The 72,089-nt window shown below is 45.4% G+C and overlaps 1 protein-coding gene and 1 long non-coding RNA gene across 3 annotated transcripts; both read left to right on the top strand.

Annotated features, from left to right (window-relative positions):
- The first annotated feature begins 33,987 nt into the window (after positions 1–33,987).
- On the top strand, positions 33,988–37,621 carry LOC100191927 (uncharacterized). Of its 2 annotated transcripts, none has more exons than XM_008673833.4 (6): positions 33,988–34,246; positions 34,343–34,579; positions 35,151–35,361; positions 36,427–36,664; positions 36,752–36,902; positions 36,985–37,616. In XM_008673833.4, the coding sequence occupies exons 2-6, from the start codon at positions 34,355–34,357 to the stop codon at positions 37,390–37,392; spliced, it is 1,233 nt and encodes a 410-aa protein (XP_008672055.1). In that variant the 5' UTR covers positions 33,988–34,246; positions 34,343–34,354; the 3' UTR covers positions 37,393–37,616. The 2 variants fall into 2 exon arrangements, with proteins under 2 accessions (XP_008672055.1, NP_001130823.1); NM_001137351.1 differs by having other exon boundaries at positions 34,049–34,250; positions 36,985–37,621.
- Positions 37,622–37,943: 322 nt separating this feature from the next.
- Positions 37,944–39,193, top strand: LOC109944802 (uncharacterized). The gene is made up of 2 exons (XR_002267964.3): positions 37,944–38,129; positions 38,210–39,193. It is a non-coding gene; the product is annotated as an uncharacterized lncRNA (long non-coding RNA).
- Positions 39,194–72,089: the final 32,896 nt, after the last annotated feature.

Below are 72,089 nucleotides of genomic sequence, written 5' to 3'. Positions count from 1 at the left end.
AAGCTATACCTATAACCCTTCTAAGCCGAATCTCGAGGACGAGATTCATTTTAAGTGGGGTAGATCTATAGCATCCCAAAAATTCAAATCCTAAAATTTTCTCAATCTCACCCTAAATTCAAAATGAATTTCAAGTTTCATTTCAAAATGTTTGTTTGTGAGTTGATATCAACAAATAAAATATAGTGGTCTATATTATCTCAAAAATCCTCCTCAAAATATCCTACAAATATTTTCCAAGTGATCCCCCTCAAATTCTTTCCAGAAATACTGCCCAGATATTTCCCTAGTGATCCCCTTCAAGTTCTTTCCAGAAATACTGCCCAAATATTCCACCGATATATCTCCAGATATTTTCCTCTTGAGAAATACCTTTAGAATCATTTTTCAAGTCCCTATAAATATTTTCTTCATAACTTTCCTCATGCTCATACGTATACGTATGCCTCCGGTGTCATACGGTGAGCTCTACAAGCTAATCTCACTTATACAAGACAAATACATGCTAATCTCCACTAATTCTCTCATCCTCCCCCTAATCCTCTCATCCCTCCCGCTAATCCTCCCACCATGGCTATAAATAGAGGGGCAAGGGCCTCCTCTCATCCCACCCCAAGCCATTTCATGGCAACTCTTCCCCCCCCCCACACACACACCCACTCCATGTTCCACACAAGCACACACTAGCACAAGGATCGTTCGGTCGTTCTTCGATCGTTCGTCCCCCTGTTCTTAGTTCGTTCGTTCGTCCGATCGTTCATGGATCGTTCGTCCATTCGTTTGTCCAAATAATCTTTATCCTGCCGTTATGCTGCCGAAATTCCGATCGTTCGTTCGATGATTCGATCGTTCGTCCGTTCGTTCATAGTTCCTATTCATCGTTCATCATTCGTTCATAGTCCCTATTCATCGTTCTTCCAGATAATCTTTGTCCTGCCGTTATGCTGCCGAAATTCCGATCATTCGTTCGTTCGATCATTCGATCGTTCATCGTTCGTTCATAGTTCCTATTCGATCGTTCATCGCTCGTTCATAGTTCCTATTCATCGTTCATCGTTCGTTCATAGTCCCTATTTCATCGTTCTTCCAGATAATCTTTATCCTGCCGTTATGCTGCCGAAATTTCGATCGTTCGTTCGTCCGATCTTTCGATCGTTCGTCCGTTCGTTCATAGTTCCTATTCATCGTTCGTTCATAGGAGTATTCATCGTTCATCGTTCGTTCATATGAACTATTCACATCACTATTTACCATTACTATTCACCATCACTATTCATCGTTACTATTCACCATTACTATTCATCATTGTTACTATTCATCGTTACTATTCATCTTTCATCCGATCACCCCCCAAATTTCAACTACTCATCCATCATGCTGTCCAGTCCACCTAAGACCAGCCAGACCCATGTTCCAATCATACGAACTCTGGTGACTGTGATTTTCCTTCCAGTGGGAACTTCCCATCTGGTCACCCATCCCAGGTTTCTCCAAGTTGAGCATGCTTAACTTTGAGATTCCTTTGAACCAGGCTTCCGAACTCAGATTCCAAAAATTCGTGTTTCTAAATTCTTATCAAATTATTCCCTATCCAACCATGTCATCCCTTAAGCATGGTCCATACTCCAGAAAACTCTCAAAATACTCTTGTCCCATATTCTGCCTATAACTCTCCTATTCATACTAAGTCAGACGATTCATTCGTCACTATTCTCACCAACAGTGAACTTCACTGTGCTACACCACATACACTCAGCTATAAATACACCCAGCTACCCTCTCCCTCTCCACACACACTCAACACCCTCAGCCAAGGAAAACACCCCACCCACTCAGTTACTCCGCTCTGCCGGCTACACGCATAGTGTCGCTTCGCCTCCAGTCCACCCTCCTGGTAAGCACCTCCACTCCACCACCAGTAATATCACAACACCACATGACACAGATTCTACTCAAGACTCTACCGATCCATATATCGCTATTCTAACCACTATACTAAATATTTGTTGGTATACTTGCTTGTTTGTATGTTTGCTTATTCATGTTGCATAGTTATCGGAGCGTTCGTGTCGTCTCGTGGAGGCCAGATCTGCAAGTCTACGCCAGGCAGTGGAGCTAGAAGCCAGTTCCGCGAGCTCCCCTTCCCCCTTCGCCGAATAAGCACGGCAAGCTCACTGGATCCCTTTGATGCATAAATTACCTATGATTTTTCAACCACAACCCTCAGCTTGTTATTTTATGCATGATATGATTTTGAGACAAGTTATTATGGCCACCCAGCCGCTTGCCGCAATCAATCCTTGAGATATTTGTTACAAATGATTTGAGAAAAGGTGTGAGTTTTCAAAAGAAAATGCTTTTCAAAATGTGTATGATGAAGGGTTTTCACCCTTATCACCTTTGAGTAGGGATGATCAGGGACTCCCAGGTTTAGGGGAGGGCCTAAGGTGATGGCTCAGCTGGTTTAAGCGTGAGCAGAAGGATTGTCCCCTCGTATAAGGACCGGTTTGTCATCTTTCACTACCTGTACTCATGATAAGTACAACCACTCGAGACTGTGTGGGCAGTCACTCAATCTGAACTCGTACGGTCCAACCCCAGGGTTATGAAGGCTGGGGAGCACCGGGAGGATAAAGAGGGGGAATGTTTTGTCCGGTTTGGGCATGGTGGTGGCCTGACTCCTTCCGGTATAACCGTTAAGGTTGGGACGTGCGAGGAAAGAAAGAGATTCGGATTCAAATCTCATTGATCTTGAGATCGCAGAGCCGGACTAGTGGGTAAAGTGTACACCTCTGCACAGAGTTTGAAAACCTATTCGAATAGCCTGTGTCCACAGGAATGGACGAGTCTGGTGTGGTATGGCTATTAGTGTTTGTTTTCAAAAAAAGGGTGTGTATGAGAAAAGTGGTTTTTAAAAGGTCTGGCAGTTGAGCCGTGAGCTATGGCAGACGGGAAGTCCAGTATCTGTTTTTGAAAATGAAAACCAGTGGGAAACTGCTGAGATACCTGGATGGTTTAGTCCAGGGGATTTTGTTCTAATATTGAAAAACTTCCTGCTCCTTTGGGAGAGGATGCGCTTTGAAAAATGCAAAATGTTTTACAAAACAACCCTGCATCAAATATTGTTGTTTCTGCAAAATATCCTGAGCTCCACATATTCCATGCATTATATCTGATTTCCCCATTCCGTGGGTGAAGGTGGGCTGCTGAGTACGTTTGTACTCACCCTTGCTTATTTGTTGTTTTTCAGAAAAAGGAGATCGGGTAAGAGTTACGACTGTTCCCAACCTTGTCTGTGGCTGTTGGACTGCTGATTTGCTTCGCTGCGTATATCGGGCTTCTTCAGCCCCACTCTGATGATATGTCCTGAGTTATGGACTAACTCTTAAAGTTGTTCGCCACCTTTGTAGGTTTATCTCGTTTAAGCAGATTTGGTATCATCTGATGTATAAATGTGTTTACTAGCCTCCTGGGACTAGTAATTGTATCACATTTGAGTCCCAGAGGATTGGGGACGCTTCACTGGTGTCTTGAAGTTCAAAGAAACAAACTTCCGTTGCCCTATCCACCGTTGAGGCCGAGTATGTTGCCACAGGACAGTGTTGCGCGCAACTACTTTGGATGAGGCAAACCCTCCAGGACTTTGGCTACAATCTGAGCAAAGTCCCACTCCTATGTGACAATGAGAATGCAATCCGCATGGCGGATAATCCTGTTGAACACAGCCGCACTAAGCACATAGACATCCGGCATCACTTCCTGAGAGACCACCAGCAAAACGGGGATATCAAGGTGTACCATATTAACACCGAGAACCAGCTAGCCGATATCTTCACCAAGCCTTTAGATGAGAAAAGGTTTTGCAGGTTGCGTAGTGAGCTAAATGTCTTAGATTCTCGTTACTTGGATTGATCTATAGCATACATGTGTTTATGCCTTTGATCATGTAATTTATGCTTTTCAATCTATGTTTGTGGTGCTCAAGTTGTACACATGATCCCTGGATCTCACAAGTCCATGTGCAAGTGATGCACTTATTTAGGGGGAGGCATGCTACAACTTGACACTTTGATACTAACCTTTGTGTTTGAGTTCTTGATCTAGTCTCAAAAGTGGATTGAAAGGGAAAGGTGAACTTGGACCATGCAAAGACTTCCACTGCACTCCGGTAATAACTCCAAGTTCATTTCTATGCTCTTATTGCCTTTTGCTCTTAATTGACAATTTTGGTGAGGCAATGAGGTTAAAGGGCCAAGAATGATCCCGTTTTGGTGCTTAATGCCAAAGGGGGAGAAATTAAGGCCAAAGCAAATGGATCAGCTACCACTTGTGAAATTTCGAAAAGAGTAGAGTTAGAACCTTTTGATTTGTCAAAATACGCTTATTGTCTCTTATTGTCAAAAGTTGGGGACGTTTGATTATGGGAAAAGGGGGAGTTTTTGGATCTTTGATCAATTTCTCTTGGAATACCTCTCTTTGTGCCTCAACAAGTGTGGTTGACTTAGAGATAGGAAATTGAATTTGATTTGCAAAAACAAACCAAGTGGTGGCAAAGAATGATCTAAATATGCCAAATTTGAATAAAAAACAATTCTTGTTCTCAATTGCATTGATGTTGCACTTCTTTTAGTTGCTTTTTGATGTGTTGGCATAAATCACCAAAAAGGGGGAGATTGAAAGGGAAATGTGCCCTTGGGCCATTTCTAAAGTGTTTTGGTGATTAAGTGCCCAACACAAATGCTCTAAGTGTTAATTTGTGCCAAAGACTCAAGAAGTGCAAATCAAGTTACAAGGTATGTTTCTAGACTTAGTACATTGATTTGAGTACTAATGTATTGTGTCTAAGTGCTAGAAACAGGAGAAATTGGTTTGGAAAAGAGTTGGCTGTGTACAGCCAACTGCAGCTCGGTCTGGGTGCACCGGACAATCCGGTGGTGCACCGGACAGTGTCCGGTGCGCCAGGACCACTCTCGGTGAACAGTCCGCTCTCGGGACTCGACGGCGGCGTACGGCTATAATTCACCTGACTGTCCGATGGTGCACCGGACTGTCCGGTGAGTCGTCCGTGGTGAAGTCGTCGCTCTCGGGAAATGTTCAACGACGTACGGCTATAATTCACCGGACCGTCCGGTGAGGCACCGGACTATCCGGTGAGCCAACGGTCGACTGCGCCAACGGTCGGCCACGTAATCCGTGCACGACGCGTGGGCGCGCCAACGGTCGGCAGGGGGCACCGGACTATCCGGTGTGCACCGGACAGTGTCTGGTGTGCCAACTGTCGCAAATCTGCAACGGTCGGATGCGCCAGAAAAGGAAGGAGATCGTGCACCGGACAGCTACAGGGACTGTCCGGTGGCGCACCGGACTGTCCAGTGCGCCACCCGACAGAAGGCAAGATTTGCCTTCCAAAGTTGCCTCCAACGGCTCCTAGCTGCCTTGGGGCTATAAAAGGGACCCCTAGGCGCATGGAGGAGTCACCCAAGCATACTTTGAGCATTCTAAGTCTTCCACACTACGTCTCCGCACACTTGATTGACTTTGTTAGTGATTTGAGCTCCATTCTAGTGGTGAACTTGTTGCAATTCATTTGAGCTCAAGTCTTGGCTGTGTGTGTGCGTATTGCTGCGGATTTGTGTGTGTTGCTTCCCACCCTTACTCTAGTGCTTTCACTTTGATCTTTGTTGTAAGGGCGAGAGACTCCAACTTGTGGAGATTCCTCACAAACGGGAAAAGAGATAAGCAAGAAGAACATCGTGGTATTCAAGTTGATCATTGGATCACTTGAAAGGGGTTGAGTGCAACCCTCGTCCATTGGGACGCCACAACGTGGAGGTAGGCAAGTGTTATACTTGCCGAACCACGGGATAAACTCGCGTGTCTTGTGTGATTGTTTTTTCGTGATACTTGTGTGTTCGCAAGAGCTCGCTACTTAGCCATTCTAACCCTTAACCAAGTTTTTGTGGCTATTGGTTGTTGAATTTTATAGGATCACCTATTCACCCCCCCCCCTTTAGGTGCTCTCGCAACCCAAGTGCTTAGAGAAAACGAAGGCAAACCAAAAGCTGACTATTGTCTGAAACCTAAGCAACGGAAAGAAGTGATGAAGTGGATGAAGGATATTAAATTCCCCGATGGTTATGCCGCTGGTTTTAGAAGATCTGTGAACTTGAAGACAATGAAGATGAATGAACTGAAGAGCCATGACTTCCACGTAATTATGGAGAGGCTCATGCCTGTAATGTTTCGTGGGTACATTTTCGAAGCTGTGTGGAAAACGTTAGCTGAAGTTAGCTATTTCTAGAGACAGTTGTGTGCTAAATAAATCAGAAGAGATATGATGGAACAGCTGGAGAAAGAGGCACCGGTGCTTTTGTGCAAATTGGAAAAAATATTTCCACCGGGTTTCTTCAATCCTATGCAGCATCTCTTTATACATCTTCCATATGAGGCTAAGGTCGGTGGTCCTGTTTAGTACAGGTGGATGTTTTATATAGAAAGAGCATTAAAGAAGCTTAGTGCAATGGTGGGCAATAAGGCAAGAGTTGAAGGATGGAACAATTTAAACTAAAGGAGGTAGCACACTTCACAAGTTGTTACTTTATGTAACACCTACTTTGTAAGAGAATCAAAAAAAAGAGAAAGTTATATCCCTTTTGTATGCATGAGGGTGACATTTTCTATCTATCATTTCATGTGAACACATTACTTACACAAATAAATAATTAACAAGAGACACAAATAAATGGTGCATCATGCTGAGGTTTTATATGGTGTGCATTTTGTGACATAATATGAAAGTAAGGTGAAAAGAAATAGATCAAAAATTCAAAAAAATAGAATTCAAAACCTAAAGGAAAATCCAAGAATTTAGAAAAGAGAAGAAGAAAAGTATTATGTGAGGGAAAATGAGTATAAATGTATATATAATAAAATATATTATGGGAATGTGTATATCTAACTCAATGGTGAAACTCCCATAAAAGGTCTCAAATTCAAATTGGGATTCAAAATAAAAAAAGAGACATATTAGGAGAAAGAAAATATATAAAAGAAAAGAAATCCCACTGTTGGGCCACAACCCCCAATTCAGCCCACTACCTCTTTTGACCCACGCGGCCCAACTCCAATGGTGCGTGGCGCGCTGACCAATGGGCCCTGCGGGTCGGTCACACACGCGCCCGCATGAACATCCACGCTCGCACCTGACCACTGGGTCCGTGAACCAGCCTTCGCGCTTGGGCACTTACACATGGGCCCATGCGGTCAGACGCCCTTCCTCAACAGAATCGTCCGCGTCGCGCGGGTGCCGCGGGCTCTGATAGCACTGCGGATTCAATCAAGGTGCGGGCGGGTCCATCACCGGTGGAGCTGTATGTGCGCGGATTCACGGGGGGGGGAGCTCTGTGGGTTCTGGCGCTTCGCGGGGGTGCCGTGAATTGCTCGTCGGCGTCTGGCTCACATTGGGGTCGCATCGCGCCGTGGTTGGTGGTCTCTGCGCCCTCAATCGTGGTAAGAACTCTTCGCCCCAGTTCGTTTTTGTCTCCGCATGGAATAGAGCATAGCCGATGAGAGCTTCGGGCGCGGGAGATGGGATTCGGGTGCGTGGCAATGGCGCCACCGCGCGCTGTGGCTGATGCGCCGCCATCGTCCGCGAGGAAGCGAGAGGACGACTGTCGTCCGTTCATCGGGCCATGGACGATCAGGATTAGAACTAGAATAACGTTTTGGTCGAAAATAAATCCGTGCCGTAGATATGGTGATAAGCGGTACCGGTTCGATCACGGGCTCGTTGAATCGGGACCGTAAGTTTAGGATCCAACGGCTGCGGACGCACACCGGTTCATAACCCGCGTCAATATAATCTGGCACGTAGGCTCTAGATCGGGCGGTCCAGATTAAAGGATACCCCCTTCGCGCGTGCAAATTGCTAAAGAGCCCCTGGAACCTTTACAAATTAACCCGCCATCCACGTAGACTATTCCCTGTGTCGTTGGCAACTTACCCCTAGACCCCTGTGCTTTGCAGAAATTGAGGCCCAATCCAGTGGCGTGTTAAAATGAATAAATGAATTAGAAAATAAGTTTTTATTATATAAATGAGTGCTAGAACTTCAAAAATTCATAGAAAATTCATATGAGCTCCAAATCACTTCATTCCACTTTCTAAAATTTTGTAATTTTATTCTCTAGCACTTAGTGTCTCTGTTTTATCATGACAACAGTAAGAAAATTAATCCCACACTTAATCCTATTTTAAACACATAAAACCTTTGAAAATCCATAACTTAAAATCTATAACTCCAAAAATTATGATTCCTGTTCCTAGGATTTTATTTTACTGTGTAGAATATTACTGTGTGTTTTGATTACATGTTTGGTGTGATGTTAATTTTCCTATATACTGTGCTTGTTTGTATCGTGGCGAGTAGAAGAGCACGTGACTGAGGATCCTGGTGAGCAGCAGGTTGAAGTAGTTGAGCAGGAGCTCATTGAAGGCAAGTTGTGCCCTTGACCACTTTTTACCCAATAATGTTCTTTAATATCATTTATCCATGCATAGGTTAATTTTGATGGTACCCAATAGGTCACCCTAGATTGTTTATCTCATTACCTTGTTTACCCCTGAACCACTTGGGTAGTTCGCTATTGCTTTACATGGTTTTGGGAGAATCGTTTATTATATCTATGTTCCAATTATTCTTGTTATTCTATTTATGTTCATGTCAAGTTCATTAATGTTAATTGGAACATAGAGCTTAACTTGAGAAACACGTGCCACCACAAGGGTTTAATGGGACGCCCTTGGCTGACTAATTAGGAAAGCTAGTGGAAGACTACCTTATCCGAAAGGGGCAAGGGCAGTAGGGGAGTTGCATGCAAGGAGGTTCTCGGGTTGATTTAGCTGCGATGGCGGTCAGACGGGGGATTCTTGCAAGTGCTCTTCCCATAAACTGTAGCGGGTTTTCGGAAGCTAGTGGAACTTTGTAAAGGCCTCGTAGTGTTGCCCTGCTGCGCTTCCTCGGTAGAGGTGTATGGGAGTCGCGACCCCTTGGCAGATGGGTAACATGACTTGTGGGTAAAGGGTACAACCTCTGCAGAGTGTAAAGCTGGTATACTAGCCGAGCTCACGGTCATGAGCAGCTCATGACTCTCTGATGTTTAAATTATGGAACTTAAATTCAATTTTGTCATTTGCATTGCATGGGTTTATTATTAATTTTGTTCAATTACTTTATTTAAGGTTTGGTATTCACTTACATCTAGTAACTGCTAATAAAATTTTGACCAACTACTTAAAAGCAATGCTCAGCTTTAACCCCTGCCATTGATTAGCCTTACACATCATATGAACTCCCACCTTTGTGAGTTCATGTCCACTAGTTCCCCACAACTTGTTGAGCTGTGACCATGTGTGAGCTCACCCTTGTTGTCTCACCCCCCCCACAGGAGAAGAGCAGGTGGTTCAGGAGGAGCCACAAGGCGAGGAGTATGATCTGATCTAGGTGGCGTTTCTCAGTTGACATTGGCGCCAACGATCCCTAGTTCGTTTTATATTTATCTTTTATTTTGTAATAAGACTTCCGCTATGTAATAATACTCTGATGTTATTGTGACATTTATCTCTATACACTCTGTTATTATATATGTTGTCTTCTTGGCGCATGTATGAGATGCACCTGGCTTTGTTCCTTGAAGCCGGGTGTGACAAAAGTGGTATCAGAGCAAATGTTGACTGTAGGACGAAACCTAGATAGAAATGGATAAACCCTTTCCTACTTACCTTACTCTGACTCATTCTATACTCATCTCATCTTGATCTTGTCTCACCTTTTGCTATTCTACTCTGGTTACTCTTATCTTTTCTACTCTAAGACAAGATGGATTTCACACCTTGGAATCCTATGAGTATGATCTTTTTAAGAGATAGGGAACCTAAGACAAAATTAGAACTATTTTCTCTATTTAAAATGTTGATTGATTGTGCTGATGATAAATGCCTGATTTGCTTCTTTGATTGATTGAAGTATTATATATGGACATCTTAGTATGTACCACCATAAGGTAATGAATTAGTTATGGTAGGTAAAATATTAATCTGCTTAGCTAATAAAATCCCCCAAAGTAACCTGATTTGTAAATATCTGCCTTGTCTACTATTCTCTTACCATATGTATCTAACTCAGATGGTCAATACCAGGCGGGGTGGTGGAATTGATTTGCCTCCTAATCGACACACTCGGTGGATATATAGACAACCCCAGCCACAACCAGCAGAGATGAATCCTCCACCAGGTAGAGTTGACCCGCTAGTTGCTGCTCAAATGAGGATGATGCAGCAAATGGCGGACACTATGGTGGATATGCATGCTCAGATGCAGCAAGAACGCCAGGAGATGCGCCAGGAAAGAGAAGAGATACGACAGGAGTTGCGCCAGGAGCGAGAGGAGATACGCCAGGAAAGGAGGGCGCAACAGCAGCTGCAACAGCAAATGCAACAACAACAACAACAAGTACCACTGCCTCCACCACCACCACCAGTTCCACCCCAAGATAAGCATATGGAGTTCATGAGTCATAAACCACCTACATTTGCTAGCTCACCTAATCCACTGGACGCGGATGATTGGCTGGAGTCCATTGAGAAGATGTTGAATATTGCACAATGCACTGACCGGGAGAAGGTGTTATATGCTTCTGGACGTCTGACAGGTCCTCCTGCTAATTGGTGGGATTCATATACTGCTGCCCACGATGCTACTGATACTATCACATGGGCAGAGTTCAGTACACAGTTCCAGAATTATCATATACCAGCTGGATTGATGAAGATTAAGAAGAAGGAATTTCTATCGTTGAAGCAAGGAAGCATGACAGTTAGTGAGTATCGCGATAAGTTCATTCAGCTCTCCAGATATGCTCCAGATGAAGTTGCTGAGGACGAGAGGAAGCAAGAGCATTTTATTGAAGGACTTAATGGACCCCTACAGTATGCTCTAGTGGCACATACATTTCCATCATTTCAGAGGCTGCTTGATAAGGCCCTGGCTATTGAACACAAGCGTGTTCAGCTAGGAGATTTCAAGAGGAAGGCGATATCTCAAGGACAAGGAAGCAGCAGTGTTCGTCCTCGCTACAGTTCACCCCAGGGTACACCAGTTCGCACTGGCGGAGGCCAGCGCCCAGTTCAGCAATCACCTCTGAGGATTCCACCTCCTCGACAAGCTACCCCCACTGGCACCCCGACGAAGTTTTCAGGACAGAGTCTAGGCACTACTTGTTTCAAGTGTGGGAAGACTGGTCATTATGCAAATGTCTGCCCACAGACGATTGCTACTACTCCAGTTCAGAACAGGCAGCAAACTCCAGGATCTGGCAAGGGATATTCTATTGCCAAGGTTAATCAAGTCAGCGTTGATGCTACTCCGGATGGTGCAGACATTGTACTTGGTATGTTTTATGTTAATGCAATTCCTGCAACCATCTTATTTGATTCTGGTGCTACACATTCATTTATGTCTGCTAGATATGCCAACACAAATGAAATACCACTGCTAAAAATGAGAAAACCCATGATAGTAATTGCACCTAAAGGGCCTATTGAGGCGAATCAAATGACACGTAGATTGACATTAACAATTATGGGTAGAGAATTTGGAGCTACTGCTATAATATTAGAGGCAAGCAGTATAGATCTGATCCTTGCTATGTCATGGTTAAGAAAGGCAAAGGCCATTATAGCATGTGGTAGAGGTACCGTAGAACTCACTACCACTAAAGGAGAAAGATTTCAAGTTAATATTGCAGTGACCACCTCATCCAAACGTGCAATGTTCTTTATACCTGAGTTTGTTGGTGACAACATCCGTGTGGTTAGAGATTTTCAGGATGTCTTTCCAGAGGAGTTACCAGGGATGCCACCTGATAGAGAAGTTGAGTTTGTTATTGATCTCTTACCTGGTGAAAGTTCCCTTTGACCCGGGAACAGGATCTGGATGTCGCCTAGAGGGGGGTGAATAGGCGAATAAAACTTATCACTTTAAAACTTAAATTCTTACTCTACTCGAAGACTTAGTACGCAGTGGAATGAGAAGACCCTTCGAGTAGGTTGCAGCGGAATAGAAGATCCTGTCTCAAAATGTCCTGCACTTCAAATAAAGCTTATACCACAGATAAGTATTGAAGTGCAGATATAAAGGCGAGTAAGACAGAGTCAGGATACAATACAGAACAGAGCACACAGACGCAAGGATTTATCCCGCGGTTCGGCCAAGCCTGAAAAGCTTGCCTAGTCCTCGTTGGATTTAGCCACACCTGGGCTTGGAGTCTATTTCAACTCCTTCCTCCGTTTGCTCAGATCTGTCAGTATGACAAATAGAGCCTTTCACTATGTTGAGTTGGGTTACAACAAAACCGCGGCTGCTTACAACTTCTTGGCAGCACTCCGGCAGAGTAACGATACGCTCAAGACCTTGCTCTAGCTCTTAGCAGCACTTCTCCACTCTCTAAAGGCTTATAGCTTTGCCTTCTACACAAACTAGAGAGATACACACAAGAGGGAGAGTGAGAATTGATTCAAGTGATGTCTATACTTGTTTGCTGTGCTTGTACATTGTTGGAGGCGCCTAGGGGTCCCTTTTATAGGCACAAGGGGCCTAGGAGCCGTTGAGAGCAATTCAGGAAGGCAATCGCTGCCTTCTATCGGGTGGCGCACCGGATAGTCCGGTGCACCACCGGACACTGTCCGGTGCCCGATTTCCTTCTAAAAGTGGCACAGTCGACCGTTGCCGTCTTGGAGCCGTTGGCGCACCGGACACTGTCCGGTGCACACCGGACAGTCCGGTGCCCCCATCTGACTGTTGGCTCGGCCACGCGTCACGCGCGGATTGCGCGGCCGACCGTTGGCCCAGCCGACCGTTGGCTCACTGGACAGTCCGGTGCACCACCGGACAGTCCGGTGAATTATAGCCGTACGTCGCCAGACTTCTCCTGAGACCGGCATGTTCACCGGAGTTCAACCTGGCGCACCGGACACTGTCCGGTGTGCCACCGGACAGTCCGGTGTGCCAGACTGAGCAGAGTCTTGGCTGTACACAGCCAAGTCTTTTGCACCTCTTTCCTTTTCTTCTTCCTTCTGTTTCTAACACTTAGACAAGTATATTAGTACACAAAACCAATGTACTAAGTCTAGAAACATACCTTTTCTTAATTATTACATCTATAGCATTTGACATGCTTGAGCTTTGATGTTGGACTCATAAATCATCAAGTCAGCTTGACTTGATCTAGATTGACATTTCTTAGCTCCAACATTCTACAAAGGTCACATAGAACATCTCCAAACATAGGAACAGCCCAAACTAAAGATCAAGGTGAACTTAGCTCTTTTGGGCTGCCTCCAGTTTTGGTTTTGACACTGCTTCTTCTTCTAGTGACCTTGTGCACTTCTTCTTAGAGCTTGATCTTGAGCCTTATGACTTACACCACATAACTAGAGATGTTTCCTCATTGGTTGTAAGTCACGTCCTTATGTAATGATCCTTGATGTGTCGTAGCTGTTCTCAACTCGATCACCCTTGACTTTGCAAGCCTTCTTCTTCACCCTTGGCTTTGGGTTCCTCAGCCTCCTTGACCTTCTCCCGTGCACTTGGTACCTCGAAGCTTTTCTTGCCTTAGTCCTTGGCTTGATCAGTTGTCTCCGAGCTACGCACCCGGGTCTCACTTTATGCAATGACCATCTTACTTGTGATGCCCATTATCTATTCATCATTTAGTCCTTGGACCATCATACTTGTTCACTTGTGTTGAACCTTGTTAGCTTTACATTAAGCACCTGTTCAACACTTAGCATACTTGTTAGTCCTTTAATTGAGTTGTCATCCAAACACCAAAACTCACAACAGAGCTTTCAATCTCCCCCTTTTTGGTGATTGATGGCAACACAATTAAAGCTTACATAAGAATAAGATTTGAAGCACAAATTTTGAATTCTAAGATTATAGAATGCTCCCCCTAAATATGTGCTTACTTCAAAAACATAATTTTGGCCTCAGACGCCAATTTGCACATACTTAGGCAATTCGAAACATTTCTACACCTTAGCACTTTTTGGGATGCATTGTGTCAAGAATCAAACCATGATGCTATAACACACAAATGCACATAATCAGAGTTAAACACCATTCAATTTAGTGGATATATCACAGGAATATCAACCTACCACTTATTCATCATTAAGATACCAATTTAAACTAAGATACTAATTTAAAAACAATCTTAAAGCACCATTTTCCACATGACTATCTATTTCAGAATGAACACAATAGATGCCAATTAATTCATAACAGCGGAAGCACTAGTCCATATGTTGCAACACATATAATACTGCAAGAAGAAGCATATGAATAACACACTAGCAAAGCTCAACCTAACACATCACCCTTTAGGATAAGCTTTCCTCTCAGGTTGAGATAAGCTTTAATGCACAAATTCTCCCCCTTTGACCTCAAACACCAAAACCATATTCAAGCAAGAACATAGAATGATGTCAAGGGACAGCAGGGTATTGAGTAGGTAAACACACACTAATAATACTCCCCCTTACTCATTCAACAAATGCACCACAAGCATTTGGAGGAAAGTTAAGGTACATATACGCAAAAGATCAATACTTCCTTTGTACCTTTGCCCGGATGTGGTGTACTTCCTCTCTTTATAGTATTAGTCTCTTGGGAGCTTCTCCACACTTGTGCCTGATCCTTTATCCTAACCTTTTCTTGTTGCTAAGACACCAAGCTTAAAGCAAGTTATAGTGTTGTGGCACAAGATGAAGCTTCTATTCTAGTGATTACCAAGAGATGTCAATTGAAGCAAACTATCACGGCTACCAATTGAAAGATACCAATTGCAAGATCATTTATTATCATAGCTCCATGATGTTTTAAGGATAAGCATCTAGTATCACCAAATTTTATAGAGCATGAGCAATCTAAAAATATGTAATTACTCACGACTAGATACCAATTCCTCGACTTACAGAGGTACCCCAGTCCTGATTGCTACATTTCTTGCTCATTTTCTCTTCTCCACCTTGAGACTACACAAGATCGCTCAAGATACAATTAGTCTCAAAAGACGCAAGTTATGTGTGCTCCCCCTACACTTGTGCATCAACTATTTGAATAACTTCGCACTTTGCACATTCTAGCTTTCTCAGAACTAGAGGGGATCACAACATATCTTGGCCAAGGCATACTCTGACAATTTCAACACAAAGAGATACCGATTTGAATATCAAATGAAAGGTTGACTTAATACAACAATGCATGCCTCAAGAAGTATAACATTTTACAAGCAACCTAGACATGCTTCATGCTTGACAATCATTGCACCACATATACCAATTGAAAAACAACACGATCATGCATATAAAGCGCAATGTCTAAGCACATCATAATTAAGAAGGTTCCTTAGATACACCAAAAGAATCAACATTATAAAGAAGGAGCACCTAAGCCAAGATACTACCAATTTAGAGGCAAAACCATAGCTGTGATCACAATTAATGGAACTTCAAGATATTCAATGAAATTGCATAGTTCCATTCTCCATACCTTTGCCTTTTCCTGAATTGCTATGAGAGCACCAGTTGTCACTAAATGAGGACTCCTTTTGTTCATGCACCTTATAGCTCAAAAGAGTGCATTAGAGGCACAACATGGAGTTGGTATTCACACAATACCAGACTAGTGTAATCATGTGAACATAAACTAAACAATATGTCATATTTGCACACAAGTTACTCATTACACACGTATAGCATGATTTACAAAGAAAAACATGTTTATTCATGAACACATAAAGGATTAATCATGGTAAATATCTCAAATGATAGGCTACCCAATGAACGATTCAAAAGATATGACTTATCGAGCACCTAGTCATGTTTAAGCCAACATGAATGTGATCTTTGAAAACATGAATCAATTATTAACAAGAATCCAACGCAAGCAGTTTTCAAAGCTTAACTACTCCAAGGACAGATAGCACGACATTCAACTTTAAGAGCAATATTGATAATGCACTTAAGAAACACAGGTACCGTCCTTTGGAGAGTCAGATGCATAATCAAGGTCCTTTGCTTGATTCACCAATGATGATTAAGAACCTCTACACTTTATTTCACTTGAGATGAACATGGGATTAGTGTCTCACAATAATTCAACCTTGGGTCAATGAATAAACATCAAAACAATTAATAGCTTAAGCATAGAATTTGAGATAACCGTCTTAAGTTCTTCCATGGTCTCCAGTCCATCTCAAGGCACCTACATGGTCTAGTTAGCACAATCTGGTACCCACCTCGGGATGGGTCCATGACGTTCAACCAAAAGTGTCTTTGGTACCCAAATAGTCTTTGTGCTAGTTCTAGGTGATCTAGTTATAGATCTAGCACAAGTGTATGATTTGGGTCTCCTAAGCGAATAAGATTGAGACAAATTTACTTGCTTAGGAACCTCACCTTTATTACATTCCTTGGATAGATGACCCTGCTCACCACACTTGTAGCAGAAGCGTCGCTCAACCTGACATGACGCTTGTTGTTTGTCATTTTCCTCGGTGAGAGTCATCTTGGAGAATGCACATGCTTGGTTCATCAATAGCGGACATGAAGTGATCATGTGGTCTTTGTTGTTGCATCCAAAACATCTCCTTATCCCTTCGTCCTTGTCTTTGTATGGACAAGATGCGATGAGGTGGCCTAATGCCTTGCACTTGAAGCATCTCCGTTTTCCTCTTCTCTTGTTACTTTGAGGTGACATCGAGACATGGTCAGTGCAAACAACATGATTAATTAAATCTTTACCTTTTTCCAAGCTCATGTTGATTTCTTCATCTTTAGGAACATTCTTCTTATGGAGCTTAACACTTGCTGCAGTTTTTCCTTTCTCAAGCTTCTTCACCACGCGCCCGTGGATATCTTGAGAAAGTTGAGCAATGTGTCTTCTCCTTAGTTGTCTTTGCTTCTTGTTCCCACACAATTTATTTTGTGTCCCTAAAACTTGTTGCTCAATCAATGATTGGCTTTCTTTTAAGTGACAGGGGTTAGCACATGGTGATATACAATTCAAATGCGCACACGTGCGAGAATGAGGTTCACATGAATTTAAGTTCTCAATTATAACCTCATGAGCAACATTAAGCATGATATGTCTATCCAAGAGATTATCATGAGAATAAGACAATGAATCATATTTTTCAGTGAGAGCTAGTTTATCATGACTTAGCAATTCTACTTGCCTCTCAAGCATGGCATTTTTCATTCTAAGTTGAGCAACACAAGATAAAGCATCATCATTTCTACTTTGCTCAATTATAATTGAATCATACCGTTGGACCAAGACATCATGAGAGCACCTTAGCTCCTCATGTTCTTTGGTCATCTTCTCCAGGCTGTTGTTTGTTTTGATGAGAGTTTCCTCTAGCCTGAGAAGCGTCTCTCCTTGTTCCTTGTTCCTTCTCAACAGCTTAATCAAGAGCGCTTTGTCCTCTTTGTTGAGATGGATGTAGAAACGGCTAATCTCCTCTTCTTCCACATCGTCGGTTTCATTTTCCCTGTCATCAATGTTAGTGGAAGCAATACAGGAAAATGCACCTTGTGGTGATGAAGATTCATCCTTGCTATCATCCTCATATTCCTCCTCATCATGGCTTTCATCTCCACCGTCATTGTTAGCAATAAAACATTTATTACTAGTGGAGAACAAACCTGTTGACGAGGTGGATTCATCGTTTGGTGCCCATCGTTCTTGTTCTTCTCCCTTTGAAAGGTTAGCATCACAAGCAATATAGGGAGTAGGAGCAGTACAATTTGCCACAAAATATTTTACTTTAATTCTATTCCATAAATCATGAGCATCAACAAATAAATCATTATCACTACTCATGATGGCAAAATAGGCATCTCTAGAAAGAGAATCAACTAAGATGTTACAAGCATGGTGATTTAGAGATAAACATCTTAGTTCATCATTAGAAGGATTTTTACTAATATTAGAGGGAAAAATAATTCTACTGAAGACCTGTCTCAAATCAGGATCAACACTCATGAAAGCATTATAAATAGAGACAGACCAAGACTTGTAATTAGAGCCATCCCCTAAAAGAAGTTCTACAGTTACCTCTTGTGACGACATCGTCATCTCCGGACGGCTAAGCCCACACTGGAGAGGCCTAGCTCTAATACCAATTGAAAGTTCCCTTTGACTCAGGAACAGGATCTGGATGTCGCCTAGAGGGGGGGTGAATAGGCGAATAAAACTTATCACTTTAAAACTTAAATTCTTACTCTACTCGAAGACTTAGTACGCAGTGGAATGAGAAGACCCTTCGAGTAGGTTGCAGCGGAATAGAAGATCCTGTCTCAAAATGTCCTGCACTTCAAATAAAGCTTATACCACAGATAAGTATTGAAGTGCAGATATAAAGGCGAGTAAGACAGAGTCAGGATACAATACAGAATAGAGCACACAGACGCAAGGATTTATCCCGAGGTTCGGCCAAGCCTGAAATGCTTGCCTAGTCCTCGTTGGATTTAGCCACACCTGGGCTTGGAGTCTATTTCAACTCCTTCCTCCGTTTGCTCAGATCTGTCAGTATGATAGATATAGCCTTTCACTATGTTGAGTTGGGTTACAACAAAACCGCGGCTGCTTACAACTTCTTGGCAGCACTCCGGCAGAGTAACGATACGCTCAAGACCTTGCTCTAGCTCTTAGCAGCACTTCTCCACTCTCTAAAGGCTTATAGCTTTGCCTTCTACACAAACTAGAGAGATACACACAAGAGGGAGAGTGAGAATTGATTCGAGTGATGTCTATACTTGTTTGCTGCGCTTGTACATTGTTGGAGGCGCCTAGGGGTCCCTTTTATAGGCACAAGGGGCCTAGGAGCCGTTGAGAGCAATCCAGGAAGGCAATCGCTGCCTTCTGTCGGGTGGCGCACCGGACAGTCCGGTGCACCACCGGACACTGTCCGGTGCCCGATTTCCTTCTAAAAGTGGCACAGTCGACCGTTGCCGTCTTGGAGCCGTCGGTGCACCGGACACTGTCCGGTGCACACCGGACAGTCCGGTGCCCCCATCTGACCGTTAGCTCGGCCACGCGTCACGCACGGATTGCGCGGCCGACCGTTGGCCCAGCCGACTGTTGGCTCACCGTACAGTCCGGTGCACCACCGGACAGTCCGGTGAATTATAGCCGTACGTCGCTAGACTTCTCCCGAGAGCGGCATGTTCACCGGAGTTCAACCTGGCGCACCGGACACTGTCCGGTGCACCACCGGACACTGTCCGGCGCGCCACCGCACAGTCCGGTGTGCCAGACTGAGCAGAGTCTTGGCTGTACACAGCCAAGTCTTTTGCACCTCTTTCCTTTTCTTCTTCCTTCTGTTTCTAACACTTAGACAAGTATATTAGTACACAAAACCAATGTACTAAGTCTAGAAACATACCTTTTCTTAATTATTACATCTATAGCATTTGACATGCTTGAGCTTTGATGTTGGACTCATAAATCATCAAATCAGCTTGACTTGATCTAGATTGACATTTCTTAGCTCCAACATCCTGCAAAGGTCACATAGAACATCTCCAAACATAGGAACAACCCAAACTAAAGATCAAGGTGAACTTAGCTCTTTTGGGCTGCCTCCAGTTTTGGTTTTGACACTGCTTCTTCTTCTAGTGACCTTGTGCACTTCTTCTTAGAGCTTGATCTTGAGCCTTATGACTTACACCACATAACTAGAGATGTTTCCTCATTGGTTGTAAGTCACGTCCTTATGTAGTGATCCTTGATGTGTCATAGCTGTTCTCAACTCGATCACCCTTGACTTTGCAAGCCTTCTTCTTCACCCTTGGCTTTGGGTTCCTCAGCCTCCTTGACCTTCTCCCGTGCACTTGGTACCTCGAAGCTTTTCTTGCCTCAGTCCTTGGCTTGATCAGTTGTCTCCGAGCTACGCGCCCGGGTCTCACTTTATGCAATGACCATCTTACTTGTGATGCCCATTATCTATTCATCATTTAGTCCTTGGACCATCACACTTGTTCACTTGTGTTGAACCTTGTTAGCTTTACATTAAGCACCTGTTCAACACTTAGCATACTTGTTAGTCCTTTAATTGAGTTGTCATCCAAACACCAAAACTCACAAGAGAGCTTTCACCTGGGACTGCCCCCATTTCTAAACGGCCATATAGGATGTCCGTAGAGGAGTTAAAGGAACTGAAGAAGCAGTTAACTGAGTTACAAGAGGCTGGGTACATTCGTCCAAGTTCCTCACCTTGGGGAGCACCGGTTCTGTTTGTACAGAAGAAGGATGGATCACAAAGAATGTGTGTGGATTATAGATCCCTTAATGATGTTACTGTGAAGAACAAGTATCTGTTGCCCCGTATTGAGGATTTATTCGACCAGATGAGAGGTGCAAGGGTATTCTCAAAGATTGATCTACGATCAGGATACCATCAGATGAGGATTAGACCATCGGATATTCCTAAGACGGCTTTCTCGACTTGATATGGATTATATGAGTTCACTGTGATGTCGTTTGGATTAACCAATGCACCCACTTATTTTATGAACTTGATGAATAAGGTGTTTATGGAGTACTTAGACAGATTCGTCGTGGTGTTCATCGACGATATTCTTATCTATTCCAAGAGTGATAGCGATCATGAGGAACATCTGAGGTTGGTGCTACAGAAGCTATGAGATAATCAACTCTATGCCAAGTTCAGCAAGTGCGAGTTTTGGATTGGCGAGGTGCCATTTCTTGGTCATATCATTTCTAATGGAGGAATTTCAGTGGATCCTGCTAAGGTTAAGGAGATAATGGAGTGGAGAGTACCCACTACAGTTACTGAGATTCAGAGTTTCTTAGGACTAGCAGGATATTATCGGAGATTTATTAAAGGATTTTCTAAGATTGCTAAACCTATGACTTCACTTTTGGAGAAAGGCAGAGAATTTAAGTGGGACGATAAGTGCCAAGATAGTTTTGATCAATTGAAGAAGAGATTGATGTCGCCACCAGTATTGGTTATGCCAGATCTACAGAAAGGATTTGACATTTATTGTGATGCATGTGGCCAAGGCTTAGGATGTGTGCTCATGCAAGAAGGGCATGTGATTGCCTATGCTTCTCGTCAGTTACGCAAACATGAATTGAACTACCCCACTCATGACTTAGAATTGGCAGCCGTTGTGCATGCGCTTAAGATATGGAGACATTATGTCATGGGAACCAAGTGTCAAGTATACACGGATCACAAGAGTTTGAAGTATATATTCACTCAGAAGGATCTCAACCTTAGGCAACGCCGTTGGTTGGAGCTTATTAAGGATTATGATTTGGAGATTCACTATCACCCGGGCAAGGCAAATTTGGTTGCAGATGCCTTGAGTCGAAAGGAGCATGTTCATTCAGCTATTGTCGCCCAGCTACCCAATGAGATTGTTGAGGATTTCAGGAGACTTAACCTAGGGATTGTTGCTCACACTAAAGGAGTTACTATTGATGTGGAACCTACTTTGGAGCAAGAAATCCGCAAAGGTCAACTTGATGATGCTAAAATAAAAGAGATTAAGGATCTGATTACTGAAGGTCGAGGTCCGGAATTCACGGAAGATGAGCAAGGCACCGTATGGTTCAAGGACAGGATGTGTGTTCCTAATATTGAAAGCCTTCGTGAGACTATTTTAAAGGAGGCCCATGACTCGGATTATTCTATTCATCCTGGTAGTACTAAGATGTATCAGGATTTGAAGCGGAAGTATTGGTGGTATGGATTGAAAAGAGATGTGGCTGCACATGTGGCTATGTGCGATGTGTGTCAAAGAGTCAAGGTTGAACACCAGAGGCCAGCTGGACTATTGCATCCACTGAAGATACCCGAGTGGAAGTGGGAAGAGATTGGTATGGTTTTTATTATTGGATTGCCTCGCACCCAGAAAGGATATGATGCTATATGGGTGATTGTGGATAGATTGACTAAAGTGGCTCACTTCATTCCTGTCAAGACTACTGATAAAGGTTCTCAGCTAGCAGAGTTATATATGGCTCGGATTGTGTGTTTACATGGAGTACCAAAGAAGATTGTGTCTGATCGAGGTTCGCAGTTTACCTCAAGATTTTGAAGAAGCTTTCATGAGAACATGAGCATGAAGTTGAATTTTAGTACAGCTTATCACCCTCAGACTGATGGACAGACTGAAAGGACAAATCAAGTATTAGAAGATATGTTGAGAGCTTGTGCCCTTCAACATGGAGGAAGTTGGGATAAAAGCTTACCTTATGCTGAGTTCTCATATAATAATAGTTATCAGGCCAGTCTGAAGATGTCACCTTTTGAAGCTTTGTATGGGAGAAAATGCAGGACTCCTCTATATTGGGATCAGACTGGAGAGAGACAACTCTTTGGGCCTGAACTGATTCAAGAAGCAGAAGAACAAGTCCGTATAATTCGAGAGAATTTGAGGGTGGCTCAAACCAGGCAAAAGAGCTATGCTGATAATAGAAGGAGACCACTGGAATTTGAAGAAGGAGATTATGTGTATCTCAAGGTGTCACCACTTTGTGGAATGAGGAGATTCAAAGTTAAGGGCAAATTGTCCCCTCGCTATATTGGACCATTCTTGATCTTTAGGCGAGTTGGGGAGATGGCATACCAACTCGAGTTACCTGCTAGTCTATCGGATGTGCATAATGTGTTCCATGTATCTCAACTGAAGAAGTGTCTCCGTGTCCCTGAGGAACAGTTACCAATGGAAGAGCTCAGTGTTCAGGGTGATTTGACTTACACGGAGTATCCTATCAAGATTCTTGACACATTGACTCGAGTTACAAGAAATAAGGTGATAAAGATGTGCAAAGTGTAATGGAGTCACCACGGTGAAGATGAAACAACTTGGGAAAGAGAAGAAGAGCTTCGTATAGATTTTCCCCATCTTTTCCCTCGTTCCTCCTAAATCTCGAGGACGAGATTATTTTTAAGGGGGGTAGGATTTGTAACACCTACTTTGTAAGAGAATCAAAAAAAAGAGAAAGTTATATCCCTTTTGTATGCATGAGGGTGACATTTCTATCTATCATTTCATGTGAACACATTACTTACACAAATAAATAATTAACAAGAGACACAAATAAATGGTGCATCATGCTGAGGTTTTATTTGGTGTGCATTTTGTGACATAATATGAAAGTCAGGTGAAAAGAAATAGATCAAAAATTCAAAAAAATAGAATTCAAAACCTAAAGGAAAATCCAAGAATTTAGAAAAGAGAAGAAGAAAAGTATTATGTGAGTGAAAATGAGTATAAATGTATATATATTAAAATATATTATGGGAATGTGTATATCTAACTCAATGGTGAAACTCCCATAAAAGGTCTCAAATTCAAATTGGGATTCAAAATAAAAAAAGAGACATATTAGGAGAAAGAAAATATATAAAAGAAAAGAAATCCCACTGTTGGGCCACAACCCCCAATTCAGCCCACTACCTCTTTTGACCCACGCGGCGCAACTCCAGTGGTGCGTGGCGCGCTGACCAGTGGGCCCTGCGGGTCGGTCACACACGCGCCCGCATGAACATCCACGCGCGCACCTGACCACTGGGTCCGTGAACCAGCCTCCGCGCTTGGGCACTTACACATGGGCCCATGCGGTCAGACGCCCTTCCTCAACAGAATCGTCCACGTCGCGCGGGTGCCGCGGGCTCTGACAGCGCTGCGGATTCAATCAAGGTGCGGGCGGGTCCATCACTGGTGGAGCCATATGCGCGCAGATTCATGGGGGGAGCTCTGTGGGTTCTGGCGCTTCGCGGGGGTGCCGTGAATTGCTCGCCGGCGTCTGGCTCACATTAGGGTCGCATCGCGCCGTGGTTGGTGGTCTCTGCGCCCTCAATCGTGGTAAGAACTCTTCGCCCCAGTTCGTTTTTGTCTCCGCATGGAATAGAGCATAGCCGATGAGAGCTTCAGGCGCGGGAGATGGGATTCGGGTGCGTGGCAATGGCGCCGCCGCGCGCTGTGGCTGATGCGCCGTCGTCGTCCGCGAGGAAGCGAGAGGGCGACTGTCGTCCGTTCATCGGGCCATGGACGATCAGGATTAGAATTAGAATAACGTTTTGGTCGAAAACAAATTCGTGTCGTAGATCTGGTGATAAGCGGTACCGGTTCGATCACGGGCTCGTTGAATCGGGACCGTAAGTTTAGGATCCAACGGCTGCGGACGCGCACCGGTTCATAACCCGCGTCAATATAATCTGGCACGTAGGCTCTAGATCGGGTGGTCCAGATTAAAGGATACCCCCTTCGCGCGTGCAAATTGCTAAAGAGCCCCTGGAACCTTTACAAATTAACCCGCCATCCACGTAGACTATTCCCTGTGTCGTTGGCAACTTACCCCTAGACCCCTGTGCTTTGCAGAAATTGAGGCCCAATCCAGTGGCGTGTTAAAATGAATAAATGAATTAGAAAATAAGTTTTTATTATATAAATGAGTGCTAGAACTTCAAAAATTCATAGAAAATTTATATGAGCTCCAAATCACTTCATTCCACTTTCTAAAATTTCGTAATTTTATTCTCTAGCACTTAGTGTCTCTGTTTTATCATGACAACAGTAAGAAAATTAATCCCACACTTAATCATATTTTAAACACATAAAACTTTTGAAAATCCATAACTTAAAATCTATAACTCCAAAAATTATGATTCCTGTTCCTAGGATTTTATTTTACTGTGTAGAATATTACTGTGTGTTTTGTTTATATGTTTGGTGTGATGTTAATTTTCCTATATACTGTGCTTGTTTGTATTATGGCGAGTAGAAGAGCACGAGACTGAGGATCCTGGTGAGCAGCAGGTTGAAGTAGCTGAGCAGGAGCTCATTGAAGGCAAGTTGTGCCCTTGACCACTTTTTACCCAATAATGTTCTTTAATATCATTTATCCATGCATAGGTTAATTTTGATGGTACCCAATAGGTCACCCTAGATTGTTTATCTCATTACCTTGTTTACCCCTGAACCACTTGGGTAGTTCGCTATTGCTTTACATGGTTTTGGGAGAATCGTTTATTATATCTATGTTCCAATTATTCTTGTTATTCTATTTATGTTCATGTCAAGTTCATTAATGTTAATTGGAACATAGAGCTTAACTTGAGAAACATGTGCCACCACAAGGGTTTAATGGGACGCCCTTGGCTGACTAATTAGGAAAGCTAGTGGAAGACTACCTTACCCGAAAGGGGCAAGGGCAGTAGGGGAGTTGCATGCAAGGAGGTTCTCGTGTTGATTTAGCTGCGATGGCGGTCAGACGGGGGATTCTTGCAAGTGCTCTTCCCATAAACTGTAGCGGGTTTTCGAAAGCTAGTGGAACTTTGTAAAGGCCTCGTAGTGTTGCCCTGCCGCGCTTCCTAGGTAGAGGTGTATGGGAGTCGTGACCCCTTGGCAGATGGGTAACATGACTTGTGGGTAAAGAGTACAACCTCTGCAGAGTGTAAAGCTGGTATACTAGCCGAGCTCACGGTCATGAGCAGCTCATGACTCTCTGATGTTTAAATTATGGAACTTAAATTCAATTTTGTCATTTGCATTGCATGGGTTTATTATTAATTTTGTTCAATTACTTTATTTAAGGTTTGGTATTCACTTACATCTAGTAACTGCTAATAAAATTTTGACCAACTACTTAAAAGCAATGCTCAGCTTTAACCCTTGCCATTGATTAGCCTTACACATCATATGAACTCCCACCTTTGTGAGTTCATATCCACTAGTTCCCCACAACTTGTTGAGCTGTGATCATGTGTGAGCTCACCCTTGCTGTCTCACACCCCCCCACAGGAGAAGAGCAGGTGGTTCAGGAGGAGCCACAAGGCGAGGAGTATGATCTGATCTAGGTGGCGTTTCTCAGTTGACATTGGCGCCAACGATCCTTAGTTCGTTTTATATTTATCTTTTATTTTGTAATAAGACTTCCGCTATGTAATAATACTCTGATGTTATTGTGACATTTATCTCTATACACTCTGTTATTATATATGTTGTCTTCTTGGCGCATGTATGAGATGCACCTGGCTTTGTTCCTTAAAGCCGGGTGTGACACTTTGCAGAAGAACATAATGTATTTGCTCGAAAGAAAATTTACCATGATGATGAACAAGAGATGCCTCCGTGTAGTGATCTTTCGATTTTTCAGACAAACGGCAAAGCTGTTGGTCCACCCAAGGCATATCACCTCAGTATGGAAGAACAGAAGTCTGCTTTACTATACATGTTCACGAATATGCTGGAGGTGGAGAAATACTTTGTGTAAGACTTATTTTCTTAAACTGTTCATATGTGAATTAGTTTATGTTATCAAATATCTCATGTCATACAATAATATTTGACAGCGAGTTTGATGACCAAAACATGAGGTGTATCGGTAGGCCAACAGCGAGAGACATAGACAAATTGTGACGCAATGGTATGCATGGGCGACCTAATTTCATTATGTGGCTTCGGGACCATGTAAGTCTTAATTATGTGGCTCCTATACCTAATTTTAGTTAACTAATATTACAGAATTTGCTAATGCTTTGTGGCATAATTGACAGTTTGGGGAGGAAATGAATTTAAATGATGGCTTACGTCAGTTATCTATTGGAAGCATAACTACCAAAAGCTATGGACGTTACGACGTCAATGGATATCGCTTTCGTTCAAGCATTTTCGAATCAAGTCATCCTATGGCCGCCACTCAAAATAGTGGAGTCGTTACTAGGGCAATCGACATGGAAGGACACGAAGCCTGCTATTACGGGAAAATCAAAAATATAATCGAGATTACATTTGCTAGAAATAAGCCTTTAGCGCTAGTTTTCTTTGAGTGTAAATGGTATGACCCGAAGTATTATAGGATCGAATTTGGGATGACACAGATCCAACCTGAAAAATTGCTTCAAGGACACGACACGTATATCCTTGCCCATCAAGTAGACCAAGTTTATTTCTCGATATATCTATGCAAAAAGTTGTCTAAATGGAGGGTTGTGTACAATGTAAATCCCCGCGAACGCCTATACACTCCTGGTGAGGACGAATATCAAATTGGTCACCTTGAGCAGGTTGATGAGGTGTTTCAAGAAGAAGAGTTACCAACTAGTTTTCATATTGATCCTGCACTGGCATTAGATTCACTAGTTGCAGACATTAACGACTTAACTTTTCCCGAGAGATGGAGAAGACAACCTGTTAGGAGAAAAGTTACATGGCGACCTCTGCATAGAAGAGAACAAATAGATCCTGGTTTTGATGATATTTAACAAGTAAAGATGTTTTGTTATTTCATTTGCTTCTATGTTTAAGGATTATGTCATTTTTGATGCACTAATGAATAATTTCTTATTTTTGATGCAGGATGCCGCCAAAATCAAAGAAGTCAGTGAAGGGGTTGTTCAAGGGCCTGAGCCTTTTTCAGGGCAGTTCTTCGAGCAGCAGTAGACGTCGAGAGCTGTTGAGCGCGGTACATGGAGATGAGGTAACATATCTTGTACAAATAAATTTGTTTACATATTTACAAATAAATCTTGAGTTGTATGTACCAGGTTGAGCAGCACACTGAGGATCAGCACAATGAGGAGGAGCAGCACAATGAGGCTGAGTAGCACAATGAGGAGGTGGAGCATAATGAGGAGGTGGAGCACGCGACATGGGACCAGGCCGCACAGCATCACCAGCCATGGGACCAGTGGGACCACCAGAGAGAGCAGCAACAGGTGTGGGACCAGTGGGGCCAACAGGGTGAACCGGCTGACAACCCGATGGATGATGGCTCGGGAGGCTCTTCAGCGACACGCACACGTCGCTCAAGAAAAAGCCACTCAGTAAAGCCTCGTCACGAGATAGAGCGAGAGGCTGATAGGACTTTAATCATGCCACATGGAGATCGGTGAGTGTAATATATTAACTTATCTCATATAACTATTATGTGTATTGTTAATGTTTTTGTGTAATGCAGGAATTGGGAGGACCTGTCCTTTGACGGCAAGGGACACCACACTCAGGTTAACCTTACGTTGGGTTCTCTTTTCTGCCTTCACTACCCTGGTATAGTGAAGGTGTCAAACGGCGATACCGAGGATGAGGTGCTCGTTAGTACCTGGGACGAGTACAAGTTTAAAAAGGAACGAAACCACACTGACAGACAGGGACTTGTGCATAATGACTTTTGGGTATGAATTCTTTATTATTTTTGTTATGTTTCTTAATATTGTAATTGTATGACTTATACCATTGTATTTGTATTCTTTATGTTGTAGCTTCGATATCGGTTGCCTGACGGAGAGGATTACATGGGGCACGCTGAACGTGTCTTCCAAAACAATGCAAAGAAGCTGGTGAAGGATGCCATATACTATGCGAGAATTCAGGCTACAAACCTGTATTTTCAAAAGCATCCGGAAGAAGCAGGCCCCTTAAATAAAAAGGCAGGGTCCTCAAAGTTATATTTGACTGAGGATCAATATCGTGAGGTTAGTATTCAATTTGTTTTACCCTTTTTATTGATTGTTGTGATTGATATAATATGTAACATTGTGTGTGCAGGTGATGGTTCCATGGATGGTGCCCGTGCCTGATGCGTACTATGCTTGGTGTCGATATTGGGCTTCCGAAGGCTTCCAGAAAGCGTCAGTGCATCACAGACAATGTCGAAGAACCAATCCTAACTACAAGTTTGGCGGTGACGACATGATACGAAAAGCTAAAAGAATGGTAAGTTTGATCTAGCTATGTCGATCAGCAAATAGTACAATTGCTTATGAATGTTTTTTGTTTATACAGGAAGCTACGAGTGGCCAAAAGCCTAGTGACATTGAGGTCTACCAAGAGGGCCACAAAGGACCAGACCCTAACAACCCTGACCAGCACTGCAGCCAAACAGCCACGGATCGGCTGGTGAGTTTTGGCCCAAAAGTACAAACGTTCAAAGTATAGAAATTCCTGCATTTGTAAGGTTGTGAATGATGTATAGGCGGCATATGGGGAGGAGATGGTTCGTCACCATGGCCCTGATTTCAACTGGCGCTATGAACCGGTGGATCCCTCGGTGGTGTACGCAAGTGGTGGTGGCAAAGCGCATGGACTGTAAGCTCTAACTTATGAAATTATATGGTTGACACTAAATTGATTATGCAGTAATCACATTTTTTGAATCACTTATAGACTCGCACTCTTTGACGGATTCATTGACTCGTCGTCGGTGAGATCTCAGAGGACGGGTTCGTCTTCCCATAGCTCATGCTCTCGTCGACCGAACGAGCAGGAGTTGGAGATTATGAGGATGCGTGAAGAGATGAGACAACAACGCAAATTTATGGAGGCTTGCAATGCACATAACCAAGCGATGTATCAAGTGAGTACACATAATCCGAACTCTAAATTATTATATTTCAATACAACATCTTCAATAGTAACACATATGTTTAACAGTTAATGCAGCAATAGGGCATGACAACAAATTTTCCACCGCCACCACAATGGAGCCAGTTTGCAAACACACCAGCTCCGCCACCACAGTTTAACACCCCTCCGACACATATACCTGCACCTGGAGATAGGGTATATTTGATAACTCTAGATTAATTTATACACTTGTATATTTTTTGATATTTGTATTAAAAATGTTGATATTTGCTAACTTGCATAGGTTACGCCCGAAGCTGGTGGTAGTGGGTTTGATCCCGCAGCAGGGACTGGATTTGTTGACTCCCTCTTCGCGTTCCCTCCTCCTGGTGGCAGCAGCGGTCAAAGCTCTAACCACCCAAGTGGTGGTTATCTCTAAACACTTGAACTCATGCTCGTTATGTTTTTTAACTCGTGGACGTTATGTTTGTGTAAACACTTGATCTTAACTCGTATCTGAAATGTTTGTGTAAACACTAGATCTTAAGTTTGTGATGTGTGAATCATATCAATGCGTTTGTGATGTGTGAATCATATCAATGCGTTTGTGATGTGTATGTTCATGTGATGATATATATGTTTTGTCATATGTTTGTGATGTGTATGTTCTGTGTATGTTATGTGTGCGATTGTGGAGAAATATCTAATTTGGTGTTGCTGTTGCAGAATTATAGGTTAACTCTCGTCGGCCCAGTTAATCCCCGTCGGTTTGACCATAGCCGATGGGAATTAACTATTAACTCCCGTCGGCCCAGTTAATCCCCGTCGGCTGACCTGGCCGGTGGGAGTTAATAGTTAATCCCCGTCGGCTGGTAGGGCCGACGGGGATTAATTAATAACTCCTGTCGGTTGTCCTGGCCAACAGGAATTAGCCATAACTCCCCGTCGGCGGCCGACGGGAATAACCTTGTCCCCGACACCTGACGCCTGTCGGCTGACAACCGACGGGAATAAGCATTAAACCGACGGGAATTAGTAATTTCCATCGGTTTAATGCTTATTCTCGTCAGTTCCTGGCCGACGGGAATTAAGTGTTTTCCTGTAGTGTCGTGGACCCACTGCTATATGAATGAACATTGCTGTAGGGTATGAACAATGACACGTTATATCTAGAGGGAGAGAGAAGGGGGCCGGCGTGTAGGGGGCCCTGCAGGGGGCAGCGCTGCGGCCGTGGGGTGCCCCTGCAGGCGCCATGCAAGGGGAGAGGGTTGCCCAGCGGCCACCATTGCAGGTAGCCTGAGGCTATCCGCAGCGGTTTCCTCTAAATTTTCCTCCCTGTATCACTTTTTTGCGTCATATCATCAACATTTCATCCCCTACGTTTTTATCTCCCGCAGCGATTCCCCCTGTTTTTTCCCCTATACCCCACTACAACCATAAAATATCATTTCTTATACCTACTTTTCATCTACTATCAATTTTTCATCTACTAACAATTACTCATGGACCCACTGCTAGTGCTGGAGGGTGTGAACAGTGACACGCTATATCCAGAGGGAGAGAGAAAGGGGCCGGCGCGTAGAGAGCCCTGCAGGGGGCAGCGCTGCAGGCGTGGGGCACCCCCTGCAGGCACCATGTAAGGGGAGAGGGCTAGCTGGCGGCAACCGCTGCAGCCAGCCTAAGGGCCTTCATGTTGCGAGAGTGACAGGACCCTTCGATGGGGCCAGCCGGCCAGGGGATTAAGCTCCAACCAAGCTGGCACTGTGCAGCTGGCCGACCATCAAATTTTATACAACTTTTATATGCAAGCACACTCCAATAGGAGAGCTCCTTGTCCCTATGACCCTATCTCTACGGGATGAAAATTTTTGTCCCCGTCTCCACAAACGTTTGTGGACGACCTTTTCTCCCATCTGTATTCTCACACGGAGAATTTATCGTCATTGAAGAACTTGCACCCACTATGAAATACAATATTTTGAGGTAAATGTAAATTGATTATATCAAATTAATATAAATTGAATAAGCCATCTCTATGGTTGGGGATGGGGCCAGAACCTTGTTTGCATGGACAATCTTTGGCTGACATAGCACCAAACCTTGCTGTCCAAGTGCCTAAGGGTGCGTTTGGTTGAATGTATAAGGAGGGATGGAATGGAGCGGCTACGTTTTTTATAGTGTTTGGTTGAGAGTTAAGCAGGGGCGAGGTGAACACCGGAGTGATTTTTAGGGGCGGCGTGATCCCAAAAAATTGAGGGGATAGTGTCGCCCCGGACTCATCCTACTTTGACCTCAAACCAAACACACTATAAAAGATTCATTCAAAATAGAACAATGCAAGACACCCTGGAAGAGCATAGATGGGTTAGAGGCATTGCAGGTAGCCTCTCTAGTAAAGCCTTTTCAAGTATTTCTAGTAATGATTATTGGAGGATCTGTAACTTTCTTGGGGGGTTCCAGATCAGTACCTTTGGACCCCTGCGTCTTTTGGGGTCTATTCTTCTAAGTCGGTTTCTGAGAGATTTTTTTGTCAGGGCAGTTCAATTTGAGCCAGCTGGTAGGATCTAGAAAGTTGGGCTTCTCCGCGTTGCAAATACTTTGTTTGGTTGACCTCCCAGAATAGCTGCTAGATGGTGGATAGGTTGGCCCGTCAAGGTTTGAATCACCTAGAGAGATGTATTATGTGTGATTAATAAGACAAGGCAGTGCAATACGTTTTGGTTGCATGTGTTTTTTCCCTGAGACATCTAGTGCCAAGACCTTTCTATACCATATAATATAGGAAACAAAAAAAACATAAAACTAAAATAATCAGACTAAAATAAAGAAGATGAAAGTAAATAACAAGCAACACATGCTAAAAATATATAGAAATAATTAAACAACTTAAATGGAAAACAAGTTACTATGTGAATACTAATAATGTAATATCATATAATACCACGTGAACATCATAAAACATCATATGCATACCAGGCGAACATCACATGCATACTATGTGAAAATCTCATTATATAATATAAATATTAGTAAATGTATCTTAAAACATGATATGTATACTATGTGAAAATCGTTCATATACCATATAATGTAGAAAATAAAAAAACAAAACATGAAAAAACAATTAAGAAGAAAATTAACAAATTCCGCAATTATAATGTGATAGAGTAAAGATATTGTAAAATTCTACGTGAATAATTAAATATGTGTGCTATTTATAGTGCATGAAATCTTATAATTAACTAAACATCTCATAAATATAATAAGAATAAAGAAAACAACATCATAAAACATCAAGATGATAAAAAAATAAGATAAAAGCAATTGGTTATAGTGAACTAAAATCGGATAAAATATTAAAAATGAAAAAACAAAAGAATTTATAGAAAACAAAAATAATAAAATAGAAAGGAAAACATGTATAGAAGAAAAAAAATGGATTTAGGAAGTTTCCTCCGGTACGTTCTCGTGAGCCCACTACACAGCTAGGTCAAGTCAACTCTGAGCAACAAGAAGGTGGCCAAAACGTACAGTACATGCCATGCAAAGTAGATTGTGGCTGGGTCCCCTGACCGCACTAGCTTGTTTGGTCCTGAGCTGAAAGCAAGGTTAATGGTGGCAAAGCTAGAACAAATTTAAAGAGTACAGCTATGTATATAGTAAAATTTAAAGAGTACAACTATGTGTCATTATTATAAAATCTGATGTGACATCTATTTTAACTTATCTGTCTTTTTAGGGTGTGTTTGTTTCTAAACTAGGGTTTAGATTGTAGTGGAAGTGTAGGAGGATAAAATATCACATTGAACCATAAATAAGTTGAAATAAGCTAGCATTTAAGGATTCAAAATCAAACCGCCAGCTGAAACCAACAATCCAAGACCTGTTCCAGTCCGCAGCCAGAGTTGAGTAATACTGCTTGGTCACCCCTCACCCGGGGCCAAATCTCGCACTCTAAGAATTTAAATAAACTTAAACTTAATTAAATCTAAATAAAAAATACTGCATTTTATAATATCAACTTAGCATATCAATATAAACCTTAAGATTGTTACCTATAGATCTTATCAAACTTAAGATCTATTTAACTCCTCGAAGTACATGATGTGTGCTTCATTTTATTTTCTAAAAGATATATTTTGTACTTAATCTAGTGGTATTTATTATGTATCTAAAAAAACGGTTGTTTTTGAATTATTTAATCAAATCTGTACTTGTTTGACATTTGTGACAATGAAATTTCTCTCTCTCTCTCTTGTTTTTTTGAGAGAGAGAGTGAGGGAGTTCTAGGCGCATGGTGATTGACAAAGGCAAGAGGAAGGAACGGGTCTCCACTGGCAACTGCAGCCAGCTACCACGGCCCGGCGGCAGGTTCGAGCTGCTAGTCTATTCAGTGACCGGGCCACCCGCCGAAACGCGCTTGAAAAAAAATGTGACGACAGCGACGGCCCAGACCTAAACATACGTCCACCGATCACGATCTCCGTTTACTTCTGCAATACTAGTAAATTCCAAATTTCCGGTCCCGCAGGCCACCAGCACAAACCACGTAACTAACTCCTCGATTTGGCTGCGCTGCTTGGCCGCGACAAAACCCGCACGGGCACACCACCGCACATGTGTTGTGTGTTTTGCGCAAGACCGCCGGACCAGAGACCGTCCGCCCCGCCCGCCGGTCACGCACGCCGTCTCGCGCCACCCAGCCGTCCGTCGGCTGGTCCGCTGACTCTTCGCCCCCCGCGTGTCCTGTCTGTGGTGGCGCGGCGCGGGACGGAAGCACGCAGCAGCAGCAGGTCAGGTAGGTGTGTGTTGTGTACATGTGTTCGGCTGCCCCCGCCTTCTGCTTGTTTGCTTCTCCGCCCTCCGGCTGGCTTCACGCGGCTCTGCTTGTTAGGTGGTGGTGGGGATGCCGGCCGCGGCGCGGTCGTGGACGTGGACCTGCGGGTGCTGCGCGGGCAGGAGGCGGACCAGCGGCGGCGCTGCGGGCGACACGGCCGGCGCGTCGGGGCGCGCCGCCGAGGAGGGGGACGAGTGGAGCCTCTTCATCGACCTGCCCGTCCTCGAGGCCGCCACCGGCGGCTTCTCCGACGACAACCTCCTCGGCCGCGGCGGCTTCGGCCCCGTCTACAAGGCAACCTCACTTCGGCCTTCACACGTCCCTTGTGCCTTTCACAGGATTTATTTGCTTATTTATTTCTCGCTAGATTATTTATTGCTTCAGAAGACTATATACTATCGTACTTATGTACCTTCTCCTAAAGCCCAGTTGGCTGGCCGGCCAATCTGTTTTATCCTGTGTACCTTGGTCATCTACTATATAATAACTGATTAATTAAAAGAATTGCTCCGGAATTTGTTTTTCTTTACTCTCTGCTTCTGTCCGACGCTATTATTACCTGTTTGGGCAGACAACTGCATTTCAGATCAAATTCGGCGCATATCTCCGGCCCACTATAACACCTGTTAACGCTGTCTCCGACTTCGACATACAGTCTAAATCATCTACTGTATTTTATATGATCTGCCGCGGATAAAACACTATGTCTCGAACTCTCGATATGAAAGTGTTATTTTGCATTCAGCATTGAAGTTTCTTTAGATAAACATACTGATACTGTATCTTTCTTTCCAGGGAAAGAACATAACTCCTTTCCAACGATAAAACTCACGGGGGGAAACTCCCTGCGCTCTATCCTTTGCAGGGGGTGATGGAGAATGGGCAGCAGATCGCTGTGAAGAGGCTGTCTCTGGGGTCACGGCAAGGCGTGCGCGAGTTCCTGAACGAGGTCCGGCTCCTGCTCAAGGTGCAGCACCGGAACCTGGTGTCCCTGCTTGGCTGCTGTGCTTCCTCCGGCCACAAGATGCTCGTCTATCCCTACTTCCCCAATAGCAGCCTCGACCACACTCTCTTCGGTGAGAGCCTTTTCTTTGGTTTGTTCTGAATTGGTTGCATCATGCTATTGTTGATTATGTGTGGATAATAAGCATTTTAATCTTAGTCTGATTGTTTTCTCACTGCACGTTCATGAAACCCTCATCTTAGTTACTGAACCAGTTCAGTTCAGTTAAATATGGATTCAAACAATAGTTGTTGGCTCCAAAACCACATTCACTCCTACCCACGGTTTGCAATCTCGGCTGGTAAGTACCGGTAAAATTTACCGTTACTGATACTTACCGAGAAATTATATTTTTCGGTTTAGAATTTGAAAACATAAAAGTAAAAAAATGGTCAATAAAACGGTTTTTGAAATTTGTAAACGAAAAGGTAATCCCTGCTCATACCTAGCCAATAGGACACATGTCTTTGAGCTTTATACTCTATACTCAAACATTCAAGCATAAATGGAAACCCTAACGACATAGACACTTTGCTAGTTTTTTTTTTCTTTCTAAAAAAACGTTTAGGCTGGTACGTGACAGGCAGGAGGTTTCATACTTTCGTGGCAAGTCAAATACAATCGAGGTTATATTCAGTGTTGCTAATCCAGTGGTGTGGTCAGTCTGTATTCTGTAAGAAGTCTTTCAAGTGACTCAGCTATGGACTTTCTATAGCAGCTGTTTCCAGTTACTAGTAATCTGTTGACATTAACCATATGAAAGCTACTTGGTTTATTTCTTAACCTCAAAGGCTCAACACATCACATCAGTTTTGACCTAAATGTTCATTTCATTGACCATTCCTTTGGTTAGGACTTCTTGTCACCAGAAGCATTTATGTGAACAGATCAAACAAAACTGAGCTTTATGAAAGATATACATACATATAGAAAGGAGAAATGGTAATACTCCTAGACAAGTGCACTATGTGCCGATTGTCACCTACCTTTTTTTTCCCTCAACGGTAAAACTGAATTTCATTATTTGCGCACTGAAAATCTGAAATTACATGGGCATTATGTAGATTTGGATAAGACTGAAAATCAGTTCTTTCTCTAACATGGACATTATTATGTTCCGATCCTTGGACGACTCTAGACAGGAATAAGTGTGCGGCGCTAGATTGGCCAAAACGGTACCATATAATCGTGGGACTGGCAAGAGGGCTCCTCTACCTGCACGAAGAGTCTCCGGTAAAGATCATCCACCGAGACATCAAGGCGAGCAACGTGCTCCTGGACGACCAGCTGAACCCGAAGATCTCGGACTTCGGCATGGCGAGGCTCTTCCTGGAGGACGCCACGCACGTGAACACGTTCAGGATCTCCGGCACATAGTGAGTTGGGACGGGTTCCCTTGTCTTGCTTTGTATCATATCGGCACAGCCTATGCCCGTGCAGGTGCCGTACGTGACTAGTCGCAGTGGTTACATGGCTCCAGAGTACGCGATGAACGGCTACCTGTCCGCCAAGACCGACGTCTTCAGCTTCGGGATCCTGGTGCTGGAGATCGTGAGCGGGCGGAAGAACATCGTCCGGCATCTGGACGACGAGAAGGTCGACCTGTTGAGCTATGTGAGCGCTCCTCGACCGGATCTCCTCGTCAGAAAGAGAAGCTATTGCAGAATCTACTGAACCTCTTTTTTTTTAATTTCAGACATGGAAGCTATTCGGAGAAGGACGGTCCCTGGAGATCGTGGACCCGTCGCTGTCCAGCCCCGACAGCGATCAGGCGCTGCTGTGCATCCAGCTCGGCCTGCTGTGCTGCCAGGCCGCGGTGTCGGACCGGCCCGACATGCACAGCGTGCACCTGATGCTGTCGAGCGACTCGTTCACGCTGCCCAGGCCCGGGAAGCCGGCCGTACACGGCAGGACCGGCCGGTGGACGGCAGCGACGACGACGGCCTCAGGGTCCGCGTCGGCGTCGAGCGCCACCAACACCACCAGCACGTTCGGGTTCGGCACCGACACGAACACGACCAGGGCCTCTGCGCTGCTGGCCAGTGTCGCCGAGGACGAGTCCCGGAACTCCATCTCCATATCCTTCACCACTGATGGCCGGTAGGCGCAGTGCAGAGTGTATAAGGGAACGATACATGAGTGAGTGAACCAGAGTGATTTGTGAGGAGGGTATTGTTTGGTACTCCTAGCTAGCTAGGTAGATTAGGTTGATTTTGTAGAATCCCAGCCATATGGCGTACAGTTGGGTTGGGCCGTTGGGGCTTGGTAGAATGCTGAACTGTTGATCACTCTGTTTTACTAGTAACAGCGAAACCTATGGTTTGTCAACCGCGAAAAGCGAAACCTATAACTATAGTGGCGCATCTCGACGAAACAAAGAGACGGTGGCCCATTGCTAGTGGGGATGGGTGCGTCACTGTCTGTCCCACGAGAATCTCTGTGGCCTACTGGCCTGTTTCTCTATCTGGGCCTAAAGTTTGCCTGTACGGGTCTACGCCAACTTCCACGCGTTCGTGGTAAGCCCATTCGGCCATTCCTAGCAGAGAAAGCTCCTGAAGACATTTCAGAACGTATGCTTGCGAGTGCAGTTAAGCGTGTCCTTTCATCTGACTTCAGAGCCATGAAATCTCTGCTTGCAAGTCCAGTTTACTTGGCGAGCAGGCAACAGCACCTTTGCGTGCTATTATCTCAGAGATCATTCTCGCGCTTAGTTTGCGCCAGCTGCTCTCCCTAGCTAACGCTAGAGACATCGCACGCGATGGATTGTCTTGTGAAGTTGTGAAGCTTTATGATCCAAGCCCCATCCGCATCCGCATCCGCATCCGCATCGTCTTGCAGTTGGTCAGTATACAATCGCTGTCAACATGTCAACTGGTACCAATTGGTTTTCGTAGTCTCCTGAGTCATGACCTTGCACGCAGATCAATGGCACTCTGAAAGCGTTTGGTTGCGTGATTGTCCTGGGCATCTTCCATCTCTTAGACCACAGAGAGACCTTGCTCGTAAACTCTAGCCACTACGTACACATAAACATGAAGGTTATACCTTCTATGTTTATGTTGGTAGAGGACACTATTAGGGTGGTAACGATCAGCATCGAAGACAACTATAATGACAATGTGAAAGGGAGCTGCAACCAAAAAATAGTTGCACTCCTTATCAGATTCAGGGTGCGGGAGGTAAGTCCGACTTGGTCGTTTGACTGAGCCAAATAAGATCAACCTAATATTCTCTGTCTTGATCTCATACTTACTCATTTATACTTAAAACTTAATTTCTTGGTCGCTTAATTTCATAACTTACACTACGTATAAAAATCAAAAAAATTCGATCGAGGGTGAAAACCGTAATTCATTATTCTCTCCTCCTCGCGTAGCGCTCTCTCTCTCTCTCTTCCGCCTTCTTCCCCCCATCTCTAGTAAGCGAGCGAGTATGGTGGAGTACTGGCCCTGTCCATGAGGCCCCTCGCCACTGTTACCATCGAGCGGTCACTCGGTGGTGCCCTAAGGCCCATGTGCATCATCGTGCACAAGACCGTTGGTCGTGCTACGCTCTTCCATGGCTTGTCGACGGCTAGATAAAGACACTCCTCCTTTCCCTTATTTATGTGCTCGGGTTTCAGAGTTAGGGTTAGAGTTTTGGGGATTCAGAGAAATACAGTTAATGTTAGGCAATAGAATATGTCATCTGTGGATATCCTAGCTGCTATAGATAGCAGATGTAAATCAGGGATAGAATCCTAGCTGCTATAGATAGCAGATGTAAATCAGGGATTAGTTGCTAGATATAGCAGATGTAAATCAGGGATAAATCAGGGGAATTATCCCTGCCTTGTAAAGCAGGCCAGCCAGCTCTATATAATAGAAGGTGCCCCCTCTCATTGAGGTGTGGCCAATTGCCCTCAATCCTGTTTCTCTACATGGTATCAGAGACCCAGGCATCGATCTAATTTCCCAACCCCCCCCCCCTCACCTTCTCTCCTCCAGCCGCGCCGCCTTAACCAGACCGCGCCGTCTGCCCTCTCCTTCCCCTTCCCTGCGCCATGAGCACCATCTCCGATGCTGCCGATTCTGCTCCTGTCCTCTGCCCCTTTGCCACCATCAACATCAAGCTCCACGTCCCCATGACCCTGGAGTTGAAACCTGAAAGGGAATTAGGCTTACACCTAGTTCCTATATAATTTTGGTGGTTGAATTGCCCAACACAAATCTTTGGACTAACTAGTTTGCCCAAGTGTGTAGATTATACAGGTGTAAAAGGTTCACCCTCAGCCAATAAAAAGACCAAGTGTTAGATTCAACAAAGGAGCAATGAGGCAACCGAGGGCACCTCTGGCTGGAGGCACCGGACTGTCCGGTGTGCACCGGACAGTGTCCGGTGCGCCCAGAGGACACCAACTCAAACTCCTCGCCCTCGGGATTTCTCGGAAGCCGGCGCGCTATAATTCACCGGACTGTCCGGTGTGCACCGGACATGTCCGGTGCTCCAAGGAAGCGCGGTCTCCGGAACTCGTCAGCCTCGGGTTCGCGCGGCAGCCGCCCCGCTAAAATTCACCGGACTGTCCGGTGTGCACCGGACTGTCCGGTGTGCCAGCGGAGCAACGGCTCCCTGCGGCGCCAACGGCTCCCTGCGGTGCATTTAATGCGCGCGCAGCGCGCGCAGACGTCAGGCACGCCCATACCGGTGCACCGGACATCAAACAGTACATGTCCGGTGTGCATCGGACACCCAGGCGGGCCCACAAGTCAGAAGCTCCAACGGCTAGAATCCAACGGCAGTGATGACGTGGCAGGGGGCACCGGACTGTCCGGTGTGCACCGGACTGTCCGGTGCGCCATCGAACAGACAGGTTCCCAACGGCCACATTTGGTGGTTGGGGCTATAAATACCCCAACCACCCCACCATTCATTGCATCCAAGTTTTCTACTTCTCAACCACTTACAAGAGCTAGGCATTCAATTCTAGACACATTCAAAGAGATCAAATCCTCTCCAATTCCACACAAAACCCTAGTGACTAGTGAGAGTGATTTGCCGTATTCATTTGAGCTCTTGCGCTTGGATTGCTTCTTTTCTTTCTCACTTGTTCTTGTGATCAAAACTCCATTGTAATCAAGGCAAGAGGCACCAATTGTGTGGTGGCCCTTGCGGGGAAGTTTTGTTCCCGGCTTTGATTTGAGAAGAGAAGCTCACTCGGTCCGAGGGACCGTTTGAGAGAGGGAAGGGTTGAAAGAGACCCGGCCTTTGTGGCCTCCTCAACGGGGAGTAGGTTTGAGAGAACCGAACCTCGGTAAAACAAATCCGTGTGTCACACTTCATTATTTGCTCGCGATTTGTTTTGCGCCCTGTCTCGCGGACTCGTTTATATTTCTAACGCTAACCCGGCTTGTAGTTGTGTTTATATTTGAAAATTTCAGTTTCGCCCTATTCACCCCCCCTCTAGGCGACTATCAATTGGTATCGGAGCCCGGTGCTTCATTAGAGCCTAACCGCTCGAAGTGATGTCGGGAGATCACGCCAAGAAGGAGATGGAGACCGGCGAAAAGCCCACTACAAGCCACGGGAGCACTTCATCGGAAGAGTCCCGCACCAAAAGGAGGGAGAAGAAGAAGAGCTCCTCCAACAAAGGGAAGGAGAAGAAATCTTCTTCTCACCACAAAGAGAAGAAGGAAAAATCTTCTTCCCACAAGCCGCATCGGAAAGGCGACAAGCACAAGAGGATGAGGAAGGTGGTCTACTACGAGACCGACACTTCATCAACTTCTACCTCCGACTCCGATGTGCCCTCCGTCACTTCTAAGCGCCAAGAGCGCAAGAAGTATAGTAAGATCCCCCTACGCTACCCTCGCATTTCCAAACATACACCTTTACTTTCCGTCCCATTAGGCAAACCACCAACTTTTGATGGTGAAGATTACGCTAGGTGGAGCGATTTAATGCGATTTCATCTAACCTCGCTCCACAAAAGCATATGGGATGTTGTTGAGTTTGGCGCGCAGGTACCATCCGTAGGGGATGAGGACTATGATGAGGATGAGGTGGCCCAAATCGAGCACTTCAACTCTCAAGCAACAACAATACTCCTCGCCTCTCTAAGTAGAGAGGAGTATAACAAAGTACAAGGGTTGAAGAGCGCCAAGGAGATTTGGGATGTACTCAAAACCGCGCACGAGGGAGACGAGCTCACCAAGATCACCAAGCGGGAAACGATCGAGGGGGAGCTCGGTCGGTTCCGGCTTCACAAAGGAGAGGAGCCACAACACATGTACAACCGGCTCAAGACTTTGGTGAACCAAGTGCGCAACCTCGGGAGCAAGAAGTGGGATGATCACGAAGTGGTAAATGTTATTTTAAGATCTCTCATTTTTCTTAATCCCACTCAAGTTCAATTGATTCGTGGTAATCCTAGATATACTAAAATGACCCCCGAGGAAGTTATCGGGCACTTTGTAAGTTTTGAGTGCATGATAGAAGGCTCGAGGAAAATCAACGAGCTTGGCGACTCATCCGAAGCCCAACCCGTTGCATTCAAGGCAACGGAGGAGAAGAAGGAGGAGTCTACACCAAGTCGACAACCAATAGACGCCTCCAAGCTTGACAATGAGGAGATGGCGCTCGTCATCAAGAGCTTCCGCCAAATCCTCAAACAAAGGAGGGGGAAAGACTACAAGTCCCGCTCCAAGAAGGTTTGCTACAAGTGTGGTAAGCCCGGTCATTTTATTGCTAAATGTCCTATATCTAGTGACAGTGACCGAGGTGACGACAAGAAGGGGAGGCGAAAGGAGAAGAAAAGATACTACAAGAAGAAGGGCGGCGATGCCCATGTTTGTCGGGAATGGGACTCCGACGAAAGCTCAAGCAACTCCTCCGACGACGAGGACGCCGCCAACATCGCCGTCACCAAGGGACTCCTCTTCCCCAACGTCGGCCACAAGTGCCTCATGGCAAAGGACGGCAAAAAGAAGGTTAAATCTAAATCCTCCACTAAATATGAATCCTCTAGTGATGACAATGCTAGTGATGAGGAAGATAATTTGCGTTCCCTTTTTGCCAACCTTAACATAGCTCAAAAGGAAAAATTAAATGAATTGGTTAGTGCTATTCATGAAAAGGATGACCTTTTGGATTCCCAAGAGGATTGTCTAATTAAAGAAAACAAAAAACATGTTAAGGTTAAAAAGGCTTATGCTCTAGAAGTAGAAAAATGTGAAAAATTATCTAGTGAGCTAAGCACTTGCCGTGAAATGATTGACAACCTTAGACATGAAAATGCTAGTTTAAATGCTAAGGTTGATTCTCATGTTTGTAATGTTTCAATTTCCACTCCTAGAGATAATAATGATGATTTGCTTGCTAGGATTGAAGAATTGAACATTTCTCTTGCTAGCCTTAGATTAGAGAATGAAAATTTGATTGCTAAGGCCCAAGATTTTGATGTTTGCAAAGATACAATTGCCGATCTTAGAGATAAGAATGATATACTTCGTGCTAAGATTGTTGAACTTAATTCTTGCAAAACATCTACATCTACCATTGAACATGTCACTATTTGTACTAGGTGTAGAAATGTTGATATTGATGCTATTCATGATCACATGATTTTAATTAAGCAACAAAATGATCATATAGCTAAACTAGATGCTAAAATTGCCGAGCACAACTTAGAAAATGAGAAATTTAAATTTGCTCGTAGCATGCTTTATAATGGAAGACGCCCTGGCATCAAGGATGGCATTGGCTTCCAAAGGGGAGACAATGTCAAACTTAATGCCCCTCCTAAGAACTTGTGTAACTTTGTTAAGGGCAAAGCTCCCATGCCTCAGGATAACGAGGGTTACATTTTATACCCTGTCGGCTATCCTGAGAGCAAAATTAGGAAGATTCATTCTAGGAAGTCTCACTCTGGCCCTAATCATGCTTTTATGTATAAGGGTGAGACATCTAGTTCTAGGCAACCAACCCATGCTAAGTTGCCTAAGAAGAAAATTCCTAATGCATCAAATGATCATGCCATTTCATTTAAAACTTTTGATGCATCTTATGTGCTTACTAGCAAATCCGGCAAGGTAGTTGCCAAATTTGTTGGGGGCAAACACAAGGGCTCCAAGACCTGTGTTTGGGTACCCAAAGTTCTTGTTTCTAATGCCAAAGGACCCAAAACCGTTTGGGTACCTAAAGTCAAGAACTAAAATTGTTTTGTAGGTTTATGCATCCGGGGGCTCAAGTTGGATACTCGACAGCGGGTGCACAAACCACATGACCGGGGAGAAAAGGATGTTCTCCTCATATGAGAAAAACCAAGATCCCCAACGAGCTATCACATTCGGGGATGGAAATCAAGGTTTGGTCAAAGGACTTGGTAAAATTGCTATATCTCCTGACCATTCTATTTCCAATGTTTTTCTTGTTGATTCTTTAGATTACAACTTGCTTTCTGTTTCCCAATTATGTCAAATGGGCTACAACTGTCTTTTTACTGATGTAGGTGTCACTGTCTTTAGAAGAAGTGATGATTCAATAGCATTTAAGGGTGTGTTAGAGGGTCAGCTATACTTAGTAGATTTTGATAGAGCTGAACTTGACACATGCTTAATTGCTAAGACTAACATGGGTTGGCTCTGGCACCGCCGACTAGCCCATGTTGGGATGAAGAATCTTCATAAACTTCTAAAGGGAGAGCACATTTTAGGATTAACAAATGTTCATTTTGAGAAAGATAGGATTTGTAGCGCATGCCAGGCAGGGAAGCAAGTTGGAGTCCATCATCCACACAAGAACATCATGACGACCGACAGGCCGCTTGAGCTACTCCACATGGATCTATTCGGCCCGATTGCTTACATAAGCATCGGCGGGAGTAAGTATTGTCTTGTTATTGTGGATGATTATTCTCGCTTCACTTGGGTATTCTTTTTACAGGAAAAATCTCAAACCCAAGAGACCTTAAAGGGATTCTTGAGACGGGCTCAAAATGAGTTCGGATTAAGGATCAAGAAAATAAGAAGCGACAACGGGACGGAGTTCAAGAACTCACAAATTGAAGGCTTCCTTGAGGAGGAGGGCATCAAGCATGAGTTCTCCTCTCCCTACACGCCACAACAAAATGGTGTAGTGGAGAGAAAGAATCGAACTCTATTGGACATGGCAAGAACCATGCTTGATGAGTACAAGACACCGGACCGGTTTTGGGCCGAAGCGGTCAACACCGCCTGCTACGCCATCAATCGGTTATATCTTCACCGAATCCTCAAGAAGACATCATATGAACTCCTAACCGGTAAAAAGCCCAACATTTCATACTTTAGAGTTTTTGGTAGCAAATGCTTTATTCTTATTAAAAGAGGTAGAAAATCTAAATTTGCTCCTAAAACTGTAGAAGGCTTTTTACTTGGTTATGACTCAAACACAAGGGCATATAGAGTCTTTAACAAGTCCTCAGGACTTGTTGAAGTTTCTTGTGACGTTGTGTTTGATGAGACTAACGGCTCTCAAGTAGAGCAAGTTGATCTTGATGAGATAGGTGAAGAACAGGCTCCATGCATAGCGCTAAGGAACATGTCCATTGGGGATGTGTGTCCTAAGGAATCCGAAGAGCCTCCACATGCACAAGATCAACCATCCTCCTCCATGCAAGCATCTCCACCAACTCAAAGTGAGGATGAAGCTCAAGTTGATGAAGGACAAAATCAAGAAGATGAGCCACCTCAAGATAATGGCAATGATCAAGGGGGAGATACAAATGATCAAGATAAGGAGGATGAGGAAGAACCAAGGCCGCCACACCCAAGAGTCCACCAAGCAATCCAACGAGATCACCCCGTCGACACGATCCTCGGAGACATTCATAAGGGGGTAACTACTAGATCTCGGGTTGCTCATTTTTGTGAACATTACTCTTTTGTTTCCTCTATTGAGCCACACAGGGTAGAGGAAGCTCTCCAAGACTCGGATTGGGTGGTGGCGATGCAAGAGGAGCTCAACAATTTCACGAGGAACGAGGTATGGCATTTAGTTCCACGTCCTAACCAAAATGTTGTAGGAACCAAATGGGTCTTCCGCAACAAGCAAGATGAGCATGGTGTGGTGACAAGGAACAAAGCACGACTTGTGGCCAAGGGATACTCCCAAGTCGAAGGTTTGGATTTCGGTGAAACCTATGCACCCGTAGCTAGGCTTGAGTCAATTCGCATATTATTGGCCTATGCTACTTACCATGGCTTTAAGCTTTATCAAATGGATGTGAAAAGTGCCTTCCTCAATGGACCAATCAAGGAAGAGGTCTATGTTGAGCAACCTCCCGGCTTTGAAGACAGTAAGTACCCTAATCATGTTTATAGGCTCTCTAAGGCGCTTTATGGGCTCAAGCAAGCCCCAAGAGCATGGTATGAATGCCTAAGAGATTTCCTTATTGCTAATGGCTTCAAAGTCGGCAAGGCCGATCCTACACTCTTTACTAAAACTCTTGAAAATGACTTGTTTGTATGCCAAATTTATGTTGATGATATTATATTTGGGTCTACTAACAAGTCTACATGTGAAGAGTTTAGTAGGATCATGACACAGAAATTCGAGATGTCTATGATGGGGGAGTTGAAGTATTTTCTAGGATTTCAAGTGAAGCAACTCCAAGAGGGCACCTTCATCAGCCAAACGAAGTACACTCAAGACATCCTAAGCAAGTTTGGAATGAAGGATGCCAAGCCCATCAAAACACCCATGGGAACAAATGGGCATCTCGACCTCGACACGGGAGGTAAGTCCGTGGATCAAAAGGTATACCGGTCGATGATTGGTTCATTACTTTATTTATGTGCATCTCGACCGGACATTATGCTTTCCGTATGCATGTGTGCAAGATTCCAATCCGACCCTAAGGAATCCCACCTTACGGCCGTAAAACGAATCTTGAGATATTTGGCTTACACACCTAAGTTTGGGCTTTGGTACCCTCGGGGATCCACTTTTGATTTGATTGGTTATTCGGATGCTGATTGGGCAGGGTGTAAGATTAATAGGAAGAGCACATCGGGGACTTGCCAGTTCTTGGGAAGATCCTTGGTGTCATGGGCTTCAAAGAAGCAAAATTCGGTCGCTCTTTCCACCGCCGAAGCCGAGTATATTGCCGCAGGTCATTATTGCGCGCAATTGCTTTGGATGAGGCAAACCCTGCGGGATTACGGTTACAAATTAACCAAAGTCCCTTTGCTATGTGATAATGAGAGTGCAATCAAAATGGCCGACAATCCCGTCGAGCATAGCCGCACTAAGCACATAGCCATTCGGTATCATTTTCTCAGGGATCACCAACAAAAGGGGGATATCGAGATTTCTTACATTAATACTAAAGATCAATTAGCCGATATCTTTACCAAGCCACTTGATGAACAATCTTTTACCAGACTTAGGCATGAGCTCAATATTCTTGATTCTAGAAATTTCTTTTGCTAGCTTGCACACATAGCTCATTTGAATACCTTTGATCATATCTCTTTCATATGCTATGACTAATGTGTTTTCAAGTCTATTTCAAACCAAGTCATAGGTATATTGAAAGGGAATTGGAGTCTTCGGCGAAGACAAAGGCTTCCACTTCGTAACTCATCCTTCGCCATCACTCCAACCATCTCTCTATTCTTTGGGGGAGAAATGAGCATCAAAGAAAAGGACTTCGTCTTTGGTATAATCTTAACTCATTTACTTATGACCAAAGGGGAAGAAATTACTTCGAGGGCTCTAATGATTCCGTTTTTGGCGATTCATGCCAAAAAGGGGGAGAAATGAGCCCAAAGCAAAAGGACCACACCACCACCAATTTCAAAAACTTAGTGTTTTCCAAAAGTATTTATCAATTGGTATCCTATTGTGTTCAAAAGGGAAGAAAGTAGTTTTTTTTTAAAAATATATATCAAAACCCTCTTGATCACTAAGAGGTGGATCTCCTTTAGGGGGAGTTTTGTCAAGTCAAAGGAAAAGCATTTGAAACAGGGGGAGAAAATTTCAAATCTTAAAAATGCTTTTGCAAACTCCTATTCATTTGCCTTTGACTATTTGCAAAAGATCTTTGAAATAGATTTACAAAAGGATTTGCAAAAACAAAACATGTGGTGCAAATGTGGTCCAAAATGCTAAATAAGAAAGAAACATTCCATGCATATCTTGTAAGTAGTTTTATTGGCTCAATTCCAAGCAATCTTTACACTCACATTATGCAAACTAGTTCAATTATGCACTTCTATATTTGCTTTGGTTTGTGTTGGCATCAATCACCAAAAAGGGGGAGATTGAAAGGGAATTAGGCTTACACCTAGTTCCTATATAATTTTGGTGGTTGAATTGCCCAACACAAATCTTTGGACTAACTAGTTTGCCCAAGTGTGTAGATTATACAGGTGTAAAAGGTTCACCCTCAGCCAATAAAAAGACCAAGTGTTAGATTCAACAAAGGAGCAATGAGGCAACCGAGGGCACCTCTGGCTGGAGGCACCGGACTGTCCGGTGTGCACCGGACAGTGTCCGGTGCGCCCAGAGGACACCAACTCAAACTCCTCGCCCTTGGGATTTCTCGGAAGCCGGCGCGCTATAATTCACCGGACTGTCCGGTGTGCACCGGACATGTCCGGTGCTCCAAGGAAGCGCGGTCTCCGGAACTCGTCAGCCTCGGGTTCGCGCGGCAGCCGCCCCGCTAAAATTCACCGGACTGTCCGGTGTGCCAGCGGAGCAACGGCTCCCTGCGGCGCCAACGGCTCCCTGCGGTGCATTTAATGCGCGCGCAGCGCGCGCAGACGTCAGGCACGCCCATACCGGTGCACCGGACATCAAACAGTACATGTCCGGTGTGCACCGGACACCCAGGCGGGCCCACAAGTCAGAAGCTCCAACGGCTAGAATCCAACGGCAGTGATGACGTGGCAGGGGGCACCGGACTGTCCGGTGTGCACCGGACTGTCCGGTGCGCCATCGAACAGACAGGTTCCCAACGGCCACATTTGGTGGTTGGGGCTATAAATACCCCAACCACCCCACCATTCATTGCATCCAAGTTTTCTACTTCTCAACCACTTACAAGAGCTAGGCATTCAATTCTAGACACATTCAAAGAGATCAAATCCTCTCCAATTCCACACAAAACCCTAGTGACTAGTGAGAGTGATTTGCCGTATTCATTTGAGCTCTTGCGCTTGGATTGCTTCTTTTCTTTCTCACTTGTTCTTGTGATCAAAACTCCATTGTAATCAAGGCAAGAGGCACCAATTGTGTGGTGGCCCTTGCGGGGAAGTTTTGTTCCCGGCTTTGATTTGAGAAGAGAAGCTCACTCGGTCCGAGGGACCGTTTGAGAGAGGGAAGGGTTGAAAGAGACCCGGCCTTTGTGGCCTCCTCAACGGGGAGTAGGTTTGAGAGAACCGAACCTCGGTAAAACAAATCCGTGTGTCACACTTCATTATTTGCTCGCGATTTGTTTTGCGCCCTCTCTCGCGGACTCGTTTATATTTCTAACGCTAACCCGGCTTGTAGTTGTGTTTATATTTGAAAATTTCAGTTTCGCCCTATTCACCCCCCCCCTCTAGGCGACTATCAAAACCTTCCAACTACACCAAGTGGTCGACGACGTTTCAGGCCACGTGTGGGAAATTTGGGCTGCTGCATCACCTCTCCACCTCGCGCCCCACCGATGCGGCATGGGCACAGGCTGACTTCTGCGTCCGCGGATGGATGTACAGCACCACCTCCGACGCCGTCCTCAACCTCGCCATGACCGACAGCACCCAGACTGCGAGCGCCCTTTGGAAGGCCATCGGCGAGGTGTTCCAGGCAAACAAAGCTCCCCGCGCCATCTTCCTGAATCACGAGTTTCACTCGATGACTCAGGGGACCTGTCCATTGACGCCTACTGCGTTCGCATGAAGGAGAAGGCCGACGAACTACGCGACGTTGGGCAGCCCGTATCTGAGCCCAACCTCGTCCTCAACCTGCTGCGTGGACTTAACGAGGTCTACTCCGGCGTCGCCGACAACATCGCCGGACAGCAGCCCCTCACCCTCGCCACCGCACGCCATCAGCTACTCCTCAAAGAGCTGCGGCTGCGGAACGACGAGAAGACGCGTGCTGCTGCTGCCCTCCTAGCTAATGTTGGTGGTTCGCAGCAGCAGCACCAGCAGGGCGGTCGGCGCCCTAATACCAAAAAAGGCGGCCACCAGCCCTTCTACAACACCTCTGGTAGCTTCTCCAACAACTCCGGCAACACCAGCACCAACAAACGTGTTCCCTGGGGCTTTAATCCCTGGACTGGCGAACGTGTGGCCCCTGGAGAGCGCGTCACCCCTCCTGGACAGCGCCGCCAGGGAGGTTCTGGTGCCCAGGCTGGGCGCACCCTGGGCATTCTCGGGTCTTCCCCGCAGGCCCACACCGCCTTCGCTCCACTCCAGGCGTCCTCCAGCAGCTCCAACACCTCCACCAGCACCTGGGATGCAGCAGGCCTCATCGCTGCCCTGCAAAACATGCAACTTCAGGGCAACTCGCCCTGGGTTGTTGACTCCGGCGCCTCTACGCACATGACGTTCTCGGATGGTATGCTTACTCAGCGCCTTCCCCCCTCCATCTCCTCAATAACAGTAGGTAATGGCACTAGTATACCTGTTATGTCTAGAGGTCATTCCGTCCTTCCTACACCTACAACAAATTTTGCTCTTAATAATATCCTTGTCGCCCCATCCATAGTCCGCAACCTGTTATCCGTTCGTCAATTCACTCGCGACAACAATTGTTCCTTTGAATTTGACGCCCATGGTTTCTCTATTAAGGATCTCAGGACGGAACGCGTGATTCTCCGTTGTAACTGCGACGGGGACCTATACACCATGCCTGCCTCCACACCTGGCGCTCCACCTCATGCTCTCCTGGCTGCATCGTCAACTCTCTGGCATCAACGTCTCGGTCACCCCGCCCCCGCCGTTTTAGAGCGTCTCAATAAACTTCATGTTATCTCCTGTAATAAAGTACAACACTCCCTATGTCACTCATGTCAACTAGGCAAGCATACGCGTCTACCTTTTAGTTCTTCGCATTCCATAACTCATGCACCCTTTGAACTCGTTCACTGTGATGTATGGACTTCACCCATCAATAGTCTGTCTGGTTTTTCATATTACTTGGTCTGTTTGGATGATTACACTCACTACTGTTGGGTTTTTCCGCTCCGAAAAAATCTGATGTCCACCAACACTTAGTCGAGCTTGCTGCCTCTGCCCAAACACAATTCAGCCTCCCCGTCAAATGCTTTCAGGCTGATAACGGCACTGAATTCGTAAACACTGCCACCATCAAATTCCTCGCTGCTCAAGGCACTCACCTTCGCCTCTCCTGTCCCTACACATCTCCCCAAAATGGCAAGGCTGAACGTATCATCCGCACACTCAACAATTCCATTCGCACCATGCTTCTACATGCTTCCCTACCACCCACATATTGGGCCGAGGGACTCCTGACAGCCTGCTACCTCCATAATAGGCGCCCATCCTCCTCTATTCAGCATGAAATTCCCTATACTCGTCTGCATAATCAACCACCAACTTATAGCCATCTGCGTGTTTTTGGGTCTCTCTGTTACCCCAACATGCAAGCAACCTCTAAACATAAGCTCGCCCCTCGCTCCACGGCATGCATCTTCCTAGGATATCCTAGCTCACACAAAGGTTACCGCTGTCTCGACCTATCAACCCGTCGCATCATCATCTCTCGCCATGTCACATTCGACGAGACCACCTTTCCCTTTGCAGCCACCTCAGACGTCTCGTCCTCTGCTTCCCTAGAATTCCTCCTCGACGACGATATGGTTTCGGTGCCCTGTCCTACTGTTGTTGCAGGTGGGACTCCATCCTCGACGCCCGTGGTTGCTCCATCCCACTCGGATGTTGAGCAACCGCCCCCAGACGTTGCAGCCTCACATGACTCGCCTTCTGCGACACCGGGCGGGCGTGGTCCCGTGCCCCCGCCTGGACCCGACGTGGTTCCCTTCCCACGAGTCTACGTCCGTCGTTCCCGTACGACGTCTACGTCCGAGCCGGCAGCTGTCCCAGCAGCCCCTATGACTTCATCGCCTCCGCCGTCGCCGCGCGTCACTCGCACCATGACGGGTGCCATTCCTCGTGTCTGCTATGAGGGGCTGGCGGCCACGACGTCATCCTCACCATCGCCGCTTCCGACAAACTACCGCAGCGCGCTGGCTGATGCCAACTGGCGTGCCACGATGATGGATGAATATCAGGCCCTCGTCGACAACAACACCTGGGAGCTTGTTCCGCGGCCCCCCGGAGCCAACGTCGTAACGGGGAAGTGGATCTTCCGGCACAAGTTCCATGCCGATGGGTCCCTTGCTCGCCACAAGGCTCGCTGGGTTGTCCGTGGCTTCTCCCAGCGCGAGGGCGTTGACTACGACGAGACCTTCAGTCCGGTTGTCAAACCGGCTACCATACGGTCTGTACTCAGCATCGCTGTATCCCGCGCCTGGCCCATTCATCAACTGGACGTGAAGAACGCCTTTCTTCACGACCACCTCGAGGAGACCGTCTACTGCCAACAGCCACCAGGATTCGTCGACCCTGGCGCTCCAGATCACGTCTGCCATCTGCAGAAGTCCTTGTATGGCCTGAAGCAGGCTCCGCGGGCATGGTACCAGCGCTTCGCCACCTTCGTCCGGCACCTCGGCTTCGTCGCCTCCATCTCCGACACGTCTCTTTTCGTTCTACGAGAGGGGACAAGTCTCGCCTACCTACTGTTGTACGTCGACGACATCATCCTCACCGCCTCGTCGTCGGCCCTGCTACAACGCATTATGACTCGGTTGAGCTCCGAGTTTTCCATGACGGATCTTGGCGCCCTCCACCACTTCCTCGGCATCGCTGTCACGCGCTCCTCCGATGGTCTCTTCCTCTCCCAGCGACAGTACGCGGTCGAGCTTCTTCAGCGCGCAGGCATGGCTGAGTGTCATCCGACATCGACACCTGTTGACACTCACGCCAAGCTATCTGCGACCGACGGAGATCTACTGTCAGAGAAGGATGCATCAGAGTACAGGAGCTTAGCGGGGGCTCTCCAGTACCTGACGTTGACTCGTCCTGATCTGGCATATGCTGTTCAGCAGGTGTGCCTCTTCATGCACGCCCCGCGCGAGCCTCACCGTGCGCTGGTCAAGCGCATCTTACGCTTCGTCTAGGGGACTCTCTCCTCGGGTCTTCACATTGGCACCGGGTCTGTCACCAAGCTGACTGCCTACTCTGACGCCGACTGGGCAGGCTGCCCAGACTCTCGACGATCCACCTCTGGCTTCTGTGTCTATCTCGGCGACAATCTAGTTTCATGGTCCTCCAAGCGCCAGACCACGGTGTCCCGCTCTAGCGCCGAGGCCGAGTATCGGGCTGTGGCTCATGTTGTGGCTGAGTGCTGCTGGCTTCGACAGTTACTCCAGGAGATACACATCCAGCTGCCGTCTGCCACAGTTGTCTTCTGCGACAATGTCAGCGCCGTCTACATGACGGCCAACCCCGTCCACCACAAGCGAACGAAGCACATCGAGATCGACATTCACTTCGTCCGCGAAAAGGTGGCCCTTGGTGAAATTCGGGTTCTCCATGTGCCCTCCTCTCACCAGTTCGCCGACATCATGACTAAAGGGCTTCAGACAGCACTCTTTCGAGAATTTCGATCCAGTCTTTGCGTCCGGGAGCCTCCCGCTGCGACTGCGGGCGGGTGTTAGGCAATAGAATATGCCATCTGTGGATATCCTAGCTGCTATAGATAGCAGATGTAAATCAGGGATAGAATCCTAGCTGCTATAGATAGCAGATGTAAATCAGGGATTAGTTGCTAGATATAGCAGATGTAAATCAGGGATAAATCAGGGGAATTATCCCTGCCTTGTAAAGCAGGTCAGCCAGCTCTATATAATAGAAGGTGCCCCCTCTCATTGAGGTGTGGCCAATTGCCCTCAACTCTGTTTCTCTACAGTTAAGGGTTCGATCTCCCCTTCTTTTGCTTGCTTTTCTAATAGAAGAATCTAAGTCTTGAGAGGGTTTGCTTGGATTCATCCCTAAATTGAACATCGTGTAGCATCTAGGGTTAGGGTCTAGGTCTAGGTCCAAACCTTGGCTTCGGTATCGCTGTTAGAGTATAGAGGTCTTGCTCATGAACCCTCGCCACTAGATGTGCGAGAACGTGGAGGTTATACCTTCGGTGTTGGTAGGGGATGCTATCAGAATGGTGACGATCAACGTCTAGGACGACTAGGACAATGATGACATCAACCTTTCCTTTATTGGCCACGTATAGACATCGGATCTTTAGTGTGCATGTTTAGAAGAGAGTACGGTAAACGTTGGCTCGTGCGCCGATAACTTTATTTTACACACACGGTGTGAAAGAAGGCCTAAACTAAAAAAAAATTGTTGTGTTCTTATAGCATGGGTGGTGAGTTCGACTCGTCCCTTAATCAAGTCGAATAAGATCAAACTAACACTATCTTCAGAGTTACTATCCCTCCCTTTTCTTTTTCTTGGAACAAGCTCATGCAGGCAAATGCTATTCTGCAAACACATATGCTCCTATTTTCGCAATTTGCAAAAAAGATCGTGCGATGGATTCCAGTTGTGTGCTGGAAGTGAGAGGATTCTATGACGGAAGTGAGAGGATTATGTGACGCACACGGCGCATATGTCGCGCAAGTATTGTCGTGCCAAACTTGGAAGAACAAATAAATTGCCACGAGAGGATCTGAAGCCTCAACCTGGACTTCTCTTTCCATACTAGAAGATAGATTCGGCATGCTACGACTAGGGGTGGTAATGGATCATGATCCAAATGTTTTTTCATATTTTTTTTTGGAGCTCTAAATAAATTTTAGTTTAAAAATTAATAGAAATAAAACTTGATTTTAATCTGATCCGATCCTTAAACTTTATAGTGTAAAAATTTACTACGTGTTTGGTTTGGTCTTTATGGCACGAGATTAGTTTACAACGTTATTAGGTCTCGTTGGTTATTGTTTGGTTGAGTCCAGCTGCGATCGTTGACACCGTCATTTGTTTATAGACTAGTAGAAGTTTGTTACCGCTCTGCATTGGGTGACATCTGATCCCATATCTAATCACCTTCCTCACGAGCCAAGCAAACAAAACACGGTAATAACTAATCTGCAGTTGATAGCGCTGTTAGCTGCTTCCATTGTCGTTCCCACTGCGTTAGCCTAACCAAACAGCACCTTAGAGTTTATTGTCACCCCTAGCTACGACGCGAGTGCATGGAATAGCAAAATATGTGCTGCTGTACATTACAGTACATTCCTGACTGCATAATTGTCGGCCCAATGATCATGAATGATGAGTCAATCTTGTATATGTGCTACCGAGTCGTGTAATGTTGTGCAGAAAACGACTTTTTTCCCCTCTAATTAAGAGCCAACGACAAGAGTTAGCATTGCCTAGCGATATTTACTATTTGTTATCTAGGTAAAGCTTCCCTCGTACACACATTTTTTTCTTTTCCTTTTTTTACTGTACAACCCACATGCGCATTACTTATTTCCTTTTTTTATCAAATAACTCTATTCATATTTTTTTTCTTTTTTGTATGCATTCACTTCATCGGTTGTTCAGATTTATCAATAATAACCCAACGTTTTGTCGGCAATAACCTAACACATAGTCGGCAATAACCGAACGTATCGTCAGTAATAACCAAACTCTTCATCCGTAATAACCTAACGCTTCACTGATAATAACCGAGGGTTTCGTCGGTAATAACCCAACGCTTCATCGGTAGTAATCGAATGTTTCGTCGGTAATAATCCAACATTTCGTCGGTATTAAATACGATTTTTTGTTTCCATGCATGCTAATCCATTTTCTTTCATCGTACATTATTGACATCTTAATTTTGTGCGCATGTAGCAGGTAACAGATTTTTACGCAGTGTACTAAATTGCATAAATATCTACACTGTGTAGCATAATTAGTATCAGTATATATCATAAACTGATTCTCACGAGCCTAGCTACATGGTTGTTGTAGCGATCCTATATTTATGGAGCAAATAAAACATTAAATATGATTTTTTTGTTTCCATGAATATCAATCAATTTCCTTTCATATCCTAATTTTGTGTGCATGCAGTAGGTAACAAATTTTTACGTAGTGTACCGAATTGCATAAATATCTACATCGTGTACAATAATCAGTATCAATATATATTATAAACTGGTCTTGATGAGTTTAGCTGCATGGTTGTTGCACCGATCCAATATTTATGAAAAAAATAAATTATTTAAAAATAGAAATCATCACACGTCTCTTTTCTAAATTTACGCGCATGGAAAACATTTTTGACTCATGGATGCCTTCGTATTTTTTGTGTGCACATACATGAGGTTGAGGGCGCATCCGACAGACTGGCTTGAGGTGTGCTTGGGCCATTGGGTGCGTCAGCCTGGACCAGGTCACATGGGTGGTCGGCCAGGGTTTCCTCTAACTAACTATTTAGAATCTAAGACTTCTAATATACCGACCATATATATATATTAACAGAGAGAAAAAATGCAGAAGAAGAAAATAACACTGAGATAATGCCAAATCTGCTACAAATTTGAATTGCTTTTCCTCCGGTTGCCGGTCATCTTGCATTGGCATCGAGTTGTGCGGGACACTCTGGATCGTACGACAAGTAGCGTGCAGTTGAGAGAAAGCACCTATCGATAGGGGAAAAAAAACCCTGTCGCTTTAACCAACTCGGAAGACAGGCTCGCGGCTCGCTCATTGTTATACGTTCAAAAAAAAATTAAAAAAAGGCAAGCACTCCTTCCTTTTGCCATTGCGTAGAGATCGTCAACGGTCTCCACGATCCGGGCACGGATCTCTAGCTGTTGAAAGTCTTTGATCTGGGATCGCACGACAAGTACGCAGTTGACGCTGCGAGCGTACTAGTGCGGGTGTGCTTCAACTCGGGGCAGCTTCAACACCACGTACACGTACGCCTTTGTGTGTGGGGATTATCTTTTTTTTTCTGTTTTATTTCTTTCTTTTCTTGCCTATGACGATTGATTGCTGTGAAATTTGAAGATTGTACGATCCAAAGAAAAGGGGTATTAGAGATGTATATCTCAAATTTCTACGATGATGCTAAAAGAACGGGGAAACATGCATATTTACCAGGATATACAAGCAAAGCTAGCACACACTGCTAGGGCAGTTCGTCCATGCTGCGGCTGCGCGTCGGTAGCTCACTACAGGTTTTATGCTGTGACAGTGTCACATATAGCTCATACAATAACAAAAGTTGTATATTTAATACTTGGCTTATCTCTTTTTCTCGCATTCTATCTTGCAGTCCGTAGCACAGCCTATTTTCAGCTGGCCACTATAGTGAGCAATCCGTTTTCATATTCTCTCTATATATGTCGGTGTTCGAGCCAGCACCGACGAGTAAATTTTGTATATGCGTCCAATTTTTTTGCATTTTAACCCTTTCTCGTGAAAAAAATCACGTTTGGACTCTAGAAAATTTTAATGTCATTTTTGGACCTTTTGCTCGGCGTCATAGTCTATGGCGCCGAGGTAACACAGCTCGACGCCATAGGCTATGGCGCCGAGGTACGTGCTGCGCTGGCACAACCCGAATGATGTGGCGCCGACGCAGCACCGAGCTCGGCGCCAAGATCTATGGCGCCGAGCTCGGTTATATAAACATAAAACCTATTTAGCTCAGTTGGTAGAGTGCAAGCCTCTTAACCTTGTGGTCGTGCGTTTGAGTCTTGCTGTGGTGGGATTTTTAAATACCTTTTGGTCTTTGTCACTGATTTATTTTTTTATTGCCCAGATTTTTCGTTTATGTCGCTGATTTGTTCGTCCAGATTTATTTCTTATCCAGTTTTTTTGTTGGATAGCTTTGATACTACAAGGTCGTTAAAACGTGGCGCGTCGTTAAAATAAAATAAACCGTGGCACTACAGTGAGATGTTTTTATACATATTATTTATACTATTCATTAACTAACATTTGAGCTGCCAATTGATTTGATTCTCCCGGATCACAAAATCCCACACTGTATTTCCAGCATCACACGAAGCGTACATGCATGTTGCTACGTGCTGATACTTTGCAAACTAAATCAAGTACGCATGCAAGGGGCAGAGAAATCAACAAACGAATCGTCTGTAAAAAATGGCCAGTAACAACCGCAGTAGTTTTCTTTCGAAAACATGACACTTGCTTCCCGTACACACAGGTGCTCAAAGTCTTGGGCAGGCCAAGTTATATTGTTTTATTTTATTTTAACGACGCACCACGATTTAACGGCCTTATAGTACCAAAGCTATCTAACAAAAAACTAGATGAGAAATAAATTTTGACGGACAAATCAGTGACATAAACAAAAAATCTGGACAACAAAAAAAACAAATCAGTGACAAAAGACAAAAAATATTGAACACACACCGTGGAGCTTGAACCCACGACCACAACGTTAAGAGGTTTGCACTCTACCAACTGAGCTAAATAAGCTTTGTGTTTAAATAACCGAGCTCGGCGCCATAGATCTTGGCGCCGAGCTCGGCGCCACGGCGGCGCCACGGCGTTCAGATTGTGCCAGCGCATCACGTACCTCGGCGCCATAGGCTATGGCGCCAAGCAAAATGTCCAAAAATGAAATTAAAATTTTTTTAGGATCCAAACGTGTTTTTTTTGAGACAAAAGGTCAAAATATAAAAAATTCGGTATATGCGTGTTCTGGATTCGGATGATGTGCTCAGTGAACGCAAGATTTATACTTGTACGGGCAGAACGTCTCTATTTTCAGTCTTTGGTGGCTCGACACTACAGGAAACGCCTAAATTTTCGTGGGCCGGCCCACGAAAATACGGAGGTTATTTTCGTCGGTCACTAGGCCGACGAAAATGAGGTGTATTTTCATGGACCCACTAATATTTTCGTCGTCAGGCCCACGAAAACACGGAAATTATTTTCGTCGGTCACTATACCGACGAAAATAAGGGTTATTTTCGTGGGCCGAGGCCACACTGACGAAAATACGTCATTGATCGACCACTATTTTCGTCGGCCTCCGTGAGGCCGACGAAAATAGTGGCCCTACATCGTCGGCCTCGGCCTTCTCTCGCTCGTTTCAAACCGTTTCAATCGAGCCGCCATCACCGCTCGCCCGACCTCGCCGCGCCGCTGCACGTCGCCCCACAGGATGGCACCGCCACCGACGGGGTGGGTGCCACCATCTCAGGGGTGGCCAGCACAACAGTACCCGTGGATGCATGCACAGCCCCCTCATCACCATGGATCATAGGTGACGTTCCATGTTTAGTTTTATGCAAATAGTGACCAAACATAGCAATGTATAGGTATAGGGATAGCAAAACACATCCTTATTTGAATGATTGATGAATTGCAGGGTTCAGCGTTGTCGGGGACCATAATTAGGGGTACCCCCAAGACTCCTAATCTCAGCTGGTAAACCCCATCAGCACAAAGCTGCAAAGGCCTGATGGGCGCGATTCCGGTCAAGGCTCCGTCCACTCAAGGGACACGATCTCGCCTCGCCCGAGCCCAGCCTCGGGCAGGAACAGTAGACCAAGGCAGATTCAAGCCTCGCCCGAGGGTCTCCTCAAGCAACGGACGCACCTTCGACTCGCCCGAGGCCTAGCTCGGGCAGGCTTCGCGGAGAAGCAACCTTGGCCAGATCGCTACGCCAACCGACCGTATCGCAGGAGCATTCAATGCAAGGATCGCCTGACACCTTATCCTGACGCACGCTCCTCAGTCGACAAGGCCGAAGTGACCGTAGTCACTTCGCCCCTCCACTGGCTGACCTGACAGGAAAACAGCGCCGCCTGCGCTGCTCCGACTGCTGTGCCACTCGCTAGAGTGAGGCTGACAGCAGCTAAGTCCAGCCTCGGGCGCCATAGGAAGCTCCGCCTCGCCCGACCCTAGAGCTCGGACTCAACCTCGACGCCGGACGACGGACTCCGCCTCGCCCGACCCCAGGGCTCAGACTCAACCTCGATGCTGGACGACGGACTCCGCCTCGCCCGACCCCAGAGCTCGGACTCAGCCTCGGGCGCCATAGGAAGCTCCGCCTCACCCGACCCCAGAGCTCGGACTCAACCTCGACGCCGGACGACGGACTCCGCCTCGCCCGACCCCAGAGCTCGGACTCAACCTCGACCTCGGACGACGATCTCCGCCTCGCCCGACCCTCGGGGCTCGGACTCAGCCTCGACTCCGGAAGGCGGTCTCCGCCTCGCCCGACCCTAGGGCTCGGACTCAACCTCAACCTCGGACGACGATCTCCGCCTCGCCCGACCCCCGGGGCTCGGACTCAACCTCGACCTCGGACGACGGTCTCCGCCTCGCCCGACCTCCGGGCCCGGACTCAGCCTCGACCTCGGAGGAGCCTCCGCCTCGCCCGACCTCGGGCTCAGACCGACCACGTCGCAGGGGGCCATCATTACCCTACTCCTAGCTAGCTCAGGCTACGGGGAACAAGACCGGCGTCCCATCTGGTTTGCCCCAGTAAACAAATAATGATGGCACCCCGCGTGCTCCATGACGACGGCGGCTCTCTGCCCCTTACAGAAGCAAGGAGACGTCAGCAAGGATCCGACAGCCCCGACAGTTGTACTTCCACGGGGCTCAAGCGCTCCTCCGACGGCCACGACATCACATGAACAGGGCGCCAAAACCTCTCCGACAGCCAGGACGACATGTACATAGGGCTCTGGCTCCCCTTTGCTAGACACGTTAGCACATTGCTACACCCCCATTGTACACCTGGGCCCTCTCCTTACATCTATAAAAGGAAGGTCCAGTGCTCTCGTACGAGAGGGTGGCCGCGCGGGAGAACAGGCCGACGCACGAGGCTCGCACCCTCTCTCTCACTCTCCCTCGCGAACGCTTGTAACCCCCTACTGCAAGCGCATCCGCCCTGGGCGCAGGACAACACGAGGCCGCAGTTTCCCCTTACTGTTTTCCCCCCTTGTGTTCCGTCTCGCACCGACCCATCTGGGCTGGGACACGCAGCGACAATTTACTCGAAACGCCGACAGTTGGCACACCAGGTAGGGGACTGCCACGTGTTAACGAACAGCTTCCCGTCAAGCTCCAGATGGGTAGTCTCCAGCAACCTCTCCAACCCGGGACGGTGCTTCGTTTCGGGAGTCTTGAGTTCATGTCCCTCGACGGCAGCTACGACATGGTACTCCTTCCTCCGCCGCGTGACAACGACAATGGCGGCCGTCAGCCCGCCCGCCGGCAGCGGAATCGACGACGTCTTCCCCGCGTGACGGAAGAGCAACATCCGGGTCTGTCCCGTCACCTTCCCCGTTGAAAGCATCTAGGCCCCTGGTTGGTTTTAGTGATTAATGACAACGTAATATTATATGTGACTAACGTGTGTTTTGCAGAGACAAATGGTAAGTTAGGTCGCATGACAGGTAGAAGTACTACAACGGTGAAAACAATCCCGGAGATAAGAACTCGAAGCGACGGCTAAAACGACGGAACAAAAGGTGAAGGTCTACGGAGTCCGAGTGTCAAGGAGATGTGGACACTCGCGATTTAGTTAGGTCTTTTATTCTCTTTTAGCCGTACTATAAAGAGGGGTTGTCGATGAGTAGTTTGACCAAGAGAGTTCTAGTGTAGTGTTGGTGCACAATCACACTCATATACAGTGCTAGGTGTCACTCTAGAACTCACACACAAGTTAGAGCGAAAACCGATTTGAAAATCAGCTGAAAAACAAGAGTTAGTGTTTCTGGCTTTGGGGCACCGGACTGTCCGGTGTGCACCGGACTGTCCGGTGCACCCTCTGCCAGGTGGGGCCAGGCTGGTCCACGGCAGAGTCTTTTCCCTCCGCAGAAACCCGAGAGCGCAACTTTCAGAGTTGAATTTTAGTGACACACCGGACACCGCACCGGACTGTCCGGTGTGCACCGGACAGTGGACTGTTCACTGTCCGGTGCGCCATGAGTCCAACGGCTCTCTGTCAGAACTAGCCGTTGGAAGTGACCGTTGGCGCACCGTTGGCGCACCGTTGGCGCACCGGTGGCACACCGGACTGTCCGGTGCGCCATCGCGCAGTGAATTGCCTGTAACGGCTAGTTGGTGGGTGAGGGCTATTTATACCCCCTCCACCCACCATATTCAATGACTTGCACTCCACATTTATTCCAGCACATTGGTAGAGCATTGCAAGCACCAAAAGCCTAGTGAGGAGATTAGAGAATCATAATCCGCGCTTGTTCCTCATTAGCGCTAGTGAGAGCCACCTAGAGCACACACCACTTGCATTAGGCTTCTCTTGGTCAAGCGAAAGTCTACGGCTTGTTACTTTTGGTGATCGGCATCACCTAGACGGCTTGGTGGCGTTGGGAGCTCGGTGATCACCGTGAAGATCTTGTTGGTGACCCGACTCAAGTTTGTAAGCGGTCTCGAGGGATCCACCGCGCCGGAGTGGCAAAGGATCATCTCGTAGTGAGCACTTGGTTCTTGCGAGGACCAAGGGGGAGCGATACCCTTGCGCGGGTGCTCCAACGAGGACTAGTGGAGAGTGCCGACTCTTCGATACCTCGGGAAAAATTGGAGGAGTCTTCTAAACTTTGCTTTACATTCCGCACTTAATTCAAGCACTTTACATTGTGTATTTGTTTAGCAAGTATTTGAAGTGTTATCTTAGTTTTGTTGCATTTCTAGTATTATATTCTTAGTGCTAGTTGTTGGGGTGAAGTTGGGCTCTTGTTTAGCTCTTGCTTAGGTTTTAATTAGTGTTGATTTTTAGAAAAGCCCAATTCACCCCCCCTCTTGGGCATCGTGATCCTTTCAATTGGTATCGGAGCCTTGTTGCTCATAGATTAGCTTAACCGCTAGAGTTTCGATGTCCGGTGGGGATGGACCTCCTCCCGTTTTTGATGGTGACGATTTTCCTTATTGGAAAATTCGTATGGAAGCATACTTAGAGGCTATAGACATTGGTGTCTATAAAGCCGCCACACAAGGGTTTCCCCAACCTAGAGATCCCACAAATCTTGTAGGTGATGAGTTCAATTATGAGAAATGGAATGCTAAGGCCAAAAACACCCTTTTTAGAGGCCTTTGCAAAGATGTGTTCAATAGAGTAAGGAATCATAAAAATGCTCATGATTTGTGGATGGACATTTGTGCTCTACACGAAGGAACTAGAAGTGAACGTGAGGAAAGATATCACATAGCCATGCGAAAGTTAAATTCTTTTGAAATGCTTACTAACGAAAATGCAAACGCTATGTACTCACGACTTAATATTCTTGTAGAGGAAGTCAATGGATTGGGGCTTACTCAAATCTCACAACCGGATGTTGTGAGGAAGATTCTCAGTGTCCTCCCAATAGACAAATATGGACACATTGTCACTGTGCTACATCAAATGGATCTTTCAGTTACCACACCTACACAAATTTTGGGAAAGATCAATGCCCATGAAATGTACATGCACATCAACAAAGAAGAATCATCTTCCAAAAAAAGGATTTGGCTCTCAAAGCAAATCATGAAAGAAAAGGAAAAGAAAAAATACAAGTTGAGGAAGAATCCTCAAGTGATGATGACCTTGATGCAAACATTGCCTTGATGGTAAGGAAGACCACCAAGATGTTGAAGAAGCTAAATAGAGAAGGCATCAAATTTGATTCAAGAAAGAAGAAGTTCTTTTCCAACAAAAGAAAGCCCATTTCTGAGATGGACTGCTACAACTGTGGTGAGCTTGGTCATCTTGCTCATCAATGCAACAAGCCCAAGAAGAATAAGTTCAAGGGTAAGAAAGAAGATGACAGCGATGATGAAAAGAAGGAAAAGAAATTCTTCAAGAGGAAGGATGGGAAGCAAAAGAGGTTCCACAAGAAGAAGAATGGAAAGGCATATATTGTTGGCGACTGGCTCACCGACATCGAATCATCAAGTGGGTCTTCTTCAAGTGAAGAAGAGAATGATGAAAAAGTTGCGGCCGTCGTCGGGGACTTCTCTTCACCACCACCATCGCCATCATCCACTTCTCACCTATGCCTCATGGCTAGGGGTGAACGAAAGGTACAAAATGATATTAATATTGTTGATGATAGTGATAGTGATAGCGATGAAGAATTTGCTTCACCTTCATATGATGAGTTAGCTGACTTGCTTAAAGAATATACTCAAATCATTAGAAAGTCAAAAGCTAAATGTGATAGGCTGAAAAATGAAAATGAATCTTTAAATGCCAAGTATGACATAGTTATAAAGGCTAGTGATGAAATAAAAGAAGAAAATAAAACTATGTCATCAACTGTAAATGAGCTCACAAACTCCCTAAAAGATGCTAAGGAAAAATATGACAAATTAAATGAAGCTAATAGGGAGTTGCAAAATAGACTAGTAAAGATCAAGGAAGACTATACTCAAATTAAATTTGATCATGACAATCTTCTTGTTGAAAATGAACTTTTATCTTGCAAAACACATGAGGCTATTAACCATGTTGTTAAGCTTGATGTAGCAACCTCATGTGATGATTTGATTCAAGAAGAGCAAACTAGTCTACATGCTGAATTGACTGAAAAAGTTGAAGTCCTGACTTTAGACAACCAAAAATTGAAGAATTACTTGACTGATGCAACTACTAGAGGAAAAGTTGCTATTGAGAACAATGATTTCACCAATGAGTTGGCACTGGATAATCAAAGGCTTAAGAATAAGGTCAAGAAACTAAAAAGTGAAAATGAACATCTTGCAACAAGTGTGCAAAAGTTCAACAAGGGTCAATACCTCCAAAATGAGCTGCTTATGAACACTGTTATGAAAAATAACAAGAGTGGTATTGGATACAATGCTTTTGTGCAAAAGAAAGCTATCACTCAATACAAGCCAAAGCAGACTCACAAGCCTATCAAATGCTTTGAGTGTGGAAATGAAGGTCATTTTGCCCACAACTGCAAAGCTAAACCACCAACTCCCTTGCCTAAGCACTCAAGACCATTTGCTTTCAATGCTCACTATGTTCTAAGAAAGGTTGCAAATGGAAAGATTAAGGTTACATTCCTAGGTCCACCAAATAAGAGTAGACCTAGACAAATCTGGGTGGCAAAGTCCTTAATTGAGAGAGTCACTGGTCCTATGCAATATAGGGCCCTCAAAACTCAAGCTTGAATTGTCTGTGAATGTAGGTGAACTACAAGACCGGTGGGAGCCATTGGGTTATTGACAGTGGATGCACACAACATATGACAGGCAACCCACAGATGTTCACCTCACTAGATGAGAATGTTGATGGTCAAGATAAAATCACATTTGGAGACAACTCAAAAGAAAAAGTGCAAGGACTTGGCAAGGTGGCAATCTCAAATGACTTATCAATATCAAATGTTCTCTTAGTTGCACCCTTGAGCTTCAATTTATTATCAGTGGGACAACTCTGTGATCTTGGACTTCAATGCTTATTCACTCCATCAGAGGTTATTGTAACAAAAATGGATAATGAATCAATGGTATTCAAGGGATTTAGATACAACAACCTCTACTTAGTGGATTTCACTTCAGAAGATGCTGACTTAAGAACTTGCCTCTTCACCAAAGCTTCTCTTGGATGGCTTTGGCATAGGAGGCTTGCACATGTTGGAATGAGCACACTCAAGAAGGTATTAAAGAAAGATATGGTTAGAGGATTAAAGGATGTGGTGTTTGAAAAAGACAAGCCATGCAGTGCATGTCAAGCTGGAAAGCAAGTTGCTAATACACATCCTACTAAAGCTTTCATGTCAACATCAAGGCCACTGGAACTACTTCATATGGATTTATTTGGACCTACAAATTATGTCAGTGCCGGTGGCAACCTCTACTGTCTAGTGATTGTTGATGACTTCTCAAGATACACTTGGGTGTTCTTTCTCCATGACAAATCTGAAGTTGCATCTATATTCAAGAAATTTGCCAAGAAAGCTCAAAATGAATTTGATTGCAAGATTAAGAAGATTAGAAGTGACAATGGCAAAGAATTTGACAACACCAACATTCATGAGTACTGTGATGAAATTGGGATCAAGCATGAAGTATCTGCCACATATACACCTCAACAAAATGGAGTTGTTGAAAGGAAAAATAGGACCTTGATCACCCTTGCAAGAACAATGATTGATGAGTATAACACACCGGAGAGGTTTTGGGCCGAAGCTGTCAACACTGCTTGTTATGCATCAAACAGGCTATTTCCTCACCGGCTACTTGCGAAGACTCCTCATGAACTGCTAAATGGGAAAAAGCCAGACGTCTCTTTCTTTTGGGTATTTGGGTGCAAATGCTACATCTACAAGAAACGCCATCACCTAGGGAAGTTTCAAAGACGTTGTGATATTGGTTTTCTTTTGGGTTATTCATTAAAGTCCAAAGCATATCGAGTATTCAACCATGCCACTGGCATGGTAGAAGAAACATATGATGTGGAATTTGATGAGACTAATGGCTCCCAAGGAGCACTTGAAAATCTTGATGATGTAGGTGATGAGCCACTTAGGGAAGCAATGAAGAACATGCCTATTGGAGCTATCAAACCAAAAGAAGATGAAGAAGAGGTGCAAATCATTGACAGGCCTTCTTCATCAAATGTACCACAAGATGATGAAAAAGATGAGAGGCATGCAAATGAAGATACATTTGTCTCTCATGAACAAGCAAGGGTACAAGCCGAAGATGTTGATGCTCCAGGATCTTCTTCCCAAGTGGTTGACAGGAGAAACTCATCACTACTTCAAGCTCATCCTCAAAACCAAATCATCGGGAGTCCTTCACAAGGGGTTATTACTCGATCACACAGACATGCTAATTTTATTGAACATCACTCTTTTGTTTCTTGTGTTGAGCCTACTTGTATAGATGAGGCGCTACAGGATCCGGACTGGGTGAATGCCATGCATGAAGAACTTAACAACTTCACCCGTAACGAAGTTTGGACCCTGGAGAAGCCCCCACAAGATGCAAGAATCATTGGAACAAAGTGGGTGTTCAGAAACAAACAAGATGATCAAGGTGTGATTGTAAGAAACAAGGCAAGACTTGTCGCAAAGGGATTCTCTCATGTTGAAGGCTTAGATTTTGGAGAGACCTTTGCACCGGTTGCTCGACTGGAAGCCATCCGTATCCTACTTGCATATGCATCATGCTATGATATAAAACTTTATCAAATGGATGTAAAAGTGCATTTTTAAATGGCTTCATAAATGAACTTGTATATGTTGAGCAACCGCCTGGATTTGAAGACCCTAGATATCCTAACCATGCTTACAGGTTGTCCAAGGCGCTTTATGGGCTAAAGCAAGCTCCAAGGGCTTGGTATGAGCGTCTTCGCGACTTCCTCATCGAAAAGGGCTTCAAGATCGGGACCGTCGACACAACTCTCTTCACAAAGAAACATAACGGTGATATTTTCATTTGTCAAGTATATGTTGATGATATAATCTTTGGCTCGACAAATGACTATCATTGCAAGGAATTTGGTGAGTTGATGTCGAAGGAATTCGAGATGTCAATGATTGGTGAGCTAACGTACTTCCTCGGCTTTCAAGTCAAGCAAATGAAAGATGGTAACTTTCTCTCACAAGAGAAGTATACCAAAGACTTGTTGAAAAGGTTCAACATGGAGAAGTGCAAACCAATCAAGACTCCAATGCCTACAAATGGGCATCTCGACTTAGATGAGGGAGGTAACCCGGTTAATCAAACTCTCTACCGTTCTATGATTGGTAGTTTATTGTACCTTACCGCATCTAGGCCCGATATTATGTTCAGTGTTTGCATGTGTGCTAGATTCCAATCTAATCCTAAGAAAGCTCATCTTCGCGCTGTTAAGAGAATTCTTAGGTATCTCAGGCACACCACAAGCGTTGGTCTGTGGTATCCCAAAGGAGCTACTTTTGATTTAATTGGCTATTCCGATTCGGATTATGCCGGTTGCAAAATTGATAGGAAAAGTACTTCTGGGGGATGCCATCTGCTTGGTAGATCACTAGTTTCATGGACATCCAAAAAGCAAAATAGTGTTGCCTTGTCAACTGCCGAAGCGGAATACATTGCCGCAGGTGCTTGTTGCACACAGATTTTATATATGAAACAAACTCTTCTAGACTATGGCGTAGTTCTAGAAAAGGTACCTTTGTTGTGTGATAATGAGAGTGCTGTTAAAATTGCTAATAATCCTGTACAACACTCTCGCACCAAGCACATTGATATCCGTCATCATTTCCTTAGAGATCATGTTGCTAAAGGAGATATCATTTTAGAAGGAGTGAGGTCGGAAGATCAATTAGCGGATATTTTCACTAAGCCACTTGATAAGACCCGCTTTTGCATGTTGAGGAATGAACTAAATATTCTTGATCTCAGAAATTTTATGTGAAATGTCAAATGGCGTTGTCAAGCTTGCATTGCATATTTAAATTCCTTGTATTGCATCTAGGACTTGTCTAACCTAGTTGAGATAACCGCCAACAAAGCGAGTGAAAAAGCTTAACTCGGGCCAAACCTGACAAGTCTTAGTTTTAAGCTTTTAGCACTTAAATTCTTACTTTTTATGCAATTATTGGTTCTTGAAATATGCATGAGGTACTGCACTTAGGGGGAGTATTCAAAACTCAAATCACTCATGAAAAACCCCTAGTGCAAACCAAAATGCAAATTTCACCGTTTGCCTATTTTCTCTAAAAATTATCTAGCCTATGGCAAAATATTTTGAAAAGTATATGAGGGTACCAATACCTATCCCAACAAGTGTTATTTTGAGTGATTATAAGTTGGGATTTGGTTTGGTTGGGAGTTAGATAAAAAAATTCAAATTTTTTCAAAGTCTCCTCTGTCTGGGCTCACCGGACAGTCCGGTGTGCACCGGACACTGCACTGTGCAATGTCCGGTGCACCGGCAGCCGCGCGCTAAAATCCAATTTTCCTGTGCGCTGTCCGGTGGTTCACCGGACAGCTACTGTGCGCTGTCCGGTGTGCACCGGACAGGCACTGTAGACTGTCCGGTGCGCCCATATCGCGTTTTAAAAAAAGGCCTCCAGCCCGCAGCCGAGCCAGAGGCACACTTCTCACCGCCAGCTCCCTTTGCCCTCTGCTCCTGGCGATTTCCTCTCCCCCCGCCGGCGAACTCCCTCCACCGGCGGCCACCATCTCCGACGATCCTCCGGCGACCTCGCCAGGCTCTTCTTCCCCCTCGGTGAGCAGCTTTGTTTTCTCCCCTGCCTCTCTATCTCTCTGTCTCTTAGGCAGTGCACACCCCTTTGTGCTAAATTCCAAATCCTGAGAATCCCAGTGAATCCATGTTGTGAAATGTGTTCCTTTGTCCCCATTATGTATCCCTGCAGGATCCTAGCTCCTTCGGGAGGGTTTTCACTCCTCAAATGGCCGTTTCACCAAAACCCTAATTCCCCGCACACCACATGCTCGGTGAAATGCCCAAACCAGCCAAAAATGCTCCAATTGAATCCAAAATTTTCAGGCACCTTCACAACACTTCCAGTAACCTCCTTGCCAAATTTCACGCCAATCCGAGATCCCAGGCTTAAATTTTACCAAATTTCCCGTTTAGAGCGATCGTTTCCGAGCCGAGTGCCCAAATCCCTTTTTCTTCGCCTAAATTCAAACCAAGCACACACTTCACTCATATTCACCTATATAAACCTATTCGTGAAGTCTCGGCTCCATCCCATATCATTTCGTGCCTCAATTCGAATTCCAAACCTCCTATGGCACTATTTATCCGTCAAACATCGTTTTCACATCATTTGACTTCTTGATCGTCCCGTCTCGTGCCATATCTCTCTGTGTATGTATTTATTCACATTTCATATGCTTATGACTATGTGACTAATACGTGCTCACCTCTTCTGTCATTTCAGTGACCTTGTTTGACCGTGTGCCGTCTCCCGTCCTGCCTGGATCGTCACCTCTCGTGTGAGCTTTCCAGGTAGTCATCTCATTCTTTGCTAAATCTATCGGTCACTTTTGCTCTGTGCTTAGTCACTCTCTCTAATTTGCAGACATCAGATCAGGATGCCGCGCACGAAGAATGCGTCGGCGCCAGGGGGTGGTGATGATGAGGATCCTCGTCGCCCCTTCAGGCAGGTCAAGGGCAAGACTGTCTATTTGGAGCAGCAGGAAGGCCGCAAGAAGCGGCGTACGGACAGAGAAGCCCGTGCAGCGGCAGCAGCTGTAGCAGCCGCTGCGCATGCCGCACTTGGAGATCAGCCGCAGATTCCATCCGATCAGATTGCTTTCCGTGCTCGTCGTCTCACCTCCCGGTCTCGCTCCCCCTGTCCCTCCACCTCGCTTCCGGGAGCGTGATGAGACTGAGGTCCGTCCTCTGGTTTCGGATCCTCGTCTGTTTGATCTTCAGCGTGCTACTGCGGCACGGGTACGTCGGTTCAGGTACGTACCCGTGGAGTCTTGGCTACCAGCTCAAAGAGACCCAGCAGCAGGTGATCTTTTCAGCACACGGATTCAGGAGTCATTCTTCAGAGCTCAGATGTCTGCTCAGATAGCTCTACGAGTGCACCGCCTTTTGGATCTTCCAGCTTTTCTGCTTGCAGCCGGTGCTGACTCTGAGGCGCATCTCACCTATCTGCCTGGCCTTCTGACCCTTCTGACTATCAGCGGCAGATATGTTGAGGAGTGGGTCCGCGTCTTCTACGCCTTTGTTTGGATTGACCCGGATCATCACTGGATGAGGTTCCGCTTTGAGCGAGAGGATGTCACGATCACTGCCAGTCAGATCCGTCAGCTCTTTGGATTCCCAGAGTCGACGACTCGCCTTCACAGCCTCTGCTACGGCTCTTCTGACCCTCCTCGTCGCCCTCACGGCGGTGTGGCTCCAGGGACAGCTCACGTCGCGGCTCTGTTCCGCCCGCCTTTCACAGATGGGTCGCGACGTTCACCAGCAGACTTTACTACAGCAGCAAAGTACTTATATGAGCTCATCAGACGGACACTTCTGCCGAGGATGGGATACAGGGAGGCTACCACTCATATTCAGCTTTGGCTCCTTGGTGCCCTGGTCTCCCACTCTGAGTTTGACGTTGTGGACTTCCTGATTTGTGAGATCGAGGACACCGTTCTGGATGGGATTCGTGCTCGTCGGCAGTTGCCTTATGCTCACTACTTATGCCACATCTTTGCGCAGCTGATTCAGCCCCCTCGATTTCAGAGCACCCTTGAGGCCTCACGCCTTGTATTTGGATCTTACCGTCCTGCTCCTGAAATTCCTGTGCCAGCTTCTGCTTCTGTGTTTGACTCTCAGGCTGAGGATGCAGCTCTTCGACAGTTTGACACTCAGGGTACAGCAGCTGATGATGATGATGATGATGATGATGATGATTTTGGGGTTCCTCCTCCGCCTCCGCCTCCTATGCCTCCACGCTCACATGATCATGAGGCTGGGAGTTCTCGTGCTGCCCCTGCTCCTCCTCCGGCTATGGACCCTGCTCTTGCGACGATTCTGGCCAACCTGGCAGCCGAGCAGGCCCAGTTATCTGAGACGATGCTCTCGATGTTTCAGAGCATGCAGGACAGGCAGGATGCACTTCAGCAGCAGCTACTTCAGGATTGGGCTGAGAGTAGGGCATTCATGGCCCTTATGCTTCAGCATTCTGGTATCTCAGCACCTCCGGTTCAGTCTGCTCCACCTCCTCCGCTTCACGCTCCAGTGGTGCCATCGATTTTGTCAGGACCCCCTGTTGGTACCTCTCCGCTCCGGCCGGTCACTTTGGCGTTCACCTCTCCGGTTCTCAGCTCTGTCTGTCCGCAGCCGCCAGTGCCACCAGCATCTGCTGTTACCACTACCGCTGTGGCAGTATCTGTGACCGCTTCTGTTCCGGTAGCTCCTGCTGCACGGCCGCAGTCCGAGTCAGTACCAGCTCCAGCTTCTACCGCAGATCCTGGATCCGAGACTGACTCTGACCCTCCGTCGGCGTTCGCTCTGCTACCTCGACCTCGACCGGATGTGCCCCCGCCGCCTCCTCCTGCTTCAGGTGTTTAGGTTCAGGTCCCTTTTGGTGTTTGACGCCAAAGGGGGAGAGATAGATATGAGTTGTGAGAGCTAGGGGGAGTTAGAGAGTTAGTAGAGAGTCAGAGTCATTTTGATGTAATATATGTGCTTGCTACTCTCTGTACTAGCTTGATGTTTTTGGCTCACAAACTCGTCATATACTCTCGTTGCATATGATTGACTGTGTGTATTATGTGTTCACCTTATATTTTATCACCAGTCTTCTAGCTCTTGTTTCAATAATTTAACTTCACTTTTATATGAACAAGAATCTTATGATGTGTATGCGCTCACTCTTATTACTATGGTACACATTCTTTCTGTCAAAGATTACTGAGTATAACTAACCATTCTTTCTATTGACAGAATCTTCAAATCAAACTACTCTCACAAAACTTGTAGGGTTGTCATCAATCACCAAAAAGGGGGAGATTGAAAGCATCTAGGCCCCTGGTTGGTTTTAGTGTAATGACAACGTAATATTATATGTGACTAACGTGTGTTTTGCAGAGACAAATGGTAAGTTAGGTCGCATGACAGGTAGAAGTACTACGACGGTGAAAACAATCCCGGAGATAAGAACTCGAAGCGACGGCTAAAACGACGGAACAAAAGGTGAAGGTCTACGGAGTCCGAGTGTCAAGGAGATGTGGACACTCGCGATTTAGTTAGGTCTTTTATTCTCTTTTAGCCGTACTATAAAGAGGGGTTGTCGATGAG

This window comes from Zea mays, chromosome 3, assembly GCF_902167145.1.
Source record: "Zea mays cultivar B73 chromosome 3, Zm-B73-REFERENCE-NAM-5.0, whole genome shotgun sequence".
In the NCBI taxonomy this organism is placed as follows: Eukaryota; Viridiplantae; Streptophyta; class Magnoliopsida; order Poales; family Poaceae; genus Zea; species Zea mays.
Note: the sequence above shows the minus strand (reverse complement) of the source record. Positions and strands in the feature narration are given on the sequence as shown.

What these genes read in the sequence shown, in the direction of transcription:
- LOC100191927 (NM_001137351.1), top strand. Translation starts at nt 34,355, where the DNA reads ATGCCGGCCGCGGCGCGGTCGTGGACGTGGACCTGCGGGTGCTGCGCG. An exon ending in GCTTCGGCCCCGTCTACAAG is followed by an intron (nt 34,580 to 35,150) that starts GCAACCTCACTT and finishes TATCCTTTGCAG; the next exon opens with GGGGTGATGGAGAATGGGCA. An exon ending in CCTCGACCACACTCTCTTCG is followed by an intron (nt 35,362 to 36,426) that starts GTGAGAGCCTTT and finishes GGACGACTCTAG; the next exon opens with ACAGGAATAAGTGTGCGGCG.